At 32.5% G+C, this 72,089-nt stretch overlaps 5 protein-coding genes and 1 pseudogene across 5 annotated transcripts; 4 read left to right on the top strand and 2 right to left on the bottom strand.

The window, feature by feature from the left end:
- Window positions 1-466: 466 nt before the first annotated feature.
- LOC114079495 (olfactory receptor 5T3-like) lies at window positions 467-1,453 on the bottom strand. The gene has a single exon (XM_027920721.2). The coding sequence runs from the start codon at window positions 1,433-1,435 to the stop codon at window positions 467-469; it is 969 nt and encodes a 322-aa protein (XP_027776522.2). The 5' UTR covers window positions 1,436-1,453.
- A 9,678-nt stretch (window positions 1,454-11,131) lies between these two features.
- Window positions 11,132-18,296, bottom strand: LOC114079496 (olfactory receptor 5T1-like). Its single transcript, XM_027920722.2, has 2 exons — window positions 18,256-18,296; window positions 11,132-12,113 (listed from the first exon to the last, which is right to left on the bottom strand). Exons 1-2 carry the CDS (start codon window positions 18,294-18,296, stop codon window positions 11,132-11,134), a joined length of 1,023 nt encoding a protein of 340 aa, XP_027776523.2.
- Window positions 18,297-27,587: 9,291 nt separating this feature from the next.
- LOC114079501 (olfactory receptor 8K3-like) lies at window positions 27,588-28,518 on the top strand (annotated as a pseudogene).
- Window positions 28,519-34,018: 5,500 nt separating this feature from the next.
- Window positions 34,019-34,960, top strand: LOC114079500 (olfactory receptor 8K3-like). The gene has a single exon (XM_027920725.1). It carries the CDS (start codon window positions 34,019-34,021, stop codon window positions 34,958-34,960), a length of 942 nt encoding a protein of 313 aa, XP_027776526.1.
- Window positions 34,961-42,131: 7,171 nt separating this feature from the next.
- Window positions 42,132-51,002, top strand: LOC139706960 (olfactory receptor 8K3-like). Its single transcript, XM_071616941.1, has 6 exons — window positions 42,132-43,104; window positions 45,217-45,359; window positions 46,500-46,648; window positions 47,756-47,878; window positions 48,884-48,962; window positions 50,784-51,002. The coding sequence occupies exons 1-6, from the start codon at window positions 42,132-42,134 to the stop codon at window positions 51,000-51,002; spliced, it is 1,686 nt and encodes a 561-aa protein (XP_071473042.1).
- A 9,077-nt stretch (window positions 51,003-60,079) lies between these two features.
- On the top strand, window positions 60,080-61,015 carry LOC114082447 (olfactory receptor 8K3-like). The gene has a single exon (XM_071617062.1). It carries the CDS (start codon window positions 60,080-60,082, stop codon window positions 61,013-61,015), a length of 936 nt encoding a protein of 311 aa, XP_071473163.1.
- Window positions 61,016-72,089: the final 11,074 nt, after the last annotated feature.

Genomic DNA, 72,089 nt, shown 5'->3' with positions numbered 1-72,089 from the left:
TTAGTTTTCGACAGACACAACATCTTTGTTTGTATGTGGTGCTGAGGATCGAACCCAGGCCGAACGCATGCCAGGCGAGTGCGCTACCGCTTGAGCCACATCCTCAGCCCTGGAGTTGTCTTTTTTTTTTTTTAATTTATAGAATTCTGAGGATATAGCTTCTAGTTAGAGCAAACAAAACTCAGTTCTATAACCAAAAATATCAATAGCCTTACATCCCAGAATGTATAATATAAATGTATTTGATAAAATAATAGGCATATACATATAGCTGACACAATTTATCTCAATTTGAGAAATTCTGCACTGGAGAGCTGATGATTATTTTACTTATAGGGAGTCTAGCATATATAGCACTATTAACTAAACAAGGACATTTTGTCACCAATTTCTGCCATACAGATATGAACAGATATCCACTTTTATTTATTTTTAAAATTTTACTCAAATCAAAAATTTAGATGAGTTAGAAAGAAACTTCTCTCAACAATTTTTTCATTGCCTCTTTTACATCTTTGTTTCTCAAACTGTAGATGATGGGATTCAGCATGGGAATCACAATGGTGTAAAATATCGACACTATCATGTCATGGTTTGAATTATAGTTGGAATTTGGTCTCATATAACTGAAGAGGATGGTCCCATGATAAATGGACACTCCAGTCAAGTGGGAGCCACATGTAGAGAACACTTTCCTCCTCCCTTCGGCAGAATGCATCTTCAGAATGGCCAGCAGAATGAAGCCATAGGAGACCAGGACAATCAGGATGGTGACTATCTCAATAGAGCCCACAAAGTAGAAGAGGAGAAGCTGGTTGGTTTGAGTATCAGAACAAGAAATAGCAAGGAGAGGAGGGATATCACAGAAAACATGTCTGATTTCATTGGACCCACAGAAGGACAAGTGGAAAGTGGCCACCGTGTGTATAGTAGCATGTGAAATGCCACCAACATAGGAAGCCACGATGAGTGGCATATAGACCCTGGGTGACATGTTCACTGAATACAGAAGTGGGTTGTAGATGGCCACATAGCGATCATAAGCCATGGCAGCCAAGAGAAAGCATTCCGTAGTCCCTAAAGTAACAAAGAGAAGCATCTGTGTGGCACACCCCAGAAAGGAAATGGATTTATTTTCTGCCAGAAAATTGACCAACATTTTTGGAGTGACAACTGTAGAATAGCAGGCATCCAAGAATGATAAGACACTCAGAAAGTAGTACATGGGGTTGTGGAGTCGGGAATCCTCAATGACCAATACAACCAGTCCCAAATTTCCTATCAAAGTAAAAAGATAGATGCCAAGAAATAGTAAAAATAGGAAGACTTGCAGGTTAAAATCATCTGTGAAGCCCATCAATACAAACATGGTGACTTCTGTGACGTTCTTCCACTGAATCCTGTAAACATCCATATCTGATGACAACTTTTCCATTTTAGTTTTTACAAAAAGATTGAAAAATATCCTTTATTAATAGAATTTGTGTAATTATATTCCAATTTGGTTCTTAGGGCATAATGATTTCTTTGGTAGTAATGACATAGCCAGTGACATAGAACTGCAGCAGCACATGAATTTTTACTATATAAGGCAAAAAAAAAAAAAAAAAAAAGAAAGAAAAGGAAAGAAATAATTTAACTCATTGTTGGCTAAATGCATTGTTAGAAATTCCTGCAATTAAAGTGATTTTTATTTTCCAATTAATTTTTGAATGAATTTTCTGCCATTTGTATATTATTGCATCCTCTTAAAATTAAAAAAAAAAAAAAAAAACAGATTAGTATAGATCAGCTTAAATCCAAAAATGTTTCATTGGAAAACACATAGTTGAGTTGAAGTCTTAGATTTACTACAAAGTACATGAAACCACTTTCCTTAATGTTTCATACTTTGTAATATAGAAGACACTAAGCTAAACTTATAGGTAAATTTAGATGACACACACAATGTCAAAGTTGTTTACTCTAAAATGTTTTCAGATAACTTCTTATAAAATAGTTACACTGACTTTCCAACTTGCTTTATGGGCATTGTTTTCAAACCAAACCATGTCATGTCCTCTTTTCTGAAATTGCCTTGTTCCATTAAATACTACAGGAATCTTTATTCCGGGATAGTTGCACTTTCTTTGCAAACCAAGACAATACCAAGTGCTTTGTTTTAGGATTTTTCCTCTGTAAATATACAGTATCTAGTTTTCAATTTGGGTATTTCAAATTTTAACAATAGTAATGAGAGGATTTTTGATTTATGTATTCCTACAAATTCCTTGGAGACAATTCTTTTAATATACATTCTTTTCCTTTTTCCTTCTTTATTTTGGTACTCAGGTACTCTATCACTGTGCCATATCCCCAGCGTTTTTGTATTTTATTTAAATACAGGTCTAACTGAGTTGTTTAGCGCCTTGCTAAATTGTTGAGTCTGGCTTTGGATTTGTGATTCTCCTGCCTCGGCCTCCTGAGTTGCTGGGATTACAGGTGTGCACCACCTCTCCGGGCTATACATACCTTTAATATATTATTAAAAGTGAATGAACTTGCCCTCCCCATGCCAATATAGAGGAGCTTTCTCTGCTGAGAGTGAAGGACTGCTGCCTCTCTTCTCCATGGCATCTGAGGGATTCCAAGAAGCTGAGAGCACTGATTGCCCTGGCCTGGGCTGGTTTAGAACAGGCTAAATTAATCTAAATATGTATATTTTCTGCATTTTTTTTGGTCCCACTTTGCCCCTGTTCAGGCCAGATTTATCTTCATACATGTAGCACATATTGTTTTTAATGAATTGTAACTGCTTCTGGGGTAGGCAATATAGCTTCTTCTCTCCAGTTTGATCAAACTTCAAAACTGTGTGTAGTTCCTTTTTCCATCTTTTGTCTGTTTTGGGTTGGGGGCAGAATCCAGCAATCTGGAAATCAGGTTAGGCTTTCCGTAACAGGACTAATTACTTATGGTATTTCTGAAATAACTATGAAATAAAGGTCCCCTGTATGGGTTAATGAAATTCTTGGTACAAACTATTGCCAAAAAAATAAAGTCAGTGTATTTGCCACAAAGCAGAATTTGTTTTCTGAACTCCCTCCCCCCTTAAATTGTCATTCCTATTCAGTTATTACAAAAAAAAAAAAAAAGAAAAGAAAAGAAAAGAAAGGAAGTGCATGACCAAGAAAAAAAGTAAACAGATAAATTTAAAGAGCTACCTGTATCTAGGCTAAAAGTCTCAGTTGTTGACACAGATTTAAATATTGGAGCCATTGAAAGTTATGGGAGTGATTTCTATACAGTGACTTTTTGAACTTTAGCATGACATAGACCCAAAGTCACCCTACTATAGGGATACATGCACACCCATATTTATAGCAGCACAATTCACAATAGCCAAACTATGGAAACAGCAGATTGATTCATCAACAGAAGAATGGTTAAAGAAAATGCAGTATATATACACAATGGAGTTTTATTCAACCATAAAGAAAAAATGAAATTATGGCATTTGTAGGAGAAGAGATGGAACTAAAGACTATCATGTTAAATGAAAAAATTCAAACTCAGAAAGTTAAAGGTACTATGTTTTCTGTCATTTGTAGAAAGGGAAAATAAAAGTGGGGATGGATCTCCTAGAAATCAGAGGGAGATCAGTAAAAGAAAGGGACTAAAGAATGGGAGGTACATAAGGAGGGGGGAAATGGTGGGTAGTGATATTGGCCAAATTATATTATTATATTATGTGCATGTACAAATATGTTACAACAAATCCCATCATTATGTGCAAATATAATGCACCAACAATATAACATGGAAAATTTTTTTAAAGTTCTATAAACTCTCCCATAAATAAGTACAGGTGAATTCAAAACTTATAATTCATAATTTATGTAATTCATAATTCATATAATTCATACTGTAGAACTTGTTGAATTTTTGACATATTAAGATGACCCACATAAAAAATAAACAGTAAGATTAAATTTTAGAAAGAGAAGGAAGTCATATTTCTCTATTATATCAGAAATGTTCTTAAAAATCTCTGTGGAAGGTTTTGTTTTTCTAATAATAGAATAAGTAACTTCCTAAATTTGGGATTACAAAACAAAACAATTTTTTTTCTTAGAAAATGATATACTAAAATGCCTCATGAAATTAAAGTACAACTGGTATATAAATTCAGATAATTTGCATATTAGACATAAGAACATGCATAAATATATTAATATATAATTTTGTTTGAAGTCTTACGTTCATAAAATAGCTTGCAAAGTCATCAAGAAATTGTGTAAATACTTGCTAATGTTACTTTTGTGGGCTCAGAAAGACACATTTCTGTTTAAAATGTTTCCATTCTGATTCTATTCTCCCCTACTTTCTTCTTTTTCTGCAACAGAATTAGTAAAATATATGCAGGAATGTTTAGTGCAGAGAATCAGGGACAAAGTAAAATTTTTGAAATAGATTGACAGTATAAGGAAATAAGCATTCAACTAAATGTTGAAACATATTACTAAGAGTCTGCTAAAATAATTCATTACAAAATATCTGTTGACTGTCATATACAAGAGAAATGTCAATTACATTACAATTCTAGTATGTTGGAGTATACACATTCTGAATTTGACTTTCCATAAGATTAAATACAAAAACCCTAAGTTATATAAGAAATTTAGCAATGTACCTGTCACTCCCTCTGCCTGTGGACATGTTAATAAAATAATAATATGTTCACTTAAGTTCTTCTAATACTTTGTCAATAACTTCCTAACAAATCTTAATGTGTTTATTCTGAATGTACAACAAGAAGGTGGTTTATGAAGTGAGTATGACTTATTCCAAATCATGTCTTCTTGTAACATTTATCTACTTCTCTGTGGAAACTATAGAAATAATAGAGGAAAACATGACATCTGACTATTTTTTTTCCAAGATGCACTTTGAACAGCTATTTTTTATTAACTTATATATAAGGATATTAGAATTGGTTGTTCTCATGATGAGTGTATGTCATTTAAGATATACACTAAATTTCAAAAAGTATACACACTGAATTGCTAACTACAATGTGCTCAATCAAAAAAAAAACTAAAACATATAAAAATAACTTCTCAACTCTCACAGATTCCTGACAACAATACTATAAACACGTAGATAAGATACATGGGGAGTTAAAATAGAAGCCCCTCAGAGTTCTGAAGCTACTACAAGGGGGTGGGAATTGTGTGTGTATTATCTTATTCAATCTGAATAAAAACTTGAAAAATAAATTAGGCAGCCTCATTTTATGCATGAAAAAACTGAGGTCCAGCTAGATACAATTTTACCATTCTCAGACTGTTTGTTAATAGAAATAAACAGAATGTCAGATTTCTCTGACAATTTCTACTCGACCATTTTATAACCCCTTTTGACATGTCAATTCTGGAGTATCAACTAGAACTGATACTAAATAGCATTGCTTTGTAGTTGAATTTTTTAAAGATGTTAAATTTAGACTCTGCAATTAGAAAAAAAAAAACTAGAATTGCTTCTAAATCAATTACTAACTTAGCAAAATAAATTAAAAATTTGAATTCCCACATTAAAAGACATAAGAAAACTTGAACCCAAAGTGAAACATTTACATTGACTGGATTAAATTTAATTTTCTTTTCATCTAATAATTAACAATAAAGGTAGTTCTTAGGGCTGGGGATTAGTGGTAGGGCACTTGCCAATATGTGCAAAACCCTTAGTTAAGTAGTCCTCAGTACTGTAAGTGTAGTAAAAACAATAGTAATAATAATTTATACTACTGCAACTATTCTGTTATCTTTCATCAAGCAAATTAAAGCACATTTCTATTACAGCTCTATTGATAAAACAGTATGCACAATAAATTGCTAACTACAATGTAATCTATTTTCCTTCTCCCTGCATTACCTGAAAAGTGTGTGATTCAACTGGCAGCATACCTTAGAGTCTGAAATATTCTCTCTTACATTTAAGTATTAAGGCATATACTTTGGTGTTCACTATAACATAAAATATTTCCTAAGAAAAATCCCTTCTCTTACCTATGTACATGGATGGACTGATTTTTCATTAAGAAATACCATGAAGGCTATGCATCTGGACTCTTATTCCAGCTCCTCAACATTTCGTGTCCACAGGGAGTTCCCAGTGAGGGACACACTAGTTCTTTAATGGGACAGAATGGATCCCAGTGACTTTTTTTATTAGTAAACAAATGAATGTTTCTAGAATAAGAATTATAAGGTTAAAAATGATAACATAATTGAATTTTGGTCTTTGCTTAAAAAAATCCCCCAGGTAAAAATAAATCTAACCATATAAGATACAGTCTAAATCTGGTACTTATTATCTAAGTGCCTTTGAATTGATTAATTAAATACTGTGAAAATCAGTTTCCTTTTACTAGGAATATAATCTACAAAATTTCTGAAAATTTTATCACCATGCACATAATGAAAATAATGCAGAAGTATCCCCTCTGAGAGAATGTACACTCTAAAGTAACATTTGCCTATTTAACTATACTTCTAAGTGGCAGGTGAAATAGATTTATGTTTATTGAGACTTTAATAGAGGAGATTAACAATGAATACAGAAATAGGATATAGTGATATGAAAGTGTGGGCAGTTTACAGACAATAACATTCTGTGCAATGAACGTTTAGAATATTGGAGGTCTGACAGAGATAAAAGTCAAATTTTTGAATTCTACAGCATCTTTTCTTCTTTTGGGGATCAAATATACTAATGCACAGACTAGCTTATTATTGTATATATAAGAAGTTCTTCAAAAAAAATTTGCAAAACATATGTATGTTATTTTAAGGTTTAAGATTTGTTTGAGACACATTTTATATACAGTGTAAACAATGAGTCAGTTTCTCTTTTGGTGGCATTAGGATGGTCAAATTTTTTTGATATCTTAAAAAAATCCTTTGTTTATGCGTTTTCCTTAGAACTTTGTCAAAATCAATTGACTGTTAATCATTTTTTTTTTTTTGGACTGAGGATTGAACTCAGGGACACTTAACTACTGAGCCACATTCCCAGCCCTCTTTTGTATTTTATTTAGAGAGAGGGTCTCACTGAGTTTCTTAGGACCTTCCTAAATTGCTGAGGCTGGCTGCATTGAGTCTGGGAGCAAGTGGGCGTGGTCATTCACCTGTAAATTGCCACCTGTGCTGGTTCTTCTCTCTTTTCAACATGATTTTGTTGAGATTCTCAGTTGGTAAATTGTCTTTTCTTTTTAGCTATGGGTTTTGAAAGTTCATGCTTCCATGTCTTACAGGTCCTGTTATTAACTTGTTTTCCTTGCTAATTCTGTGTCTGAAACAAAATTGCTGACCCCAACAATATTCTGCTGCCATTGGATGCTTTCAGTTTTAAAATTTCAAGTTATATTTTCTTTTCCAAGTTTTAATGAACATTTTTAAATATAATTTGTCAAACAAACCGTCTGTTTGTATTTTGTTTCACATACCTATGTAAGCTAAGAATCATTTTGGTTACTTTAGATTTGTTTTCCTATTTTTATTGGCTTAAATATCATCCAAATATGTTATGAAATATTTTGTTTAAGTTTACAGGAGGCATGTGTAGAATGAATTGATGGTATAATAGGAAAACAATGAAAAGGGTGTTTACTATGATGAGGGAGACCTGGAATTGAATCTTGCCTCTGACCCTTATTATTTCTGAGAGAAGATATAAAGATGCAATGAATGAATAGCCACAGAATTTCAGTTCTGCAATAAGTATTTATTAGGCATAGGGTATAAATTTTCTTCTTCTTTGCAAATTTGTTTCATCATTAAGCCCACAATATTTCAATTCTTTGCTTTCTCTTCCAGTTTCATTCATAGAAGTGGCTTTACATTTGATCTTACATAAGCAAATCTTCAAGAATCAGTCATTTTCTCTTTTTAATTTTTATTCTTTCAATATGTGTGCATGTTCACTTAGCCATATCCAAACTAATTTTCTCTTTAGCATATGAAGAAGCAATGCTTTTGAAACATATTTTTTTTGGAAAATGCTTAGCATTGCATTTTTTTTCACTACCTTATTTACCCACAACAAAACAAAACCACTGTAATAAAGTAAATGGGACTGTGGTGATCTGGTGTGTTCATGGGGGTGTGTATCAACATAGTTCACAATTCATAAAGCTTCTTTATTCACCAATTGAAACAAATAAAGAGTTAGCAAAGTAAAAACTGTAATAATACTCATTAGATTTAGTGTGATGAAATAATGTTCAAACATAAATTAATAATCACAAAGTAAATATATTAAATATTGCCAATGAATAAAATGTTAGGCTCACAGCTGTGGACACATGCATTTTTCAATGACTTAATTCTAGTACAAGATTGTGAAACAATAAATTTTGGAAAAAACACAACTGATGAAAGAAATTCACTTATATAGGTATCTCAGACTTATAACCAAAAATAAAAAGAGGCATATTAATTCACATGTTTAATTAATTTGTTATCTGTACTCTACTATGTCTACTTGGAAATTTTTAATTATTGATATTTTAAAGAGAGGTACAATTTGGAAAGAAAGTCTAATGCCATACATGGCTCTTAATTATCAAGGCTAGTGATAACACCTTTTCAGACCTCAAATCTTTGGACCAAGTATGTTGTTGAACTGATAGAAAGAATTGTATTGGTGTTGACATTCAAATTACTTCTAATTACACTTAAAATAGATTGATCTCATCACAATCATAAAAGTTCTTTTAATTATTTCTTTCCAATCTGTTTTTATATCATCTGCATAAAATATTTTTTCTACCTCTCTTTGGATAAAGTTTGTATCACTTTTCCCATAGCACTTTGAAAGAAATAAAACAAGTGCACTTGGAGGGGGTTTCTATCTATACACTGAATATTTTTTTTAACTAAATACATTTTGTTATTTAAAATTCATTAAAGGACTTAGTTATTTAATGCATTTTAAAGTATTAAAGATATTAAAAAGTATTTAAGTAAAGAATACTGTGTATATTCTATTTTTTTTTATTTAAAATACATATATATGGCTTCCCAAAATTTTTCCTTGACACTTCATTTGAGTATTCATTATGTAATTTCCCTTTATTTTTTCCAAATTTCTATGGAAATATATTCTTCTGATACTTATTCCTTCTAGATAATCCTGACTTTACCTTTCCCAGAAAATTGTGATTTTCTTCTCTTTTCACCACCATTTCTAACCCAAATGGCCATCTCTCCTATTGATAGAATTTGTCTACATATCAAAACTGCTGCTTGAGATACATTATGAGTTGATCAATTTATATAGCATATTATTTGCAGTGGATAATGTGTACTCAAAACTGACACGTTTCCTATAGGTCAATATGAAAAAAAATAAATAAAAGTAGTTTAATAAACAATCAATAAAATCTGTCTACTAACTAGTGCTATATTGTGAGCAAATAATTAAAAATGTAAATTTATATACTGACAATTCATTGACTACTAACTTACTTAAACATAGGACTCTACAGGGATTTGTTTTCTATTACCTTTAACTTTAAATTCTTTCTAATTATTTTTCTTTCATATTATTAGTACTTACACCTAACTGCGAATAGAGCTTATTTTTATTAATACTTTAAATTACTGATCTTCATGAAATACTTATTTGTTTTAGATACTAGTCACCTAGTGGTACTTTCAATAAGTACAATAATCAATAAGTACATAATTAACAACATAAAAAACAAGCATAATACCTTGAAAGGAAAATTATTTTATTATTATTTTTTTTTTCTTCAGAACAATTATTTGCATTTTTAATACAGACTTTTGAGACAGAATAAAACACATACATGCATGCATTTATAGTCTATATAAATAAATACATACATACAATAATTTGAATTTCCAAAACAATTTAAAGTACTAAATATGTAAATATGTAAAAAGGACAATATAATGCTAATATTTGAGATAAAATTAAATAAAACATAAATTGTTATATGATTTTATATAATGATAAATCTTCACCCTAAAACCTTGATTCATTCTATTTGGAAACATCTAATGGAATTGGAAACTTTTCAGTGAGTAACTTGCAAAACTGTACAATCTAGGAATCTACTACTGTGAGTTTATGCTTTTCCGTGCCTCACTGATTTCATTAAGTGTAATGTCCTCTAAATTAATCTAACTTGTCCTAAATGACAGAATTTTGTTTTCTTAAAGATTAAATATTGTTCTCTGGCGTGTTTTTGTCACATATCCTTCATCTGCTCATCCCCTAATGGACACTTAGTTTCCATACTTAATTACTATAAATAATGCTACAATGAACATGGGAGCAATGACATGTCTTCAGCATGCTGACTCAAACTCCTTCAGATGTTTTTACAACAATAGGATTGTTGGATCATATGGTAGTTCTGTTTTTAGTTTTTTTGAGGAATGTCCATACTGCTTTCCATAATATCTCTACCAATATAGTGGGAGATTATTTTCTAAGTCATACCTTTCTTTTTTTTTCCACATTCATAAGTACACACTAAATAAATATTAAAATCTATTTTCATTATATTAAAAGTAGTTGCAAAATAGTTGTATTCAATGTCTGTGATGGAGCAATATCTGTGATGGAGAAAAATTTTAATAAAGGAATAACAATAATTGATGTAAGCCAAATAAGGCAGAATGCATGTCAAAAAGCTTGGATGTATCTTAGCATACCAAGGTACAAGAAAGAAAAAATAAATAACATTTGGGATGACCTTCACAGGGATTGCAGAATTGGAAGTATTATCACAATTAATGCTAATGATTTAGTATAAAAAAGTGAGGATATATCAAATTCTGAGGAAAAAAAATAAGGTTGTAGTAAGTGAAAATCAAACACACAATGATTACAAAAATATATTTATGGAAAAATATTTAATTTGGATTCCCTTAAATATAAATAAATAAACTGTAAAATGAATTTACAGTTGACAAATGCTGCATTGGAGAGCAGATAAACTTTTTTTTTAATTAGAAATATTCTAGGATCTATTGCATTATTAACTAAAATAGGACATTTGTGTTACTAGTTTCTGACCATAGAAAAATGATCCCAGCATTAATTTTAGGTTTACTGAGTATTACATACATAGGTTTTTTACAACACAATATTTCCCAAATAGTCTTTTCACTGCCTCTTTTACATCTTTGTTTCTCAAGCTGTATATAATGGGATTCAGCATGGGAATCACAATGGTGTAAAATACTGACACTATCATGTCATGATCCAAGGCATAGCTGGAACTTGGTCTCACATACATGAAGAGGATGGTCCCATGATAAATGGACACTCCAGTCAGGTGGGAGCCACAGGTAGAGAACACTTTCCTCCTCCCTTCGGCAGAATGCATCTTCAGAATGGCCAGCAGAATGAAGCCATAGGAGACCAGGACAATCAGGATAGTGACCATCTCAATAGAACCCACAAAGTAGAAGAGGAGAAGCTGGTTGGTATGAGTATCAGAACAAGAAATAGCAAGGAGAGGAGAGATATCACAGAAAACATGTCTGATTTCATTGGATCCACAGAAGGACAAGCGGAAAGTGGCCACCGTGTGTATAGTAGCATGTGAAATGCCACCAACATAGGAAGCAATGATGAGTGGTACATAGACCCTGAGTGACATGTTCACTGAATACAGAAGTGGGTTATAGATGGCCACATAGCGATCATAAGCCATGGCAGCCAAGAGAAAGGATTCTGTGCTTCCAAATGTAACAAAGAGAAGCATCTGTGTGGCACACCCCAGAAAGGAAATGGATTTATTTTCTGCGAGAAAATTGACCAACATATTTGGGGTGACAACTGTAGAATAGCAGGCATCCAAGAATGATAAGACACTCAGAAAGTAGTACATGGGGTTGTGGAGTCGGGAATCCTCAATGACCAACACAACCAATCCCAAATTTCCAACCAAAGTAAAAAGGTAGATGCCAAGAAATAATAAAAATAGGAAGACTTTCAAGTTAAAATCATCTATAAAGCCCATCAATACAAACATGGTGACTTCTGTTATATTCTTCAACTGAATTTTGTGTATATCCATGTCTGATGACAGCCTTCTGAATTATGATTATTTACTTGTTCTATATGCAATTTATTGCATTGATAGAGTCCATCCAATTATATACTCATGTTTGTTTCTTAGACTGGTTTCATGATTTCCTCAGTGCAATGTGATAAACAGTTTTAGGAAAGTTTGACCCAAATGGACACATTTTGCTGTATAAAGAAAAGGACAAATGTTTTAAGCCATGTGTTGGCTGAATTTACCATGTTAAAATTTTATTATGCCAAAATTCCTTGCTTTTGCTTCCATTCATTTTGTGTTAATTTTTTTCCATTCATTCTGATATTATGTCATTTTAAATTTCATAAAGACAAATTAATATAAACATTTTTTAAAATCCAAACTGTTGTTGTGGTAAACACACAATTGCATATAGGTCCTTGCTATACTACAAAGTACATGAGAATTTCTTTCTTAATTTTTATAGTTGTTATAGGGCAGCAATGAAGCACACAACAGAAGACTGAGTCAAATAGAATTGAGAAAAAAAAAGATGTCTACATTATTTTATTTTTGAAAGTTTGCAGATGACTAGTAAATGGGATGCACTTGTATTTGAAGTTGTCATGCTGGATTTTTACCAAAATCATGCTATTTACTCTTCCTGATAATTTCCTTATTTCAATAAATGGAACAGTCAATAAAATTCCGGAGATACATGCCCCTGATTTTTAAAATAAAAACAGTGATAAGTTATTTTGTTTTCTGTCACCCCAAAATATGGTTCACTAATTTGTTCATGTTTTACCTTGATAGTTAATTTTAACATTACTGTTTTTTTAAAAATTTATTTAATGACATTGTAAGATGTTTCCTAATTTGTCTCTCCTTTTACTTGCAATGTCCCTGAATTTAGCTCTAGATATATTTGTGTCAAAAATAAATCATGCCCATTCATAATATATTATAGTTTTTAATGGAGTTTAAAAAATAACTCTGAAATAAATGTCACTTGAAAATAGCCAATAAAAATATTTATCAGCTAGAATAGAAGCAATTCCTGAAATAATAAAATCACTATATTTGCTAGTGTTTAATTTCTCAGCATTTTCCCCAATTACTAAGTCTTTCTCATTCAGTGAATGATAAATCAGAAAATACATGAGCAACTCCAACATCAACAGCAAAAATAGTCAAAGATGAATCTGTTACTATACTGACAGCCTCAGTTCAGTTACTGAAAAACATGTTATATGTTACATACTGGACCTACAGAAGTTGGAAGGAAGGTTCTATCATGAGAAATCTGTTTTTTTTTTTCTTTAGCATATATAGATGAAAAGATTTTACAAAGATGAGAGACCACAATGCACTTAGGTCCAAGTTAAATTCAAATGATGAGCAAATAATTTATGAGTTGACAAGTGCTATAGTTTGATTATATTGAGACATTCACATGATAAATAAATAAATAAATAAAACTACTGTTTAGAAAGAGAAGCCCCATGTTTATATTATCCTACAAGTAACATCACTGTTCTAATGGTAAGATTTTGCTAATATATACAACAAATACTTTTGTAAATGTGGGGATAGAGAAGAACAGGAAAACATATGCTCTTCACATTCTTTAAAAATTTGATAGTGAAATAAGGCTATGTTAGATTCTGTTTCTTTCTAAATACAGACAGCTTTCCTATTATTCAGAAGAACACATAAATGTCTTGATGCATAGTTTTTCTTAAATGTCATAATGATAATATAGTTTTTTAAAAGTCAATAAATAGTACAAATATGAATTAATGTGTGATTTAGATATCACAAAATTTTTCCTGTTTAAAATTTCATATTATTTTTTCTCCTGTAAACTTCTCTCTCTATCACCCTCTGTCTTTCACAAGCATGCATAAAAATCAATAGATCATACAAAATTATTTACAATAGAGATGAGGGTTAAAACGGTGTTAGATAGGGAAGAAGCACAAATAAAGTATGGGAGCAAATTGGGAAGAATATACTAATCGTATTCTAAAAGAATCCATAAACTATATTTGAACTTATATACATTACAGAAATTTCAGACAAATTATAATTTTACATTTTGCTTTCTGATGGAAATTGTATTTGGACTGTAAAGACCTATAATTAAAGATTTAGAGCCTAGTGACTTTCTAGTGTAACTAAGTTTGGACAAAATTCTCATACATAGCTCGTTTGAATACCTGAAGTTTTAATTATGTGTGAAGAAAGCACAGATGTGAGATATGAATTCCAAATTTTATTTAGATGACAAAATAAATTGAGAGATATATAATCAAATTTTTTAATGAAGCTTTGAAAACCAGAAGCAAGGTTTGTCTTCTAAATTATACACACATTGGTGATTTGACACTGTCACTCTTCTACTTATAGCCATGTCAATAAAACAATAGTATGTCTACTTAATTTACCTTATACTCTTGTCTGTATAATGTTCTGGGATCATCTGATAGGTTTGATCTTATCTGTGGAATAAGAGAGTAGTTTGTGGATTATTTATTTTATTTCAAACCATGTCCCATTAGAGGATTCATATACTTCACAGTTTAAATGGAGGAATGGCAGAGAAATAACATGAGGTTTAGTTGCTTTATCCAAGCTACTCTTCAAACAGCATTCTTCTTAATAAAGATTTTAGAAAATTAAAAATGGTGGCATTTATGACTAGTTTTTTTTAATAGAGAGAGGCTAGAAAGACCCAAGTATAGATCTTTCATTTTCACATAGTATGTCCTAACTGAAAAATGAAAATAAAATCAGTTCAAGTTTTATTGTCAAAAATCATAAATCAGAACCCCACAAGAACAACATCACTAACAATGTCAAGTTACAATATGAAATGAAAAGTTACGATAGCAACAGCCACATATTTGGATTTCATGTTTACATGGGGTTACACATTTAGTGTACATTATCTTATTCCATCCACCCAGCAACTTAAAATCTAAACAACCCAGTGTCCTTATGTGGACAAGAAAACTAAGGCCCACCTAATCTGGAAGAGTTGTTAGTCACACAGTTTTTAGTAGAGCCAGGACTCCAGGTCACATCCCTCTGACTCCACATTCTGAACTATTTCTATATAACCCTGTTATAGTCAATGTGACATGTCCTAACTCCGCAGATATCATCCACTAGAAATAATAAAAGGTAGGGCCTTTGCTTATTTAAATTTTTCTTTTAAAGGAATTAAGTTTAAATAAACCACAATTCTTTTTAAAACACTCAATGGCTTCTAAATCAATTGGCTAACTCCTAAAATAAGTTTAAATTGGTTTCTCTCCATTTGGAGAAAACAACAATTCCAAAATGAAATGTCCTCAATGGCTGGTTGAGAGTTTTTTATCCATCTAATTATTTTTCCTATATTTTAAATATGGTCTATTATTCTACTGCATGTCTTCTGTTATCTTTAATCATGAAAGTAAAAGTAAATTTCTAATTTACAGTCCTATTGATTGAAATATGGAGAGAGTCCTTCCTATTTTTCTCTGTTAAATTCACTGGAAGGCTTACTCTTCAATTTCTAATACAACTTTGAATTAACTAGAATCCCCCTTCTCTCGGATTTAACTCTTCAAGTTTATACATTAGTTTCAGATTCAAGATGATAGCTTCTAAAATATTTTCTAAGGATGAAATGTCTTTTAGCTTACCAGTGAAATGAACCCCTCTCTCAGGTATAGATTAGTATGAACACTGTACATTTGGACTCTAGTACTAACTGCTTGAGCCTTTTAATGTCCACAGGTATGCCCCAAGGAGAAAAACACTGATTCTTTTCTGGGATAGAAAAGCAACAAGCTAATTTTTTTCTTCCAAAATAAGCAGGCGAATAGAACTATAACAATGAATAACATAATGGAAATGATGACATGAAGTAACTTGGGCCCTTGTTTAAACAAATGATCCCTCAGTGGAAAAGCCAACTGATGATAGGACCTACGGCCAGCTCTGATTCTAATTATCTATGTGCTATTGAGTTGATGCAGATATTCCCTGAAATCCAGTTTCCTCTTCCTGAGAATTTAACATATGAACTTTATCAAAATCCTATAAGTATGCATATAACAAAATGATATAAAAATAACTTATGACAGAATGCAGAATTATTTAATAAATATCAACACTATCAACTGAATGTTGAACTATGTATAAAATTCAATCTTAAATTTATTGATAGATTTAATGTTTCCTTATTCAAAAGTATTTTTGTGAAAATTAACAAGTGTTTTCTACTGTTTATTTGAAAAAGCACCAAATCCATGAGAGTCAAAGCAACAGAATAGAAAATTTTCAAATAAATTTTTAATAGAAAATTAAAGTTACAATATTTACATAGTCTGCTTGCAAGATGTAAATATAGAACAACCAAGTTTGGGGATTTAGTAAGCTCTTTCTCTTCTAGGGCCTTAAGGTATATACCACTGACATATTTATTTGTGATTTTTATGTTTTCTTTTTTAAATTACTAGGCACTCAATGTTATAAACATTCCTCTTTGAGCTGTGTTCATACCATTCCAGAGATTTTGATATGCTGTATATCTACCTTCATCTGTTACTTATGAATTATTTTGACTTCTTCCCTAATTTCTTATACTAATCATTCATCATTCAAAAGAGTATCATTTAATTTCTAGATATTAAAATGGTTTCTATTTTTCATCTAGCTATTGATTTCTAATTTTATTTCATTACAATCTGATAGGATGCAAGGATTATCTATCCTTTTTTGTATTTGCTAAGATAGATTGTGTTCTAATACAGGGTCTATATTAGAGAAGTTTTCGTATGCAACTAAGAAGAACATAAATTCAATTGTTTATGAATGGAATATTCTACAGATGTCTGTTAAGTGTATGTGATTGATAATATTTTTTAGTTGTGAAGAATATTTAGTTGATGTCCAGATGACCTACCTAGTAGTGAGAAATATGTGTTGAAATCACCAGTTTTATCATATTGGGATTGATTTGATTCTTTATATTGACAAAGGTTTGTTTAATGTATATAGGTGTGTTGATATTTGGGGCATAAATATTTATAATCATTAAATCTTGTTATTGGATAGTTCCCTTAACCAGTATGATGTGATTTCTGTCTCCTCTGATTAATTTTGTCTTTAAAACTCTATTTACATAGGATATCTTTTTCCTTTCACCTTTACCATGTGGATATCTTTCCCAGTAATTTAAATCTCTTATTAACAGAACATAGTTCTTTTTAAATAAATTCTGTCAATCTTTGTCTTTTTACTGGAGAGTTTACACCATTAAATTCAGTGTTTCAATAGATGATTTCTCTTTCCTGTCATTTTTATTTTTTTTCTAATGCTTAATTTGGATTTAATTTTCCCTTAATTGAGTATATTTCTAATGATATTTAACTTATGCTGACTCTGATATTTTGTTTTCATTTCTTCTGTGTAAAATAATTCATTATTTCTTTTTAAAAATTGTTTTGGTTTCTGCTTATCCTGGAAAGTTTTTGTTTCATCTTCAGTTCTGAAGAATGGTTTTGCTTGATATAAAAATCTTGGTTAGCACTCATTATATTTCAGGGCTTAGTATCTATTATTCTGAGCTGTCATGGCTTTTAGGGTTCAGAATAACAAATTATTAGAAAATCTAATTGCCTAATCTCTAAATGTGACCTACTAATTTTCTCTTATAGCCTTATAAATTGTATGTTTGAGAACAAATATACATTCTGTTTATTAGGCATTTTGATTATAATGTGACTTTGAAAGGATCTTTTTTGTTCTTGCATATTTGGGGTTCTAAACAACTATTGTACTTGAATTTCCAAGGTTTGGAAATTTTTCTGATATCTTTTCATTGAAAAGTTTGTGCATTTTTTATTCCTATTTTGGTGCCTTCTTCTATGCCAAAGATTCTTATATTTGTCCTCTTAATATTATCCTAGATTTCTTGAATATTCTGGTAATGGTCTCTTAACACCTTTCCCTTATTTTAGACCTTATTTCTGAGATTGTATACTTTGTTTTCCAGGCCTGAGAATCTGTCTTCTTTGTGATCTAATCTATTGATGATCCTTTCAACTAAAATTTTTAATTTGATTTATTGATGCTTTCATTTCCAAGATTTGATCCTTTTTCAGAATCTGTCTTTAGTGAAGTGGTCTTTCACTTACTGTAGCTCATTCATTATATCTTCTTTTAGTTCAATGAACATTTGTTCTTGAATAGGTTAAGTAATTGGTTATTAAACTTGGTAGTATAATACATAAGGGTTGAAAAAGGGAGAAGAGGAAAAAATGGGCAAATAAAAATGATTGCAATCTAAAATAAAAAGAAGAAAACATGGAGAATGTTGAGGCCGAAGGAGGTTAATCAAAAGGAAAATGACTAAGAAGAATAAGTATAAATCTGAGCTAGGAAAGCAAAGATAGAAAGAATCCAGTTAATGCTCCACCTGGCTGCCATGATTACATTCCATTGTGATTTAGACTTGTATTTTAAAGTCTCCATAGAAACCCAAGTGATCTTCAGACTCAATGCAATTATTTTAAAATTCCACTGGCTTTATTTAAAGAAATTTTAAAAAAAATCAACCCTGAAAATCACTAGCAATAATGAAAGAATCATATCATCAAAGGCAATTTTCAAAACAAACAAAGCTTTTTGCCTTTTCATTTTCATAATACCCGTCCCACTTTCCTACCAACCCCTGTTTTTCTCTCTAGCTTCCACAAATGCGTTTCTGAGTCAGGCTTATTTCATTTAGTATGACGATCTGTAGTTCCATCCATTTACCAGCAAATGGCATAATTTTACTATTTGTTATGGCTGAAACAAACTCCTTGTGTATATATACCACATCATTGAGGGATACCAAACAGGTTCCCTAACTTGGCTGTTGTGAAATGTGCTGATGTAAAATTGGTAGGGAAGAGGGATAGATAAGGAGAAAAAGGGCAGAATGAAATTGACCAACTTATGCTATATGCTTTTGTGAATATATCATAATGCATTCCATTTTTAGTTATAACTATAATGAACCAAATAAAAGAACAATAAACTTCGGGGTATGGGTAGTGTCTAGTTGTGTAATAAAGCCAAGGTGTAATAGGAGGCAGTAAAGCATGCACTCTGAAATGTGAGATTGAATTGTGACAAGCAATTATTAGTTATTTAAGTTGTTATATATATGAAATAACATAATGCTCCTAACTGTCCATTTTTACAGCAAGTGCTGAATAAGTGGATATTATTTTCTCTCTCTCTCTCTCTGCAAATGTATGGTTTTCTTGCAAAGTCCAAGACATTTGGATATTTCTATCTTCTATTCATATAGATTTTTATTAATTTTATGCATTGATCCCACATCATGCAGTTTTTAAAAATCTTATTTCCTTTTGATAACTCTGAATCCCTTGAATGTGCATTCATATTCTTACTCATATCCATTAAACTTTTCTATCAGCATTTAATATTAATTCCTGCTCAAGAGATATTTTGCTGAAACATCTCATTTGCAGAAAGCAAAAGTAAACTCATTGCAATGTAGAAAATGGAATTCTGGTAATTTGCATATATTCACACATATATATTTTCAAACAATCACACAATTCATAGAGTTTTTAGTCTCCAAAAAACAATTTGGCTATACATAGCATTGGCAAAGAAAGGAATCAAAACCCAAAAAGACATTTCACTGAGTTTATTCCTTATAGTCTACTGTATAGAACCAAGCAAGTTCAGCATATTCTAAATTAAAATTATTTAAAAGATTCAATTTTTAGCATAATTTGTTCTTCAATATTTACTTCAATAATGTAAAATAAATACTAAAATTCTCATTATACAGGTGAGTGGATTACAGCAAATAATTCTATTGATGACAGATCCAGAATTCTGATTCTGTTCTACTGTTGTGTCCCCTGATAAAATGTCTCCTGTGTTTGAATGTCAGAAGGATTTGTTCTTAGTCACCCACTTTAGATTATACTGTGATTTGGTATGAAATGAAACAATAGAACTCATTGCATATAAAGTAGTTTGATCCCATAGTTTCTTGGCAGGAGTTCAAGCACTGTGTAAACACCCCTCACATATACTTGCTTCTAGAGTGGCACTAACACTGGAAACCCTGTCACGTTAATGTCTTCTGATCCACTGCATTGAAATTGCACATTGGAATAAATACAAACACTCACAGACACCCACATTTGCAAATATATGCATATTTGTAGATGTATGTGTACTTCATGTTCTTTAGAGTCATAGTATTATTCAAACTTTCATAGTTGTAGGAATTCTAATTTATGGTTATCTTTACTTTTCTTCCACAAAATTTCATCATGGAGAATGTCAATGAAGTTACTGTATTATTATTGAATAGATTCACAAATAATTAAACTATATATCATCTTTTGCTTTCTGTTTCTAGAAATTTATCTTTGAACTATACTCATAAATAGAGGACTTATTTTATCCATCACTGTTGATTCCTGCCACCACAATCCAATGTAATGTATTCTGAGTCTGTAGTCTTGAGTAGATGGCTGCTGTTCCTCAGTTATCATTTCAGTATGTTAGTAGACTGTGTATCACAAGGAAAAGTACTTTCATTCTGTGGATGTGCAACTCAGTAATTTCTTCCTGTCAGTTTGGAACCACCAAATGATTTCTGTTGACATCATGGACTTCTGATTGCTCTGTACCCATCTACAGTTGACTTCTTCATTTAATGAGAATGTCACCCAGAGTCTATGAGCCAACTCATCTTAATATCCTATGTTGGTGGAACTCTGCATTCTACTATATACACAGTGGGCAATTTTAGAATATTCTTTTGCCCATCTAATGAAATTAGATATTTTTCTGATAACTCTCTTCTTCTCCAAAATTCTTATTTTGCTACTCAAACAAACCAGCTTCAACATGGTACTTTGCTGGGTCCATTGAGATGGCTACTATAATAATCATCCTGATATCCTATGATTTAATTCTGTCTGATATTCTGAGGATACACTGTTATATGGGAAAGCAAAAGTCTTTCTACATATGGCTCTTAACTAACTAGAATGTTTGCTTTATGTAATACCCTTTTCTTCATTTGAGATCATGTTCCAGTTATGCTTTGGAGCTTGACAAGATAGTGTTCAGATTTTAAATGTTTGTGATTCCCATGTTGAAATTAATCATCTACAGTTTAAGGGGCTAAGATACAAAGGAAAAAAAATACAAAGTACTTGCAAAATATCAGTGTATAAGTAAAGTATATTATTCACACTAAAGATAACATTAAAAAATGAAAGTGGTGTTGCATATGTCAATGTCATATGTTTAAATGTTGGTTTTGTTTACTATAATTATTCTCTTGGAGACTTTTAATTACAGCCAAAGTCATAACCATCACTTTCCTTTGCTCGTTTTTACCCCTTTTGGTATAAGGGATTGAACCCGGGGGTACTTAACCTTTGAATCACATACCCACCTCTTTGTATTTTGAGACAATTTCTCCTTAAATAGCTGAGGCTGGCTTTGGACTTGCAATCCTCCTGACTCAGCCATCAAAGTCACTGAGATTACAATTATGCACCAGTGCACGTGGCTCATTTTTTCTTTTTCTGTATGTTTTTAAATTTATTTTTTAGTTGTTGATGGACAGAATGTCTTTAATTTTATTTATTTATTTTTATTTGGTACTGAGAATCATACCCAGGGCCTCATGCATGCAAGCTGCACTGAACTGCAACCCTACATATAAAATATTTGCATTTTAAAAATGTATTCTACTAATGCATGTATATACACTACATTTAAATAGATGCTGATATTGCAAAATATATAAAGAAATGCACACAAAAAGTATATAATTATATAATCTTTATTTCAAAAAGCTATATTTGATTTTCTTTGACTTTCATCCACATCGAATTGAGAAGCTCCCATAATTGCAATTATAAGGAAGTACATATTTATTTCCGAATTTCTTGATAAAATACTATCAAGTTCTAATAAAAGTTAGCACTGTGGGCCTAGACTATTCTTCACAGAGACATAAAGACCTGATTCCTGTTCCCAGTAATCTATCTCATCCTTAGATCTATGCAGCAGTCTAACCATAGCTTGTGTTTCAGTCACATAGGCACAAAATCCTGGGTGTCATCTAAGAACTGACTGATGAAGGTTAATTTCTTCCTCTTTTATTACACTACCTGGCACGGGCATACACTCATTCCTGCTCAGTTTCTGGATGTTTTCTTTTGACTTATACAATTCCTGTGAGGCTCTTGCACATGCCACCCTTACTGAGGGCTCAAGTATAAAAATGAAAGTTAAGATAATCAGAAAAGGATATCTACTCTGCTCATGTTTATTCCTGCTCCCCATGGACACCATTTTTAGTGCAGAAATGTCTCCTTCAGTGTTCAGTTTCAGTGGTAATGTTTTCCCCTCTTCCTTCATCTTCATTTATTAAATTTAAATTATATACTGTGATTTCATTATCTCCCTGGGTGTTTCCCTTTAGCCATTAATTATAGCACAGCAATATCTCTAGTACATAGAGTGTATAAGTTTTTCCCCCCAGTGGTGTTAATAAAACTAAAGAAAACTACATACAAAAAGCATCTCATTCCATAAGATATTCCTGAAGGGAAACATTACATTGGTTTTCTGTCCTTAGGTATCATGTGATCCCTTCCTTCAAATGTCACAACCAAGTCATGGACAGTGATATCCATTATCTGTGCAGATCCAAACAAAAATTGACTTGAGGTCCCTCAAATTAATTATGTATTTAAATGGTAAGTATGTGAATTTATAGTTGATCAATGACAAATGGTAGATATTGCTTATATTTGGTATAGGAGAGAACTGGATAGGAAAAGGATCAGAATTCACAAAAAGAGTAAGGAGCGTAAAAATATTTCCAATATTAGAAAATATGATTTTTATGGGCAAAATAAAGACTGACTAATAAAAAATTGTAGTGAATGGGGTTGTTACTCAGTGGTAGAGTGCTTGCATAGCATGTTTGAGGCATCCAGTTCAATTCTCAGCATTGGATATAAGTAAAATAAAATAAAGGTCCATTAAAAACTGAAAATATTTTAGAAAAAAATATAAAATTGCAGGTTCAATCTTATTAATATATAAGAATTATGAAAACAATGATTAGTTTAGCAAAATACATAGTTTTATTTTTATTATATACAGAACCCTTAAGATTAGTAGAACCCCCTTTGCTTATTATAATATTTCAAAAATTGGGTAAATTCATGATAGAACCTTCTGTGAGCACACCAAAAGTAAAATCTCCATACACCAAAACTATAATAAACAAATGAAATAGACAATTTTTATTTCATGTAATAGAAACTATTTTCAAGAATGCATACAATATATAGGCAAAATATAAAATTAGGCATTTCTACAAAAAGTACACACATAAAACAACTGAATATATTATACCTAAGTTTATGTAAAATAATTATAAAGGTAAGATTCATATGCTGTAAATTAAAGTATTTAAATTGCAAGGGTATGGTTTAGTGGTAATTACTATGTTCACAATGTAGTGCAATATAGTTCTAAAACATTTTCATTGATACAAAGCAGTTGTAAAGAAATTTCTTCCCATGTCTCCTCTTCCTTTAGCCCCTTGTAATTTGTTTTCCATTTTTATTTATTTTTCTATTTTGCATGTTTCAAAAAAATCATAGTAAATGTAATCCTTGTTATCTATCTGCTTTGAATTTATTTTCAATATTTATACTTAAAATAGCATGTACAGGAAGTTTGTTCCTTTAAAAAACATTTATTTCATTATGTCTAACATGAAATCTACATTCTTAAAATTTTCAGATGTACAATACATTGCTTTTTACTATAAGCTCAATGTTTCAGAGCAGATATCTATAACTTGTTTTGTGTGCTTAATTGAAACTGCCTGTCTACTGAAAATCCTCATTCTCTACAATCTCCACCCCTTTGCAATGACCATTCAACTTTTAGATTATAAAAGTTTGAGTATTTTCACTAGTATATGCATGTGGGGTTATATAATATTTGTCCTTTTGCAATTGTTTAATTTCATTTAGCATCATGTTTTTTAGGTTTATCTATAAGTTCACATCTTGAGGTGTATTATCTTTCAAATATAATTAATATTCCATCATGTCTATTTGTCACACTTTATATATTCACTCATTCCTAAGTGGATGTTTACATTTTTTCTACAACTTGGCTATTTCAAATTTCCTTGTAATACACATGAGAGTACTAACATTTCCTCGAAACACTAGCACCATTTTTGGGAGGGAAAGAAAAAAAATGGAATTTGGATTGTTGGCTCATATTACCAATTGCAATAAATATGTAAGTCATTGTTGAACACAAATTGTCCCTGACAATTAGTGGATAACTTCTAGGCCTTTCATTAAGTTCTTAAATGCTCTAGGGTTAAACTAGTTGCTTGTCATCTCCTTTGGGAGAATCCCAAAGGTGATAAAAATGCATAAATTGTCCTCACAAATGCCATGTTAAAAAGCAAATAGGAGAAGTAAGAGAGACTATCATAAACCTAATAAAGACAGAAGGTGTTATGTCATACTGTATGGTACAATACTTACAGAAATGTTCACATTTTGCCCTGATTTTGCCATTTAATGTAAGTGACCATTTCCAAAATCAGTTTCTGTGCTTTCTACTATTCCATAAGGCCTTAGCAAAAATGGGAATCACTTTTTTTTTTCCTTCATGCTAATTTTTGTGTATATTCAAATAGGTTGAGAGAAACCATCTTGGAAACATGCAATTTCTGTGTGCTTATAAAATATTTGATTCAGTATACATATATGATTTTATGTCTAATGGAAGCCAATAGTGGAAACAAAGTAAAAAATGATGCAGATTTTTTTTAATTATAGAATTTGCAGTGATCCAGTCTTTCACTTTGATGTACTTCCAAATACTTATTTAGTGACATTAGATTTTATTTGTAAACCTTTCAAAATAGTTTGATGAAGAAAGGGGGTTTTCTGCTTCATATTGAGACATTGAGAAATGAAATGCATTATATGCAAATCCAGAGTCTTTTGAGTTCCCATTTTACAGTGATGAGAAATGTTCTTCATTTTTGCAGTGGAATCTGAGTAAATTTTTCTCAGAGAAGTGTTAAATAACGAAATATCAGTATTAAGAGAAGTCAGATAATGGTGAAAAGTTGCTTGATTATCTCCATTCAAATTCAAAGGTGGTAAGAAGAAACTATTTTTTAAAAAATCTTAACCTTGTGGGAAATTTGATACTTACCACTTTATTTTTTAAATTTATCTTAATTACAAACTGAGCCAAAGCATTTTTTTAAAAAAAAGCCTTATATTGTTTATTTTTGGATTTATTAAAGGTATTTCTCTAGTGTTGTGGTCTAATATATTTCAAGATTCATCTAATGTAAGAAGGTGTATCTGTGAAGCAGGGTGGAATTAAGTTAACCACTGCAGATTCAGCAATATTTTATATTTCTTATATGTAAATTATATGTGATCAGCTTTATATTTAATGTTATGAAATTATAGAATATTATTTCCTCATAATTCATTTACAGTATCTTTTCAATACAACTTAAACTGTAAAGTATGTCATTTTCATTTATTGTTCTTTTTATTTAGAAATCTTTGCTGCCCACAAATTTTATACCCATAAATATTATCTAACCTTCCACGCTCTATACCTGTTTTTATGCTACACCATTCAATCTCTTGGTTATTAAAGGTGTTTGGATATGTTTCTTGGCTCTTTACACATACTTTTCTGCATGATGGGCTAATTAACTTTAGGAGGAATTTCTTGTGAACATGATGCACAAGAGAATTTCAAATCAAATCCAGAAATATGTCATCATTGTGGAATTTTATTTTTCTCTATGGTATTGTCTACCACCCTAAAAGTTTTATACACTGCGGAAATTTATAATATTTATTATAAAAGTATTTCAACCTCTTATTCCTCCTTATAATATAGGGATTTTATGAGTCTTTGTTGTATAAAACCAGTGTCATTGAACTCTCTTTTTGCTGATTTACTCTGATTTCTTCATATTTATCTAGGCTATTACACATAACATAATTCATATTTGTTACATATAAGTAAAGATATTTCAATTATAATGACAATTCCCCCAGGGAAAGGCTAAGATTTTAAATGAATTTAAATCCAAACAACTCACACTAAAACATTGCTGAAATATTTGTGACACTTAAAAGATGAGTAATCCATTACTGCATTGCTCCATTTGTCCAATTTTAGACAGGTGTGTCTGTTGGGGTAGGATGCGACAGAGACTAGAATAGCTTGCATGTATTCATCTTTCTCCACCTGTTATTCACCCGTCCATCATGTTAGCCCTGATAAAGTGAGGTTCATGGGCTGAAGAATATTCATATACTCATGTAAAAATTCTTCTTTCAGGTACTTGTCACCACTTAAACAAATAAGAGTAAAATCATAAATACATATATACACGATCTTTGAGAGCTATGTACAGATAGCATAGGCAAATTGAATCAGTAAGTCATCCTTCATTCTTCTCAATGCACCTCAAAGACATTTTTAGCTTTATATATGAGTGTAAAGAGCTGTTGTTAAATTATTTGCACAAAGTAAACTATATACACTAAGTTAATGTATAACATAGACCATATCTGTATATGTACATATTTTTTTCTGTTTTTTTATACAGATACAATTTCCAATGTAATCTGTAGCAGCTTTCTACTCATACATCTACCAAGTTTTATAGTTTTATCACTAACACCTGTACAAACAAAGAATTTGTAGGACTGTGTACTAAAGTAGGATAATATATGCATTTTTGAAATGTATTATTAGAAATATTTAGTATATGATTGGAATATAAATGATTTTATTAAATTAATAAATACAGATCTACATGTCATCATATAAATAACAGATGCAAAAATTTAGGAACAATGTAAAAGTAGGATAACCATTCATCTATCATCCAAAGTTCTAGAAATGTTTATACTTTCATCATTTATGCTTTCTATATCCATATAAGTGTACCTGTATCATTGTCTGCCTATTTTTTCATTGAATTCTCAACCGTGGAACAATGTTATGATATGATTATTGAAATGGACTAGAGGTAATATATAATAGATTGTTTAGCAGCTTAGCTGACATCTACAAATTAGATAAAAATAGCCATCCAACTCTCAATTGTGAAAATGAAAATATCTTTAAGCTAGTAAAATGTTCTTTAGCAATAAAATCATCTAAGAGCAGCTGTTTTACATTTATCTCTGATTTTTCATATTTTATTTGTGAAAATAAAATATGAAATGTTTACTTGTAAGCATTCTAAATTTTAAAGTTTAAATATATCTCATGTATATTAGCTTTGCATAATGTATATTCCCCTTGCAATAATAATTGAAATCTATTCATTTTGCTACTATGTCTTTCCAGAAGAGACTTTCTAATCAACTGAATGGAAAAACACAACCTCACAGTGGTACATTAATTCATTCTGAAGGGTATCTCCTCACGTGCTGAGCTGCAAAATATACTCTTTGGGCTGTTCCTCATCATCTACATGAGCACACTGGTGGACAACTTGGGCATGATCATCCTCACCAAGGTGGACCACAGGCTCCAAACACCCATGTACTTTTTTCTCAGACACCTGGCTATTACAGATCTTGGTTATTCTACAGCTGTGGTCCCAAAATTTTGTGGTGGATCAAAATACGATCAACTATTATTTTTGTGCTACACAACTAGCTTTCTTTCTTTTTTTCATTTCTTGTGAACTTTTTATTCTGTCAGCAATGGCCTATTACCGCTACATGGCCATCTGTAATCCTCTCCTCTACACGGTCATCATGTCACAAAGGGTATGTCTCTTGTTGGTGGCAATCCCCTATCTCTACAGTACTTTTTTATCTCTTCTAATCACCATAAAGATTTTTACTTTACCCTTCTGTGGCTACAATGTCATCAGTCATTTTTACTGTGATAGTCTCCCCTTGCTATCTTTGCTTTGTTCAAACACACATGAAATTGAAGTGATAATTCTGGTCTTTGCAGCTTTTGATTTGATTTCCTCTCTTCTGATCATTCTTGTGTCCTACCTGCTCATCCTCATAACCATTCTCAGGATGAAGTCTGCTGAGGGCAGGCGCAAGTCTTTCTCCACCTGTGGATCCCACCTGACAGTGGTCATAGTGTTCTATGGGACTTTGATATTCATTTATTTGCAGCCGAATTCAGGTCACTACTTTGACACTGATAAACTGGCTTCCGTATTTTACACCCTGATCATCCCCATGTTGAATCCCTTCATCTATAGCTTGAGAAACAAAGATGTAAAATATGCCGTACAGAGGACATGGAAAAAGATGTGGAATATTTTTTCTTAAAAGTAGCATAGAATTTAAGTCAGACAAGTCATACAAATACCTGCATTATGGGGCTGGGGCTGTAGCTCAGTGGTAGAGCACTTGCCTCGCTCACATGAGGCACTGGGTTAGATCCTCAGCACCACATAGAAATAAAATAAATAAATAAATAAATAAAAATATATATATATATAAACAAATACCTGCATTTGATTCTTTTGGAATGTATAGAAAGCAAAAGTACACTCATTATATATTTAAAAATTGGTCTTTTGTTATTAGTCAGATTTCTAAATATTATAAATATGTAAGTGAACAAAATGATAAAAATTGTTGCTTTACTTGATGGGAAGAAATGAATTATAAACATAATAAATCAGTAAATGTTATAGTAAAGTAATGTGTGTTTAAAGTCCTCAGATCCAAAGTTCAGGTAGAATAGTATGCTGTATGGGAATGAAAAAAAAAAAATCTACCTATTTATCTATCTATACACATACAAACACACACACACACATTTTTTTTGAAAAAGGAATTGAGATTTTTTTTGTTGTGGTTTTTATAGTTTCATGTATGACAATAAACTTTTCAGTATCCACATGTGTGTATGTTTGTTATGTTTGCTTCCTTTATTGGATAAGAAAAAACATTTTGTTTTAAGCTTTAAACACTTCAATGATGGTATCAAAATCAACTTTTATTGTAACTTATTGCAAAGTGTTCAGCAGAAGATCTATCTTCTTGAAATATTTCCACTGCATAATACAGTACTTTTGTATTTAAATGTATAATACAATACTTTTAAATACATGTGCAATGTTTACAAGAGATCTCTAGAGCGTATTTAGTTTCAGTAATTCAGATTTTGTATTGACTGAAAATTTTTCATTTACCCCAGTTTCTATTACATGTAACTATTATTCTACTTTCTGATTCAATTTGAGAATTTTGGATACCTCATTAAGCAACTTAATGCGGTATTTGTCTTTTTGTACCTGGTTTATTTGATTTAGCATCATGTACTTCCAGTCTATCCATGTTATCTCATTTTAAAGTAGATTGTCTTTAAAATCTAATTCATATTCTACCACATCTAGGTGTCTCATTTTACATATCCATTATCGTTGGATGGATATTTAGGTTGATTCCACATCTTTGCTAGTTTTAATTACACTGTAATGAAAATGATAGTACTAGCATATCTCTGAGATGTTTATACAAGGGCTTTTTGACAAGTCCTTGAAGCTGGATTACTTGCTCTTACACTCTATTAATAAATAAATAAAGCCACAGTTGAACATAAATTGTCCCTGACAGTTAGCAGATAAATTGTCCAAATTTCATTCAGCTTTCAAATACTTTGGGGATAATCCACTAATTGTTTAGCACCTCCTCAGGGAGAGTCTCAAATATGAAGAAAAAAAAAACTTCCATAAATTTTCCTCATAAATGTAATGTTAAGAATCACCTGGAAGAATCAAGAGAGAAGGTTCATTATAGGTAACAAACACAGAAAGTGTCATATGGTGCTGTATGCTGCCTGTACCTACAGAAATGGTCAGTGTGCTCTGGCTTTGCCATCTGATGTAAGAGACCAAACCTTATTCAATTCTGTGCTTTGTACAGCTCTGTTGAAGTCTGAGCAGTAAGAAGTCCTCCATTCTGTTCTCTGAATGCTAATTTTTAAATATTTTCAAATGAGTTGAGAGGGTAAGAATATTTGAAACTCATTCTTTGTGTGTGTGTTTTAGAAAATATTGAATTTCACACACACATAAAATTTTATTTCTGAGATCACCCAAAAATGGGAGGAAGAGAAACCTTCAAGGATGATGATTTTTTTTTTAATGATAGAATGTGAAACTTCAGTGACTCAGTGTTTTTATTTATTTATTTATTTATTTATATTTTTTAGTTTTCGGCAGACACAAAATCTTTGTTTGTATGTGGTGCTGAGGATCCAACCCGGGCCGCATGCATGCCAGGCAAGCGCGCTACCGCTTGAGCCACATCCCCAGCCCTGACTCAGTGTTTTGTTCTGATATTCTTCCAAACATTTGGTTATTTAGTGACCCTAGGCCCTTCCAGTGATCCTTTTAAAAATCAATTTAAATTTTAATAATTATGAAAATATGTATCTCATCTCATCTGTTACTCACCTGTTGATGAAGAAGAGCTGGTTACAATTCACAATTATATGTGAAAGGTATTCTATGAAAAATAGAAGACCTTTATGTTTCCAGTTTTATGGTGGTGGTAAATGTTCATTTTGCAGTGGAATCTGAAAAAAAACTTTTCTCAGACAACAGCACTAAAAATTAAAATGCCAGTATTCAGTAGATGGTCAACTATGAAAGAGCAATTTTTTTTAATCTCCATTGAAGTCCCAATCCAGTAAACAGAAAAGAAATTTATTTCCTTACCTTTTTGACACTGATCGTGTACACTTCTTTATTTGTAGTTTTTCATTATTAGAAATTATATCAAACAGTAACAACAAAAGACAGGCTTTACATTGTTTCTTATTGTACTTAGGTATTTCTTGAATGTTGTACTCTGATATTCTTTAACATACTTATGATTAAAGAAAGGTGTGTGCTTGGGACAAGGTTGATTATCAGTTAGCCACAGCCATGCAAGCAAAATTGTCCATTAGTTAAATGTCAATTACATGTAATCAGCTTTATGTATAATGTGATAAAATTTCATGATTCTCTTTCCTCATAGCTGATTTACACACTGTACTCAATAAATTTTTCACTATAAAATGTGTCATTTCTAATTTTTAATGTATAAGCTATTTATGATCATTTTGCACCAGTGATAATTACCTTAAATGCCATGCACCTACTTCTATGCTATATTTTTCAAACCTCAGGCTATTAGAAATATTCTGAGACATTTTGTTTACTTAAGCACAAATTTTATGCATTAATGGTTATATCATATTTGGAAGGCGTACTTATGCCCTCAGCACCAAAAAGATTTCAAATCACAATTAGGAATCTGTATGTATGTGTGTATATATATATATATGTATATATATATACATATATATATATATATATATATATATATATATATATATATACATATATATATATATGTATATATATATATATATATATATACATATATATATATCTCAACTTCACTGTATTTTGTCTTGTGTCTGTGATATTATGTCAGGTAAAAGTTTTATAAAACAGAAATTTATAAAATTTATTTTTAAAATGTTTCATCCACTTAGCCTCCCAAATTTGATGAATCTTCATTCTATATTCAATGTCACTGACCTTATATCTCCTAATTTTCTCATATTTCCTTATGCTCCCGTAGGTCTTGCATGTAACTTACATCAGCTTTGTTACACAGAAATAAGAATATCTCAATTCTAATGACAATGCCTCATGAGGAAATTTAATATTTTAAGTATATTAATATCAAGGTAACTTATACTAAAATATTGTTGAAGTACTTATGAAAGATAAAAGGCAGGAAATATAAACCACAGCAAGTAGTGTGTCCAGTTTTACTCCTTAAGTATATTTGAGGAGGAGGCATGAACGGGAATTGGTGTAAATTGCATGAATCCATCACACTTGACCTGTTCCTCACCTAGTCATCATTTGAGACCTTACAAAGAGATGAAGTCCATGAAAGTGCTCATCTGAATGTGTAAAAGAAACTTCTTTCAGGTAGGTTTCTATCTCTCTCTCTCTCTCTCTCTCTCTCTCTCTCTCTCTCTCTCTCTATATATATATATATATATATATATATATATATATATATATGGAGTGTGTGTGTGTGTGTATATATACACACACACACTAAGAAGTAAAAATGAAACTACATATATACGTGATCTTTTCTATTTTCTATTTTATGTTTCTATTAGTGCATTATATTTACACATAATAGTGGAGTTCATTTTGATATAACCATACTTCAAGGAATATAATATACTTCCTTTCAATCCCCAGTATTTTCTCTTTACCTTCCCTTTTCCTTCCCCCTTTCTCCTCTTCTACTCTATTGGTCTTCATTATATTTTTTTCTAAGTTTTTGCTTTAGATATGCATAAAGGTAAAATTCACTGTTGTGTTTTCATATATGTGCATAGAATAATTTGGTCGATTTCATTCCATAATTCCTCTCTAGTCCCATCCCTTCTGCCTCCCCCTCCTCTACTGCACTGATCTCCCTTCTATTTTCATGGAATCCCCCCACCCAACCTTTTTCATTTCCTTATTTTTATCTAGATTCTGTAGATGAAAAAAAGAATTTTGATCTTTGATGTTCTGAGTCTGGCTTATTTTGTGTAACATGGTATTTTCCAGTTCTCCTCATTTATCAGCAAGTGACATAATTTCATTATTTTTGAAACTAAACAGAACTTCATTGTGCACATATACCACATTTCTGTATGCATTCATCTGTTGATTGACACCCGGGATGGTTCCATAATATGGTGACTGTAAATTGCACTGATATAAACATTGTTGAGCCTGTATCACTATAGCACGCTTATGTCAGTTTGTTTGTTTCTGTTTATGAGAATAGTTTTCAAAATTATTTGCCTAACGTAATCTCTATAACCACTAAATAAACACATAACATAGACTATATGGAAATGGATACACATTTATTCTGATTATACAAAGACAATTTCTAAAGTGGTCTGTTGTAGTTTTCCATCCATACACTTACCTAGAGTGCTCAGAATTTCAGCTCTATCACTTGAAAGTATATAGATTTTATAGGATTATGGATTGATGTATTGAGTTTTATTCATTTTTTGAATTAATAATTACAAATATTTATTATGTCATTGACATACCACATTATCATTTATTAAATGTAATTAATAAATATCAAAATGACATTGTAATTATATAAGTGACAAATAAAATTAATAGTACAATAATTACTTACCAAACACCCAAAGTTTAAGGAATGTTTAACTCTTTTTAGTGTTTATTTATGTGTCTATATCTTTATCAATATCCTTATATCTTCTTATTACTTTTCTCTGAGTTTATTAGCCTTGGAATAATTTTATTGTTATGGTTATTACATCTGAATGGATATTAGATGTAGTAGGATGGTTAGCAGCTAAACAGCCCTGGAACCATTAGATGCTAGTAGTGTACACTTCCCAACTGTGGCACTTAAAGTACCTACAGATGTTGAAAAATGTATTTGGTAATAAGTGAAATTACCCTGGTTGATAAATACTGTCCTGTAACTCTCTCTATTTCTATATATTTTCATCGTAATGACATATATAGAGTTTAGTTTTGAATGTTATACATTTGAAAGTATGTGTGTGTGTGTGTATATATATATATATATATATATATATATACATACACACACACATATATATATATGTATATTATTTACAACAGCTTTGAAAAACAAATGTTCCCATAATGACAGCATTGAAAAATCTATTGATTCAGCTACTATGTCTCTCCAGAATAGACTTTCCAAAAAAGAAAAAGAAAAAAAAAACTGGATGGGAAAACCCAGCCTCACAGCTATGCATGAGTTCATTCTGAAGGGCATCACTTCATGCCCTGAGCTGCAGGCTCCACTGTTTGGGCTGTTCCTCATCATCTACATGAGCACACTGGTGGGCAACTTGGGCATGATCATCCTCACCAAGGTGGACCAGAGGCTACAAACACCCATGTACTTTTTCCTGAGACACCTGGCTCTCAGTGACCTTGGTTATTCTACAGCTGTGGGCCCCAAAATGTTGGTGAATTTTGTGGTGGATCAAAATACAATTTCTTATTATTTATGTGCTACCCAGCTAGCTTTCTTTTGTGTGTTCATTACTTCTGAACTTTATATTTTGTCTGTGATGGCCTATGACTGCTATGTGGCCATCTGTAACCCTCTCCTCTACATGGTCATCATGTCACAGAGCATATGTCAGTTCTTGGTGGCAGTCCCCTATTTGTATGGGATCTTTTTGTCTCTTCTAGTCACCACAAAGATTTTTACTTTACCCTTCTGTGACTACAATGTCATCAGTCATTTCTACTGTGATAGTCTCCCCTTGATCTCTTTGCTTTGTTCAAACACACATGAAATTGAAGTGATAATTCTAATCTTAGCAGCTTTTAATTTGCTTTCCTCTCTTCTAATTGTCCTCGTGTCCTACCTGCTCATCCTCATAACCATTCTCAGAATGAAGTCTGCTGAGGGCAGGCGCAAGGCTTTCTCCACCTGTGGATCCCACCTGATGGCACTCATAGTATTCTATGGGACTTTGTTATATATGTATGTACAGCCAAAGTCCAGTCACTCTTTTGACACTGATAAAATGGCTTCCATATTTTACTCCCTTGTCATCCCCATGTTGAATCCCTTGATCTACAGCTTGAGAAACAAAGATGTAAAGTATGCCCTACTGAGCACATGGAAAAAAATATGCAATATCTTTTCATAAAGGTATATAAAAAAGCCATTTAAATCAGATTTTACAACAACCCAGTATGTTTCATTCCAAGTTGTATTAGAAGCAAAAAATTGACTCAATATATATATAATCAGTAATCTGCCTTCTTTGTACTAGCCAAATTTTTAAATGGTATGAATGCACATATAAACAAAATGAATGGCAAAAGAATTTCCATTCTTAAGCATGACATATGAATTGTGAACATAATGAATGATTACATTTTATAATAAATTATAATGGATTTGGGGTTGTGCTTAGACTATTAGTGTATGTATCAGAGTCCCATGTTCTATTGGAGAATGAGTACTGTGTATGGAAGACAATTTACAATATTTTTGTTATATTCTCAAGCATTGCAATCAACTTTCCACTGCCCATGTTTGTGTATGTGTTTCTCTTCTTATATGAACACACTCATTCGATTTTGGTATTTTTATTCTTGTGGCTTATGTTAAACTCAATCTTGATTATGGTAACAGATGGCTTAGTGTAATCTGATGATTTAAAAAAAAAGAGTCATATGAATGTGCTAACCTGCCACTTTTCCTTGTGGGGATCTTAGGCACCTTCTTTTTTCTCATGGGAACCCTGACCTTCCTATAAGAGCTCAAGGGAGTCTATTATCTCAGCATAGTCAGCTCTGTAGCCGCTTGTAGCTTCAGTGAAGTTTCTCATTTTGTCTCTTTCAGTACATGTGTATATACAAGTGAATGCACCAGTTGAGACTAATGTCTCAAATTCAATCAAAGACTCCCATGGTTTATTCATTATTTATTATCCTTACTGTTCAATCTGAATTCCTTTCTTCCTGTTTTGGTTCCATGGATAGTCACTCTTCCTTACCTCATTAAATGCAAGGAATAATTCTTCTTTAAAAAAGTCTTAGTCTGTTAGTTAATATTATTTTGGCAGAATATGCTTATTCTATGATAAACTATGTTTGTAGTTCCTGTATTTCCAGTGTTTTGAGTTGGTGTAACCAGAAATGAGCCCATGATCCATGCTCTGCTATGTCTATTTGGAGTGTAATATGCCATGGTTTTGCACATCATCCACAAACTTCTCTAAAATTCTCCGTGTTTCCTTCATTGTTTTATGATTTAGAACTTACTGCATTTTGTTTACATTACGAAGTCACAGTTACTAGAATAATAAAAGCATATGCATATTGTCATGTAAAGAAAAAAAAATGCTAAACATACTTCCAAAAGCACTATACAGATTTAATGCAGTTCCGATCAAAATCCCAATGGCATTCCTCATACAAACAGAAAAGGAAATCATGAAATTCATCTGAAAAAATAAGAGACCCAGAGTAGCTAAAGCAATCCTTAGCAGGAAGAGTAAAGCAGGTGGTATCACTATACCAGATCTTAAACTATACTTCAGAGCAATAGTAGCAAAAACAGCATGCATGGTATTGGCACCAAAACAGACTGGTAGACCAATGGTACAGAACAGAGGACACAGAGACTAACCCACAAAATTACAATTATCTTATATTAGACAAAGATGCCAAAAACATGCATTGGAGAAAAGACAGCCTCTTTAACAAATGGTGCTGGGGAAACTGAAAATCCATATACAACAAAATGAGATTAAACTCCTATCTCTCACCATGCACAAAACACAACTCAAAGTGGATCAAGGACCTAGGAATTAAACCACAGACTCTCTGTCTAATAGAAGAAAAAGTAGGCCCTAATCTCCATCATGTGGGATTGTCACCAACTTCCTTAATAAGACTCCTTAATTCTTATTAACTTCCTTAATAAGAATTAAAACCAAGAATCAATCAATGGCATCGATTCAAACTAAAAAGTTTCTTCTCAGCAAAAGAAACAATCTGTGAGGTGACTAGAAAGCCTGCATCTTGGGAGCAAATTTTTACCCTTCACACATCAGATACAGCATTAATCTCTAGGATATATATTTAAAAAAACCCCAAAAGCTACTACTATTTGCAAAGCATTTTTTAAAATGTCAAAAGTTAAAACTGGTCACTGATAATGATTATCTGAGTACATTTTGTTCATACAAATGGACTGTTTATTTGTGTGAGTATATGTGTGTATAATTGTGTATGATTCAGCACAGAAAATATCCTTAAACAAAAACAAAATTCTAAAAGATTGACTCATTTATTCATTAAAGCTTCTAATATTTACACAATGGAAATACATATTAAAAAGTAAACATGCCACAGATTGGAGAAAACAGATACAATTATGCAAAAGAGAAATAATAATTAAAGGTCAAAAAGCCATAGAAAAATGAACAAAAGATATATATAGAAAAACCAAAAAGAAATATGATGATATATGCTTCAATAATAATGTGAAAAAGTAATATATAAAACATAATCTCATAAAATGGAAAAAGTGTTAAAATATAAGGCTATCAGATAATGGTGGAGAAGTGGAGTAAAAGAAACATCCCCACTGTTCTAGTGGGAGTACAAAATTTATAGGAATTTGGGGAAAATAAAATGTAACTAATAAGATTGAACAGGATTATGAGGGACATAATAGAATGTGCAAAGCTTCAATTTTATAAAGTATAAATTTTATTATAAAAATAAATCAAGTTAGGTGCAGTGGCATATACCTATAATCCCATTAGCTGAGGCTGCAGGATTATGAATACAAAGATAGTCTTTGAGACTTGGTGAGTCCCTGTCTCTAATTTAAAAAATAAAGATGTGCTGGGGATGTGGCTCAGTGGTTTATTGCCCTTGGCAAGCCCTGGCACCAATAAATGAATAAATGAACACATAAATACATTAAAATAAAAGAAAGACTAATGTGAATAGGTGAAGTTGATTTTTAACAATTTAATTTTGAAAATCCAATATGATTTAAGAGTGGAATCATGTGGTTATATTTATCCAACTCTTTGAGATAAAGCTTGGAGAGAGATGTTTACCCTGTGAAAGGGGAAAAGAGAATTGAGTCAGGCCTTAGACTTGAAACCAAGTTTGGAACATACCAAGATAAATGCAAGTGACAGGAAGAGTCCTTTGGTCCATGCCCAAAGGTGTACATCTGAGACTTAGCGACTAGAACTCATAATCCAGGCCACAATGAAACTGCTTCCATGATGTTTCTGCTAGCCCTGGGTAGCAGCACAGGCAGCAAGACTATCAGCTTGGTAGCATGGTATAAAACTGAGCATGTGCCTTTGTCTTGGGGTTCATGGCCAGGTCCACTGCAGTGAGAACCAGCAGGAGCAGAAAACAAGGGGCCTTACACCCAGGGCAGAGTTCACTGATGATGCCACCTATTTGGGGAAACATTTCAAATATATAATAAATTTATGTATTTGGCAAAATAAGGGAAAAACCTCTAGCTAATTATCATGGAGGAGTCCAAGACAAATAATGAAGTGAAGAAAGAAACCTTCGGAAGAAGACAGTCACTGGTATATTACAAAATTTACTTAAAATCTCTGCAAACTTACAGTGTTTGTAGATATAGACACTCATAAATAACCAAGAAAAATGATAACTAGTACTACAGAGTGTTTTCAATACCTTATATAAGATGTTTAGTTTTATTTTTTTTTCTCACATTTTGGGTATTCAAATAATGCTGCAATGAGCATGAGAGTGCTAGAATATTTTTGAGATTCTAATACAAGATACTTCTGGATGAAACCCTGAATTTGGATTACTGGCTCATATGATCAATTAATAAGAAAAGTCACAATTGAAAACAAATTGTCCCTGACAATTATTGGGTAACTTCCAGGTCGTTTATTAATCTCCAAATGCTTTAGGGATACTCTAATAGTTGTTTGGCTTCTCCTCAGGGAGAGCCTCCAAAGGCGAAAGAATCCATAAATTGTCCTTGCAAATGCCATGCTAACAAAACAGGGCAATCCAAACAAGAGGTTTCACTGCAGGTAACAAAGACAGAAGGTTTCCTGTGGGGTGTATGCTACCAGTATCTATAGAAATGATCTTATTTTGCTATGGTCCTGCCATTTAATATTAGTGATCATTTCTTATTTGAGTTCTGTGCTTTCAACTCCATGATACAGAAAAAAATAGGACCATATGTCTAATTGAAGCCAATAGTTACTGGAGGTAAATGATCAAGGAATTGGAATTGTGTAGTTCTGGGGATGCAAGCCAAGATCTTGTGGATGCTGGACAAGCTCTCTGCCACTGAGCAACTATTTCCATATGAAATGGCAACATTTAAATTGCAGTCATTCTGTCTTTCATCTTGACATACTTCCAAACACTTAGTTACCTAGTGATTTGAGGCTGATTTTTTTAAATTTAGTTTTTATTTTTTTTATTTTTATTGGTTGTTCAAAGCATTACATAAGGCTGATTTTTTAAAAGATTTTTTATTGATTTATTTTAGTTATAAATAACATTAGGACTTATTTTGACATAATTATCTAACTAGTGTATCCAGACTGTTTTTGTGACAATTTAAAAATAGTTTGAAATTTAATGATTAGGTAAATACATATATAAATACAATTCATTCCTGATCTCTTCATAAGCAAAAGGGAGTTTCTACTTCACAATAAGATATGAAAAGCATTTTGTGAAGAGTCAGAGACTTTTAAGTCCTCAGTTCTATTGTGATGGTAAAGTGTTCCTTTTACAGCAGGATCTGAGTCTAAAAAAAATAGATTATAGGGTTAAAAAATGAAATTCCAGTCTTCAGTGAAGATTTGAACATAAAAACCAGATTTTTTTTTCAATTGAATTCCAACACTGATGAATGCAAACATTTTCATTTTTGCTTACTTAGAGAAGTTCATACTTACCAGGTCACTTTTTAAACTTTTCATGATTACAATTGAAACCAAACCTTAACAACAGAAAACAAGAATTACTCTATTTCTTATTGAATTTATTGAAAATAGCCCTTTAATCTTTAGTCTAAAATATTTCATAAGTTTAATTTAGTAATATTGTGTATTTGTAGCAGGGTAAGATGTCAGGTAGTCACGTGAATCTAAGCAATTTTTTATGTAAGTTAATTGTCCATGGCATGAAATCTGTTTATAATTAATGTTGTCAAATTATATGATTCCATGTCCTTGAACCTCACTTGTAGATTGATGTCATGACAATTTTCACTATTTAAGGTGTCATTTCTATCTTTTTTTATTTAGAAAACATTGGTACTCACAGTATTTTATTCCAGTAGTAATTTTTTTCTTTGAATGTCATGCATCTGCTCCTATGCTATACCTGTCCATCTCCAGTCTTTTAGAGATGCTCAGATAGCTTTCATTTGCTTATATGCACATTTGTATGCATTACCATATTTGAAAGAGGTTTGAAAAAATTTTGATCAGATTTGAAAAAATTTCTATGAATTTAATGGACAGTAATATTTCAAATGACATCCATCAATTCATCCATGTCATTTTTTATTGTTTTGATAGTATTATATATCATATTAAATGTTTACACATTGTAGAGCTTTATAAAATTTATTACAAAATGATTTCAACCTTTTTTTTCATTAAAATATAGTATTTCTTTCTCAAAAGGAAATTTTATGAGTCTTCCTTGTATAAAACCAGTGCCAATGACTTTCTACTAATTTGTTTAGATTACCTCATTTTCACCCAGATTTTTGCATATAAAATACTAAGAATCTGTTACAAAGAAGTAAGGGTATCTTAATTATAAGGACAGTGCTGCAGGAGAATATTAACATTTTAAGTCAATTTACATCAAGGTGACTTACACTAAAATATTTCTAAAATTGTTATGAAAAATAGAAGATAGATAATCCAAACCAACAGCACACTGTCCAGTTTTAGTAAGTATGGGGTCATGGAATAGAGTTTGGATGTTTTGTATATTCATCCTATGTCACTTGTTCCTCATCTATTCATTATTTTAGTCCTGGAGAAGAAGTGAAGTTCCTGTGAACAAGAATGTTAATTTACGTATATAATAAAAACCTCTTTCAGGTAGGTAACAATTTTAAATATATATGTGTGTGTATATATATATATATGTGTGTGTATGTATGCATATATATGACAGTATATAAACAGTATATTATATTTATAATGTAAATGTACAGTTATATTGTATTTATTGTATAAATATAATGTACTGTTTATAACAGTAGTACCTATAAACAGTATATATCGTATATATAAACCACAATATAACAGAGACATTAGGTCTATCTTTGAGAAATATTTCAAGGTAGCATAGACACATGGAATCACTTAATCACCCTTCATTCTCAACAACCCTGCTTTTTAAAGGCTGTTGGTTTTGTACAAGAGAATAATAGTTAAAATATTTTTTTTCAAAATAATCTTTGTAATCAATATGCTCACATATAACTTGGACAGTATGTATACACACATATATTTCTTTATACATATATAAAGATAACTTCTAGTAATATTTTTTATAGTTTTTATATTTGTATACATTGACTAGTCTAAGGGTTTCAGTTTTAACTAGCAGTTTGTAGATTTTATAAGATTATGTAAGTAGAAAGTTGTATTCATTTATGAAATTTGTTAGAAATTTTTATATGTAATCCTCATAGTGAGCATGTCATTTAATTAAATATAATTGTAATTATGTGATTGTAATTATAGAATTGCAAATAAAAATAAGGAACAATACAATTATTATTCATAATTATATGCCCAAAGTTTTAAAATGTTTAAGCTGTTATCATTTTTGCTTTATGTATCCACATAACTGTATGTGTATTTCAAGCTCTATATATCTATCCATTTTCTACAGAAAGTCTATCTATTTATGTATCTACCTACTACCTCTATCTATCAAGGTTTTTGAACCTCAGAATGAAATTGTTGATCTGGACACTGATTTAGGCAGAATGCTCAGTAGTTTACCTGATCTCTAACCTAGCAGTTTCCTTCACAATTGTGACAAAATATCTCTAGATATCACAAAATTATCATTAGTAAGAAAATTACCCTAGATGAGAATGAGTAGTTGATCTGATTCCTTTCTTTATATTTTTTATTTATAAAGACACATTTTTTTGAATATTTTAAATATGAAAGTTTGGACATAGCTTATTTACCCTAGGTTTGCATAATAAATGTTAATCTCTTGCAAATATTTGTAATCAATTGACCTTGATACTGCATTTATCCAGAATAGGCTTTCTAACAAAAACAGATGGAAAAATACAATCTGACAATGGTGCAGGAGTTCATTCTGAAAGGCATCACATCACGCCCTGAGCTGCAGGCTCCATTATTTGGGCTGTTCCTCATCATCTACGTGATCTCAGTGCTGGGCAACTTGGGCATGATCATCCTCACCAAGGTGGACCAGAGCCTGCAAACACCCATGTACTTTTTTCTCAGACACCTGGCTACTACAGATCTTGGTTATTCTACAGTTGTGGGCCCCAAAATGTTGGTATGTTTTGTTGTGGATCAGAATACAATCTCCTATTATTTGTGTGCTACACAGCTGGCTTTCTTTCTTGTGTTCATTGCTTCTGAACTTTTTATTCTATCCGCAATGGCTTATGACCGCTATGTGGCCATCTGTAACCCTCTCCTCTACAAGGTCATCATGTCACAGAAGGTATGTCATATACTAGTAGCAGTTCCCTATCTCTACAGTACATTTGTGTCCCTTCTGGTCACCATAAAGATTTTTACCTTACCCTTCTGTGACTACAATGTCATCAGTCATTTCTACTGTGACAGCCTCCCTTTGTTACCATTGGTTTGCTCAAGTACTCATGAAATTGAAGTGATAATTCTAATCTTAGCCGCTTTTAATTTGCTTTCTTCTCTTCTGATTGTCCTTGTGTCCTACCTGCTCATTCTCATAACCATTCTCAGGATGAACTCTGCTGAGGGCAGGCGTAAGGCTTTTTCTACCTGTGGATCCCACCTGACAGTAGTCATAGTGTTCTACGGCACTTTGCTCTTTATGTATGTGCAACCTAAGTCTAGTCACTCATTTGACACTGATAAAGTTGCTTCCATATTTTACACCATAATTATCCCCATGTTAAATCCATTGATCTATAGCTTGAGGAACCAAGATGTAAAATATGCCCTACAGAGGACCTGGAAAAAGTTATGCAATGTTTTTCCTAAAAACTACATACAATATGAGTCATACACATCAGGTTTGTATGGAAACTTGTGCTGTGTTTCTCCAAAATAGCATAGCAAGCAAAAATATGCCCTAAGAGATTGACCTTCTTAGTCCTTCTCAAATTTCTAAATGCTATGAACTCATAAGAAACAAAATGATGAAAAACACTGCCTTCTTTAAGGGGGAGATTAATTTGTAGTATGATAATTGAAGCAATTCATCAGTATAATATAATTGGTTTATCATCTCTATACTATAGAGTGTATGCTGTGTGAGAATAAAAAAAAGAATAACATGTACAGTTAGGAGTTGAGCTAGCCATATTTATAGCCTTAACTATTATAGTGTTTAGTACCCATGTTTGTGTTTGTGAACCTGTTGTCCCTTGGGGTAAGCACAATTGTTCTGTTAGGCTTTATACACATCTATAGACATGTTCAACTTAATTGTAGTATAGAGAGGCTCATGTAACACAAGGATTCACATGTCCTAAGAATATGCACAAATGCCACTCCTCCACTTAGAGTCTTAGAGTCATTCCCTTTTCTCATCTGTACCCTTACTTTCATATATGAGCCTGAGAGGACCTATTAAACCAATTTATTTGACCATTTAGTAACCCATAGATTCAGCAGTGCACCTAGTTTTGTCTAATCCAGCCCTTAAATATATATGAGTAGATGCACCATTTAAGATGAATTTATAAAATTCTTCCATAGAAGCTGCCAAGATCATTCTGTCTTTCTTTTTTTCTTTGTTCATTTATTCACTCATTCCTTACTGGGTTAATCTTAATTCCTAACTACCTATTTTTTTTTTCTAAGGGATGGTAACTCTCCCTACCTCTCTAAATGAAAAGGAAAATTCTTCTTTAAAAGTCATAGCCTGTCCGTATTTTATTCTTACTCAAGGTACCTACTCTATGATAAATTAAGGTTAATGTTCTTTGTTGTGGCTGATTTGCCTTATATTTGCTCCATGTGACAGTGTACTATTTTTGGGATATGAATATTCTTTTCTTTGACTATATTGATGGTAATCAAATTTGAAGGAGACAAACAGACAATCCTATAATTTGAACTACGCTGTATTTATTTTTACTTTTTTCTTTTTGGTGGTGCTGGGGATTGGACCCAGGTCCTCATGTATGTTAGGAAAACCTGTTTCCCCAGCTCTGAACTATGCTGCATCATCCTCTAAAAAAATGATCTTTATGTTTTCATTTTATTTATTAACATTCATATTATTTTACTTACATAATATAGAGACTGATCTGTTTTCTTAGTATACCATCATATAATAAAATTATCTTCGCCAATTAAATATGAATGAAAACTTTATTGAAATGATAACAGCATACATACACACACATATAATCATTTAAGGATGAATATTACTGAAGAGTTTATACAATTCTATTTATTATGATAAAATTATATAACAAACCTAGAGAAATTGGTTTAAAATATTTTAATTTCCTAGAAAATATGCTAGACAGAAAATCAAATGTTAATTCACTACAAGTTTTACACGTCTAATTAAAATATTTTATGTTTCCACAAATTAACTTTAATAAATAATTATACCCTTTTATAGAGAGAAAGATAAAAGTTTCAATATCTAATTTTGAAAAGCAAATACTTCTTTCCACGGTTTCAATTTCAGAATTCCCCCTGCTGTGAGGATGCTTTTGGAACACAATTTGGAATACAGTATTGTTTGTTAGCTCTCAGCTCGGAGCCAAACCAAGAAAACACGTTAGGGAAGATGTCATGCAGAGTTCTGCTTCATCCTTGCATGCCAGCACATTTTGAGGGATCCTGTCTATTTCAGACCAGAATGTGCCCTCCTTAAGGCTGCATTTTTATATTTGGAGGTGGAGGTTAATCTCAGGCGGGAGCTGTTGGTCAGGCCTCTAATCCTCACCAGTTAAGGTCGTACTACTCCCTTATTCCAAGGAACTTGGTGTGTAGATTTGCTGGGGGGAGGTAGGTGGGAGTGTTCAGGTCCCATCAGGAGATACTCCAGACACTCTGGGTATGGGCCTGAGCCTTTGCCAGCAGTAGGATGCTGTGGTAGCAGCTTCCGCCCATCACTGACCTGACCCTGTTCTGCTCAATGTTGGCCTTATTCCTTATCTTAGAGTGGGACCACGAATTTCAAAAGGAAACAACATTGAGTGTTCTGTGCTCTACAGACATGCAGGCCAGCAGCTGTGGCTCCCATCATCAACCAAAGTTGCCCCTAAATCCATGCCAGTCTCACTCCTGTACCCCGATTGACTCAGTTTGGGCCCCCACTTTTCACTGGAAAAAGAAAGCATAAGTGGCCATTGGGTTTTGAGGACACAAAAAGAAAGCAAACCAAGAAAAAGACAATCAAAACTACAAAATCAGGGCTGGGAATGTACTAAGTGTTAGAACACTTGACTGGCACATGAGAGGCCCTGGGTTCAGTCCCCAGTGTGGCAAACATTTCATACATACATTCATTAATACACAGATACATAAATAGAGAAAAAAGAAAAAGAAAGGAAAATGCAGGGATTTTTAATCTCCTGTTCAGAAAATCCAGTCTCTTTATGCTGCTGGTACAGCATCCCCATTTTTATTAAATATGCTGGGAAGTGCCAAGTCTCTCTCCTGCACCAGCACACTTCACAGTATCTAAGCATTTTTTTCTGCGTCAAACTGAATTTCCTGCACAGCAGAGTCTCCTTACAAAGTTCCTGCAGGTCAATAAGGGGACATTCCCTCCCCCACTGAAGGATCCCACAGACCTGGTGCTTCTGCAGTTTATTCTTATTGTTAGTTCCCTTTCTGTTCCCAAACCCAATATCTGTTGCTTTCACCTGGTTGCTAGCTCTCTGAGTTGCCTTCTGGTAATTTCCTACACCTTTCCCACTCCATTGTCCCATGCAGAACTGTTATTTTGTCTGATTCCTTCACAGAAAGCATTTACTGTATTTACTTGTTAACCATTTTCAGAATCCCCATTAGTGTACTTTAATAGCCATTGAATATCAAATGAATGGATCATTACCCCATCATAAAAAAAAAAAAAGATAGAGAAAAAGAAAGAAAGAAAGAAGACAAACATGAGGCTAGTAATTTGCTCATATTTGCAAAACTAGCGACAAAAACAGATCCTTGGTAGTCACCTCAATACCAGTGACCAAAGGCAGAAGGATTAGAAACCAGTCAGGGACCACTAACAGGGAGGACGTTCTGAGGTCTCCTTCCCTCTGAGGTACCCCTTTGCCATAGATCCATTGGCTCTGATGGCTGAAGATACCCTAGGTTTTATCCGAATCATCTCTGCCTGTCACCTAAATACCTCCTGTAGTGAAGAGCTCTCTCACCTGAGCCAGGTGTTCTGACACCCAACCCTAGTCTTTTTGCTTTTCCACACTCTGGACTTGCTCAGCGCAACGGTACAAGACATCATGAGTCTGGCCAAGATGAAGGACACAGGAGAATGAAAATGGCAACAGCCTACTGTAAATTTCTTTTCATCTTGGCGGATGCACAGGAGGATGTGGCAGTTGTTTCAGAAAAGGACAGCAAAGTGCATCTGTGCGTAGACACTCAAACAGCTAATCTCTGCTGAGCTTGTATTGGGAGGAGGGTAAATAAATGGGTGGTGATTCAATTAATTTTTTCCTGTAAAAGAAGGATTTAATATTTTGGGTGTGTTTTTTTTTTTTTTCTTTTTGGTCTGTTAAAGCAGATCTTCCTTTACAATTTTTTAAAATTATTTGTTTGTTTATTCTTGATGCTGGATTTCCCCACAGTATCATTTATCAGCCATAAGAAAACCTCTGAGCCATCAGAAGATGACAAGTCCCTATCCTTTTAATCCGCCTTTGCTGCTCAGATTTAAAAATTCAAAAATTGCTTTAAGGGGCATATGACACTTGAGAAAAAGATTTGTGTTGATGTTTGTCTATCTGAGACTAGATAGAGTTCAATGGCACATCAAAAGAAATGTTATTTTCCTTGAAGTTTCTTTCTTACAGACCAGGATTTGTTCTCTGCAGAATCAGCATCTATTTTTGTTGCTAGCTTGGTGATAATGAGAAAATTATGAGTGTGGTTTTATTTTGCCTTTCACAATGTTCCTGTAAATATATGTGTGTATTCGTACATAGTTTTACATGAATTCTGATATTTACAGATACACACAAAACACTGGCACAGGCATATATTTATGTAATCTTTATTTAAATTGCTATATCCCATTTTCCTTAATCTCCAGCTAATTCAAATTATTAGGCCACATCATCACATTTATTAAAAAATGTTTTATTTAGTCACGTGTGGTAGTGAGCACCTGTAATCTGAGTGGCTTAGGAGGCTGAGGCAGGAGTATTAAGAGTTCAAAGTCAGTCTCAGCAACTTAGTGAGGCACTTAGCAACTCAGTGAGACCCTGTCTCTAAATAAAATACCAAAAGGATTAGGAATGTGGCTAAGTGGTTAAGTAACCCTGGGTTCAATCCCCAGTACCAAAAAAAAAAAAAGTTTTTTTTTTTTTTTTTTAATTTATATCTAACTAGTTTAATCAAACATGACCTAGTAGAAAGAGTAACAACTTTTCTAATAAGCTCACATTATATTCCATGGAGTTGTTAGTATCGAGTTGCGGGTTTGAAGTAATCTGCTCCATTCTTCGGTGTACACAGGAATCTACTTATACAGCCTGAGGCTCAGACAGACAGGGAACAGGCTCAAATTATGGGAGTCATCCTTGGGCCGATTCGTGAGAGTGAATTTCTTCCTATTTTATCATATAATCCACAGCACAGGTATAAAATCCATTTTTAATTCCTCACAGAATACAAAGACTAGAAATTAATATTTTTCAAGATTATACTAACATTTTTAAAAAGTTAAGATTTTTTAAAAATAAATAAAATTCGCAACTCATAGAATAAATAACAGGATGGAAAATTTGTCTCTACCCAGAACTGTATCTCCATCCATCATTATGGGATTCTCTCCAAACTTGGTCCATATTCAGCTTTTGTTGTTTCCTTATGACCCTATTACTCTGTGAGGCTGTTACAGATGACAAGTTTGCTGGACAAAGTATGCATACAAAAATTTTCAAAGAAAAAAAATTTTCATGCATAAAGTATGTACTTCAATTTATTTTGTGTATTTTATTCAATTTACATTTTTATGAAAATTACAAATGTAAAATCATATGAAACACTCTTTCCCATAAAATTGACACAAAATTAAGAGTTTGTGATTTTAAAGTAATGGTGAGAAGATGAAGTATTTGAACTATTTCTATTCCTCTAGTGGAAGGATAATGGAGACTTTGAATTTAATGTGTAAGTTACAAATGACCTCAAATATTCACAAAAATCAGAATAATGAACACTAAATTAATTAACATGGATATACCAAAACTGATCCAAAGAAAAAAGAAATTTGCAAATTAAGATGTTAGGTAGTATGTCACATTATCTTTTTTTCCAATTTTCATTGTTAAGATTTATTAAGACTTTATGAGGCATATCATTATCTTTATGAATTTTAAAAGAATTGCTTTATAGACTTTTACATATTTTTATGCATATTGATTAGGTTGAAGTTGCATGAACTCTCTCTTGTCCAGCAAGGAGGTCCACAGAACAAGGTAGAGGAGAGTGTGGCTGTGGAGTTGCTAATCAAGTCCTCCTGAGATCAAGCGGGAAGCAGGTCTGATTTTATTGCGCCATTACCATGTATATATACTCAGGCAGTAGCTAAGCAGATTATAGGCAGCCACCAATGCAATTTCTGGCCAACTTTCCCTGCAGCGACCAATCTTGGAATGGACCATGGAGCAAGGGCAGGGACTGCAACATGCAGCCTCATGCCCAGGCCTGTGCCAACAAGGTAAGTGGTTTGCCACTCAGATGCCCTTAACCTATGCCATGTATGCAATACTTCATGCACTTACCAAATGAAGTGGCAACAATGTTCCAATTTTCTTTAATATCCTCACTGACTAGTTATTTAGTTTTTCTATCAATTAATGTTTAATCAATTACTGTTCTACCAGTTCCTTAGAGAAAGATATTAAAATTTACAAGTATGATTAAGATTTGTTCATTTTTCTTTAAAAATTAAGAAAAATAAAACCTAAGGTTTACTTAAATTTTAAAATTCCTATTCACTCTGCTTACCATTCAAATAGCAAACATCTTTAAGCATATTTTGTATAAGAACATAATTTTATTGATAACCAATGGTGCTTGTGAATGAAATGTGTAGATAATGATAGCTTCTGGTAAAGAAGTAAATTAACTTGGATTATAACCAAGAATCATAGGAAGAAGTTTTAAGAAAGAGTATCAATTCAATAAAATATGATTTTTTTGTAGTAAAAGTGAATAAAAATGGACTAATGTGAATATACAAAGACAGTTTAACTCTTATGTAATTTTTACTATGAAAAACAAGTATGTTTTACTTTACAAAACACAGATTAATAGTGTTAATATTTATCAGAACTTTAGTTATTATAATACCATCAGGTTAATTATATATATATATATATATATATATATATATATATATATATATATATATAAATATTATATATTTAACATACATAATGCATATAGCATAGATTCTATATGCATTATGTATGTTAAATACAAAATATATAATATTATCATATATAGTTTAAATATATATCTTTAATATATATAAATCGAGTAATTTGTGGATATAATCTATTTTGAATATGTCAGAATTGAAGTTTTAATAAACCCCAAATTACCTTCAACTAATTAAAAAACAATTATTGCATGGGATTAGATACATATCATTATCAGGAATACATGTGTATGATAAAATATATAAACAAGCTATTCACTAAAAAAACAGATAACAAACATGAGAAAATATTAGAGTTCATTTGAAAATTCTTAAGGTAAAATTTATGTGTCATAAATCAACTGTTTTAAAGGGAATGACTCAAGAGCAATCATTACATTTGCAAAATTATGCAACCCTCATCTCTGTCTAGTCTAGCCATTGACTGAACCAGAAACGTCTAGGATTCAGCCTGTCATATTGATATAATTTCAATACTCAGTTTTTCTATGGCTCTAGGCTTTTTTGTGAAACTCCCCCAAATAATCCAATACTTAAGCTTATATAAATACATGTTATTATTTTTTTAATGTCCTTCACCTCCTGGCAACAAGTTTTCCATCTTTAAGAATTTTTATATTCTGAATATTTTATATAAAGCATTCAGAGGACAGGGGCAAGATGGCGGTATTAGTGTGAGGCAGAATTTCTCCAACTTGGCTACCCAGAACTCAAGCAGTGGGAATACTGCTTCTCCCCCAAGGTTTAAAGGGAAAAATATGGCGGTGAGTGGGACAGATTTCCCTAGTCAATTAGAGACTGTTCAACTCATTAAACAGATCTACAAATACATATTGCATGAGTATATCAATCCTCTGCAGAGAGCAGATACAGGAGCAATATTGAGACTAAAGTGCAGCAGCATCAACAGGAACTGGAAACCCAGATCCATGAGTTTGCAGCCAGGTCTTCAAAAATCTATCTGAGCCTAGCAAAGATTTTCTAGGCCTAACAAATTCATGGAAAATCAGAAACTGAGAGCATTTCACCCAGCAAGAATACAAGTTAGAGAGACTAGAGAGAATTTGGCTCTTCTCAACCTTGTAAGTCCTGCAGGTTGCAGTGGATAACAAGGTCAGCTACAGAAGGTTAAGAAGTTGCAAGGATGGGTTTGAGGGCCTTGGGCTCTCAACATGCCCAGCTGATGGGTCTCAGAGAAACACTCCCAGTGGGTTATTGGAGCCCAACCTAGCCAGCACCCATGGGGTCCCTGCTACTAGCCCAGTCCCTGATGCCCTCCCCAATACACCACCTACTGGGTCTCCCAGTCCTTGATGCCTGCCGGATCTGGAAGTTTGGCACCCACCCAGACCCCCTACCCCCCAGGCTCAAGTCCACCAACCCTCTGGCACCCTATTCAGTCCATCACGAAGCTGCAGGCTCATAGCTCAACCGCCAGGCTGCCACTTCACCAGCAAGCTTGCCCAGTCCAGGCCACAGTTTCACTGCCAGCCCACAAGGCTCAACACCTGCCTCTGATGCTCCTGGCCCAGGATGACTAGGTCCATTGGACATACCAGCTACACTGTCAGCCAACCACCGCCCCATCTACCTGGCCCGCCACTTTGAAGCCAGGCCCACCTGAACCAGCCAATTACTTTGCCTTAACATTCACCCAGCTCAAGATTTCACTTCTGGGCCCACTTGGACTAGGCTGGCTAGACCCTCCCAACAAGTGGCTGTACTGGCTGTAGCTCAGTCTGCTCAACAGCCCCTTCACTGCCAGGCTCACCAGCCCCAGCCAGGGGCTATGCTAACCAACTTGCAGCATGGGCTGCCTACAGCAGTCTCCCAGGAAGGGAAGTTGGGAAACCTTAATCACCAAATATTAACTGGGTTACATAAGAAAAAAGAAAGAATCATCAGCTTGTGTCCCATATTTCCACACTTACTTCACACCTCAAGAAGAAATGAAAAAAAGTCAGTTGGGCACTGACAATGAACATTTATGCTCACTGAGTATTTCGGTTTTGGTTTTCTTTTGTTTTTCTACTTATAATATGTATTAATTTAAACAATTCTATAAAAATTTATTCTAATTTGTTATATATGACACCAAAATGCATTTCAATTCATAAAATATATATAGCACAATTTTTCATATCTGTGGTTGTACATTACATAGTCTATATTTGTTTTTTGTTTTATTTGAATGTGTGCTGATTGATTCAAAGGACATCTATGTGTGTATATGTATATGTATATATATATATTTGTTATTGTTGTTTTTTTTAAATTTCTAGCCTTTGTTTGTTTGTTTGTTTTGGTTTGGTTTATTTTTTTTTTTGGGGGGGGAGGAAGGTGTTATTTTTCTCAAGTCCTATATTTTGAGAGTTAGGGTTTTAATTAGCATATTTTTATTTTGTTTATGTAGTATTGGTCACTACTCTATCTTCCATGTCTCTCTCTCTCTCTCTCTTCTATTTCTGACAGCCAAATTATATTCTCTCTCTCCTCCTCCTTTATATTCTTGTTTCTCATTAACACCATAGCCTTATTCACCTTATGAATGTGCCTTATTCACCTTCTTTTTTAAATTACAGATATTTTTATACTGTCCTATTTCTTCTTATCCCTCATAATCAAGTCTATCCTTAACACCTCCTAATACTAATTAATATCTATTACATTTACCCATACCACCAATGCCACAACAACAATATAGTAGAAGTCGTAGACAACACTTACTGTTTGATTTTATGTCAGACATAATTCAATAATATTTACAGTTTTTACTGATTCCTAATCCTAATTCCTAATTCCTAATCCTACAATTTCTACATATTGTATCAATTAACACTGTCAATATAAAAATAGGAACTAAGTACTAAAGCGACTGCTGCATATTATTTACATAAGTTTTTGCTATTATTGAGCTCCCCTCTCAATCTGTGAGGTACCAATAACATAGAGGGACACTATAAAATCATAAAGTAGAAATGCTACAGCTTCAGACCCATCCAGATAGATGGATAGACCCATGAACAATATGAAAAAATAAGGAAACAAACCACCCAAAACAACACAGAACACTTAAGCAACACACTCCACTGACACTACAGTACTGGGAATGTCAGAAATGGAATTCAGAAAGTTCATTTAAATTAATCTATGATGAAAAAGATGATATAATAATTGAAATCAGAGAGAAAATATAAAAAATTGAAAGATCACTTCTTTAAGGTGATAGAGATCCTGAAGAAAAATAAGTCAAAAATCCTCTAAATGAAGGAATCAATGAACCAAAGTAAAATTTCACTGGAAAGCATCACCAGCATACTAGACCATTTGGAAGACAAAATATATAATTTTGAAAATAATGTTTGTTGACCATAGGGGAAAAATGTTAAGAAACCATAAACAGAAATTCTAAGACATATGGGATAACATGAAAAGACAAAACTTAAGATGTATCAGGATAGATGAATGTTCCGATATATAAACCAAAGGGATGCACAAACTTTTCAATAAAATGATATCTGAAAATTTTCCAAACCTAAAGTCTGAAATGTAAGTTCAAATATAGGAGACATACAAGACCCCAAATATACAAAATTACAACAAACCCACACCAAGGCACATTATTATGAAAATGCTTAACATACAGAAAAAGGATAAGATTTTAAAGACTGCCAGAAAAAAGTGACATTTCACCGTTAGAATCAATCTATGTCTCAGCTGATTTCTGAACTCAGACTCTCAAAGCTAGGAGGTCTTGAAGTAATATATAACAAGCTCTGGATGAAAATAATGCTACACCTGGAAAAATTAAGCTTCATATTTAATGAAGAAATAAAAACTTCCAATGATTTAAAAAAGGTAAAAGAATCCACAAATAGAAATTTCACCCTATAAAACATACTCAATAAGATATTTCATGAATAGGAAATGAAAAACAAAGTTGACAACCACCAAAGGGAGGAAATACACTAAAAGAATAGGCAAACATAGGAGAAATTAATTCAAACTAAAAACCAGAAATAAATAAAATTCAGGGAGTAAAAATTATTTCTCAGTAATAACTCTAAGAGTGAATGGCCTAAGCCCATCAATCACAGTACATACACTTGCAGATTGGATTAAGAAAAACAAGACCCAACAATATTCTGTCTCCAAGAGACTCACATCATAGGCAAAGTTATCCACAAACTGAAGGTAAAAAAAATATCATTTAGATGGATTTCATAAATAAACAGGGGTTTCTAACCTCATATCAGATAAAGTGAACATCAAGTAAAAGATAATCTAAAGGGACAAATCAGGATATTTCATACAGTTTAAGGGAATTATATATATATATGAAAAAGACATAACAATCATAACTATATATCAAACAAACCCTACTCAATTTCAAGATCAAATAGAACATAAAAAAATAATACTGAATAACTTTAACATAATTCTTTCATCACTAGATAGATTCTACAAACAAAAGCTAAATAAAAGAGCTATAAAAATTAAAGTACAATTATTTAGAATATATATATATATATATATATATATATATATATATATATAATATTTCATCCATCAATGACCAAATACACTTTCTTCTCAACAGAACATGGATCCTTCTCTAAAATAAAACATATCTTAGGCCACAAAGCAACCCTTAGTAAGTACAAAAATTCATGATAATTCCTTGTATTCTAACAGGTTATAATGGAATGAAATTAGAAATCAATGATAAAATAAGAAAAATAAAAACTAATGTAATGCCTGGAGACTAAATTATACACTTTTGAATGACCAATGGATAGCAGAAGAAATCAGGGATGAAATAAAAAAATACTTAGTGCTAAATGAGAATAGCGACAAAACATATCAAAAATTCTGGGACACTATGAAGGTGATTCTAAGAAGAAAGTTCAATGCATTGAGCTGATTTATTAAAAAAAAAAAAAGTCACCAAATATGTAACCTAGAGTTACATCTCAAAGCCAAAAAGAACAGTTAGTCAACACCCAAAGCAGTAGAAAACAGTAAACAAATAAAATCGGAACCAAAATCAATGAAATTATATTTTAAAAAATCAATGAGAAAAATGCTGATATTTTGAAAAATAAATCAAATTGATAAACACTTAACCAAGCGCTCGCTCTCTCTCTCTCTCTCTCTCTCTCTCTCTCTCTCTCTCTGTGTGTGTGTGTGAGAGAGAGAGAGAGAGAGAGAGAGAGGTAGAGAGAGAGCTCAAAATACTAAAATTCATGATGAAAAAGAAAAAGTCACCATGGACACTATGGAAATACAAATTATAACCAGAAACTATTTAGAAAATACATACTGAAATAAAATTTAAAAAATCATGAAGACATTGGCAAATTTATATACACATATATCCTACCCAAATTGAATCAGGAGGAGATAGAAAGTTTAAATAGATCAATTTCCAGCAAAGAAACGAAAAATGGCATCAAAAGCCTAGCAGTGAAAAGAGCCCAGGATCAGATGGATTCTCAGCTGAGTTCTACAAGATTTTCGAAGAAGAATTAAAACCAATACTTCTCAAATTATTCCATGAAATAGAAAAGAAACCAACTCCATTTATTGATTTGGTTATTTGTTTTTGTTTTTGTTTCTTTTCTTTTGTTTTTGTTTTTATTTTTTTGTTTTTTTGGTGTTAAGGTTTTTGAGTGTTTTATATATCTTAGAGATTAGTGCTCTATCTGATATGCCTATGGTAAAGATTTGATCCCATTCTCTAGGCTCTCTACTCACCTCACTGATTATTTCTTTTGCTGAGAAGAAGCTCTCTAGTTTGATTCAATCCCATTTATTAATTTTTGGTTTAATTCTTGCACTATAGGAGTCTAACTAAGGAAGTTCTTATCCAACAGGATGGAGATTTGTGCCTACTTTTTCCTACACTAGGCACAAGGCCTCTGGTTTAATTTCTAAGTCTTCGATTCACTTTGAGTTGAGTTTTGTGATGGTGATAGAGATATAATTTCATTTTGTTACTTGTGTATTTCCAGTTTTCCCAGCACCATTTGTTGAAGAAGCTATATTTTTTTCAAATGTACGTTTTTGGCAACTTTGTTTAATATAAGACAACTGTAGTTATGTGGGTTAGTCTCTGTGTCCTTTCTTCTGTACTATTGGTCTACCAGTCTATTTTGGTGCCAATACCATGCTGTTTTTGTTACTATTGCTCTGTAGAATAGCGTAAGATCTGGAATAATAATGCCACCAGCTTCACACTTTTTGCTAAGAATTGCTTTGGGTATTCTGGGTCTTTTATTTTTCCAGATGAATTTCATGATTTTTTTAAACAATTGTATAAGGAATGTCAGTGGGATTTTGATTGAGATTGCATTGAATCTGTATAGTGCTTTTGGTAGTATGGTCATTTTGACAATATTAATTCTGTCTATCTAAGAATAAGGTAGATCTTTCCATCTTCTAAGGTTTTATTTAATTTCTTTCTTTTGCATGTTGTAGTTTTCATGGTAGAGGTCTTTCACCTCTTTCATTAAGTTTATTCCTAGGTATTTTAGTTTTGGGGCCAAGGAACTGAACAGACACTTCTCAGAAGAGGATTTATAATCAATCAACAAATATATGGAAAAATGTTCAACATCTCTAGCAATTAGAGAAGTGAAAATCAAAACTACTTTAAAATCTCATCTCACTCCAGTCAGATTGGAAGCTATCAATAATACAAACAACAATAAGTGTTGACAAAGATGTGGGGGGAACAAGGCACACTTACACATTGATCGTGGGACTGCAAATTGGTGCAGCCAATCTGGAAAGCAGTTTGGAGAATCCTTGGAAAACTTGGAAGGAAACTCCATTTGGCAAAGCTATCCCACTTCTTGGTTTATATCCAAAAGACTTAAAAAAGCATACTACAGGGACACATCCATATCAATGTTTATAGCAGCACAATTCATAATAGCTAAATTGTTGAACCAATCCAGATGCCCTTCAGTTTATGAATGAATAGGGAAGCTTTTGTATAAATACACAATGTATCATTAAAATAGAATAAAATCATTTATAGGTAAAAGAATGGAGTTAAATTATATAATACTACAAAAAGTAATCCAATATCAAAGAACCAAAGGCCGAATGTTTTTGTTGACATAAGGATGCTGATTCATTATGGAGATGGGGAGGAGCATGAGGTATGGAGGAACTTTAGATAGGGCAAAGGGTTTTTTTCTTTTGTGACTGGTTTGTTTTATTTAATGTTCTCTTGGTTTATCCTTTTATCACACTATGAACTATATAATTTTTTAAGTCTGAATGTTGCATAGACAACATTTGACTTATGTGTTTGTCCTTCAGTATATATTGACACATTTGACTCTTTCAAATTATACTGCAATGAACATAAGAGTGCTCATATCTCTTTGTGATCCTAATATGCAAACAATGTTTGTAGGATCCTACAATAAATGCAAAAACAAGTGAAGTCAAATTTGTATAAATTTATCCCTGATAATTATCCAACAACCTGCAGGCATTTCATTAGCATTTCAAGTTCTTTAGGGATAATCACAAATTGCTTGGTATCTCCTAAGGGAGAATCTCTACACGAAAAAGAAATTAAAAAAATTTTCTACAAAAATGCCATGTTAAGGAATACACAGGAGAATCTAGAGAGGGGTTTCATTATAGGTATCAATGGTAGTTTAATGAAGTGCTTATTTCACCTGTCTCCACAGAGATGAGCACATTTTTACGATAGCTGCTGCCTCTAATATAAGTGAACGTTTTTGATTTGACTTCTGCACTTTCTTCTACTCCATAATGTCTTAATAGCCATGGGATCTATCTCCCTTATTTTTCACACTAATTATGGAATATTTTCACCCAACTTGAATGGGTAAATGCTTATAAGCATTTTTGAAACATGCACATTGTGTGTGCTTAGATAGCATTGAATTTTGTGGGCATAGATTCTCATGTTTAACAGATGAAAAAGTGAGAGCAGAATAAGCATATAAAAGGAGACCCATTTTAAAAACAAAACTGGAAATAGCAAGGATTCACTCTTTCATCCTAATGTCCTTCTGAAGATGTAGGTATTTAGTGCCTCTCCTCATTTGGGATCCTCTTTACATAATTAGCATTTAAAGTTATGTGCACAATTGTATGAATGTTCAATCTTTTGATAAGGAAGAGTTTCCCTTCATATAGAGATATAAAAATACTTTTTTTGTTATCAGGAGACTTTTATGTATCCAATTTGATAGTCATGTAAAATGATTTTTCTTTTCTATGGGAATTTAACTAAAGGTTTTTTTCAGAGTATAACTTTAAGTACACTTGAGTATGAACATAGATTAGTAAACTATGAGGAAACAATTCAGTTATTTCTGTTGAACTCCAAAACAAAGGGGAGGAAACATCTCTGTATTTTTTTTTTTACATTGCAGCATTATGGATAGTTACTTATCATCTGCACAAATCTTTGTAGTACTTCATGATTTCACACCAAATCACAGCAAAACAATAAAAATGAGATTGAAATATTATTATTGCATTTATCGAATGGACTTCTTTAGTGTGATAATCTGATGTGTATTTTGTTATATTTAATATGAGAAAGGGTTCTAGAAGGAGTGTGGTAGGATAACAGGAAGCCACAATCATATAAATAATAATTTATATAATTTAAGACCAAATTGTATGTAAATATAAGGTGGCTTTATATATAATTTTGCAAATTGTATGATTTTTTTTGTTTGCTTGTAGCTTGCACACAGACAGCTTACACTACTATTTTTACTCTAGAATGTAATTCATTTTATTTTTTCTTATTTAGAGAATATTAGTTATCAATTTTTAAAGATATATTAATTATTTTGCCTTAAATATGCTATTCATATGTCACTATGCTGGGTTTTTAAATCTCTGGACTATCATAGGTATTCAGATACATTTTGTTTGGTTATATAGATGTTATTTGGATAATGTGCTGTCATATTCACAAAAAGTTCTCATGAAGATATTGCAAATAAGATTCTAAAACATAAGAGGAATCCATGTATATCTCATCTTCAGTTTATTTAAATATGTTTCTGTGATATTATACACAACAATAAATGTTTTATATTATATATAACTTTTAAAAATATATTTTAAAATTTTTGAAATATTTTTTTTCTCTGAGATAGTTTCCTGTATTAGAAGAGAATTTTCTGACTTTCCATTGTAGAGAATGGAAAAATTCACATATATTGTATTCTACTTGACTTATTCTTACCTATTCTTCATTCTAGCTTTTGAAAAGAAGTGGAACTCCTGTAGAGAAGACTGTACACAAAAATGTGTAAAGAAAACTTATCACAGGTAGGTTACTGATACCACTTAAAAATAAAAGCAAAATGATATTTGAGAAGCATTTTGAAATAGCATGGACATATTAAATCACTTAATCATAGTTCATCCTTTGAAATACACTGCAAGATCATGTTTGTTATATATGTGATAATAAGAATTTTAGACATATTATTGCCCAAAATTAAACTCTGTATACACTGAGTTAATATAGTATATGAACTGTATCTACATACATAGAACTCCTGTTTTGTTTATTCATGTCAAAATATTTGCAGTGTAATCTATTATAGACTTTTTATTCATGCATCTGGCCAATATCTATCAAGGAAGTTAGCAGTTCCACCTCTACCTACTTGAAATATTAGGATGTATGGGACTACGTTTTGTGTTAGGAAATCATTTGAAATTTTGAAATTTGTCATTAAAAAGCACATTATTAGACTATGTATTAAGTAATATTTTTGAACGTACTTATTAAATGTCACCATACAAATATAATGATAGAAATGAAAATCAGAATACTTAATAGTGTAATAATCATCAATTTATCTAACACCAAATATCATAATAATGTTTAAACTTAATTCATTTTTACTTTGTAAACTCTACCTATTTATGTGAATCTGTATCCCTATCTTTTTATTCCCTGGGTATCCATTTGTTAATTTTTCTGAATTTGCAATAAAGTTATTGACATAGATATTTCTTTGGCTGGATATTGGATATAGCATATTGAGCAGCTTAAACAACCACTAACCATTAGAGGTCAGTAGCAGTTCATCTCCCAGTTGGGACAATCAAAATATGCAGCAATTAAAAATGCTCTTTTATGAGTAAATTCATCCTACATGAGAACCACTGTTCCACCTCTGTGTTTATCTCTATCTATGCGTATTTATATGTGTAAGTATTGATTCATTTTCAACAATTCTAAATTAGAAAATTTGGATATATCTTATTTACACTAGATTTGCATAATTAGTCTTCATAGGATGATTGTTAAAACATGGTGACTTTCCTACTGTGTCTATCAAATCTAGGCTTTCTAACACACCTGGATGGAGAAACACAATCTCACAGTGGTTCAGGAGTTCATTCTGAAGGGCATCACAGATCGCCCTGAGCTGCAGGCTCCACTGTTTGGGCTGTTCCTCGTCATCTATGTAATCTCAGTGCTGGGAAACTTGGGCATGATCATCCTCACCAAGGTGGACCACAGCCTACAAACACCCATGTATTTTTTTCTGAGACACCTGAGTATTACAGATCTTGGTTATTCTACAGTTGTAGGCCCCAAAATGATGGTAAGTTTTGTGGTGAATCAAAATGTAATCTCATATTATTTATGTGCTACACAACTAGCATTCTTCATTTTGTTCATTGGTAGTGAGCTTTTTATTCTGTCTGCAATGGCCTATGACCGCTATGTGGCCATCTACAACCCTCTCCTCTACACGGTCATTATGTCCCAGAGGGTATGTTATATACTGGTAGCATTCCCCTATCTCTACAGCACATTTGTGTCTCTTCTGGTCACCATAAAGATATTTACGTTATCATTCTGTGGATACAATGTCATCAGTCATTTCTACTGTGATGGTCTTCCTTTATTATCTTTGCTCTGCTCAAACACACATGAAATTGAAGTGATATTTATGATTTTAACATATAGTAATTCAATTTCCTCTCTTCTGGTCATTGTTGTGTCTTACGTGCTCATCCTCCTAGCCATTCTCAGGATGAAGTCTGCTGAGGGCAGGCGCAAGGCTTTCTCCACCTGTGGATCCCACCTGACAGTGGTCATGGTATTTTATGGGACTTTGATATTTATGTATGTCCAGCCCAATTCCAGGCACTCGTTCATCTCTGTTAAAATGGCTTCCATATTTTACACTCTAGTTATCCCCATGTTAAATCCCTTGATCTATAGCTTGAGGAATAAAGATGTGAAATGTGCTCTGCAACGAATACTGAAAAAGATATGTCACATTTAACATTTTTTACATAAAATGTAAATCCTAAGAATGGGTTTGGGATGTGAACGTGCCTTGTGTTCCTCCAGAATATATTATAAGTACAAAAGGGCCCAACATATATTTAAGAATTGGCCTTCTCAATTTCCATCAAATTCCTAAAAGCTAAAACATACTAGTGAAAAAAAACAGTGAAATCTTTGCTTTCCTTGAAGAGGAAAGATACATTGTAGACACAATAATTGAGTAATTATATAGTAAAGTATAATCAGGTTTAGCATCTGTAGACCATAAAATCAGGTAGCAGATTCGCATCCTGCATGACCCTGAGGAAGAAGAGTGTTTGTGCAATAAAAGTGTGTATTGAAAAGGACTTGAAATGTTTTTTATTGAAATCTCAAGTATTATAGTAAACTTTCCCATGTCCATGTGTATGCTTGTATATTGTGTGTGTGTGTGTGTGTGTGTGTGTTTAAGCATAATCTTTCAATTTTAAACTTCATCCACTTCTGAGTGTTTTGTTGGGCTTCATTGTGATATTAGGAGGCTCACTGTAGTGTGAGCTTTGAAGGAACAGTGAGCCAAATGTGTCCAGAGGCCCTTATTCCATGTGGGAATTTTAGACTCCTTATTTTTTTTTCCCCTCATCCAGGCCCTCACTTTCATGTATGAGCTCCAAAGAGTTTATTAAAAATTTTGGTCATTTAGTAACCCTTAGCTTCAATGCTACATAGAATTTTGTCTAACTCAGTACAGGTGTATGTATGAGTGAATATACCAATTAAAATGAATTTCCTATGTTCTTTCAAAGAAGTCTCTAGGTTTTTTTTTCCTCTTCCTTACTGGAATGATCTTTATTCTTTACCATCTGTTTTTATTTAATGGATAACTATCTTATTCTTTCTTACCTCTCCAAACAAAAGTAATAGTAAGTTTTAAAAAGTGAAAGTCTATTTATGATTCTATTCTTTCTTCTCTATATGAAGTGGGCTATGATCCTCTTTATTGGGGCCAACATTCTTCACAGTAGGCAAGTGAGCATGCTGTCTTTTGGTTGGATGTGTTCTTTGACTTCATTGATTGTTTAACCCATCATGGAGGAAGCAAATAGACATAACCCCACAGGGTGGGCTTTCCTATATCTCTGGTCTGAAGCAGAATATGGGTACTGAGTCCCACACTTTTCATGTCTTCTGCACATATTCATCCACGCCACCTCTACAGTCCTCCATGATTTCATAATTTTTATTGTTTAGCATTCATGACATTATTTACATAATGAAAGGGTTAGTTTTTATTATAAGCTCATGGAATAACATTATGTGTTTATATTTGATCATATATGAATAAAAATAATTCATTGAATGATAAAAGCATGTATTAATTGTCTGTGTATGGAAAATATTACTGTTTATTAATTGTGACTAAATTATATATATATATATATATATATTTAATTGGTAGATGTTTACTTATGAATTTAAGTAAATTTATACTCACAAAGAGAGTATAATTTTCTAGAAAGGATTGTTGAGCAGAAGTAAAATGAAATGTTCATATTGGTCTTTGTTGGCAGAGGACAATAGAAACTTGTATATTAATCTATTTGTAAATTATTTCATATGGTTCACCAAACTAACATTGGAGAAACAGTACCACTTTTATAATAGAGAAAGATATATATTTTTAAGTTCTAATTTTAAAATTATATGAATAGAGTAACTCAATATACCATTTCCAATATAAATTTTAGTGGGATATTTATACTCCTTCAAGTGATAAACAAAACCCCCCAAATCAATATGCTAATACTTAATATTTGTTAATGTATTTCATTCTTTTAAAAGTTCTTCCTTTTTTACTACATTTTTTAAACCATGGAATACAAAAAGAAAAACTTTTAAACATGTATCTGGAATATGATTTTATTATTTGCTAAAATATAGTCAATAACTTCTATATTTTATATAATGGTCAGAAAGGTCAGCAAAATTTAGAATAAGAAAAACACAAGCATATTTAGGGACACTGAGAATATCTATAAAAATATCAACCTGTGTTTTAGTTGAATATCATAAAGAGTGATGTATTGTAATTTTTCCTTACAAAGACACTAAGAGACACTAGAAAAAAAATTATGATTAAATGAGTCTCAAATTCAAATTTGTAATAAAATTACCAGCTTACTCTTCCGTTAAAATCTAGTCCTTGTGGCTTGATAGCCAAGTGTTCAGGGAAATCCAAGTAACAAATCTCTGGAAATATGAAGAGAAGGTAAGTTTAACAACCTTTTGTGGATCACTCCTCAGATATCAAAGGCAGTCAAAAACATCACATATATAAAAATTCTAAACAGAATATTCGCTGGTGACTCCAGCACTATGTTCAAACAGCAATACACCCAGTTAGATTTAAGCAAGAAGTTTAATCTTTGTTTTATCATTCATAATTTTACTTTCCTGTGCCATATGAAGAAATTGAAAACGAAAACGTTTTTAAAATGTTTAAGTTCCCATATGTATTGATAGGAATAATTATGACCACGCTAACATTAAAATAAAAATTTCTTAGATTGGATGTGTCCTTTTCTTTATTTTCTCTATCATTCCTATTTATAATTTTTATTGTATTACAGTAGTAATTTTATTCTTCCAGAGGAGAAATCATTCTTTAATTCCAAAAGAAAATTTCCCTGAGAACTCTGAATTCAATTGAAGGATGCATTTGTAAATTAGGGTTATTAAGTGTAAATAAGACCTCAAAATTATTCATGTAGAGCAATTCTTCCCATTATGTATTCCTATGAGAATGTCTTGCTTTGTTTGTGTTTGTTTTTGAAGGCGCCCTTCACTACTATTCACAGTTTCTTCTTAAGTCATGGTCACATACACATTATCTATGCATTTACTAGACTCACAGATTAAAATTTCCCTTGTATGTGTGTGTGTTTTGTATTTTTGTGTCTATAGATGTATATGATTCTGCATGGAAGATATCATTAAACACTACTGAAAAATCACAAAGATTGATATGTGAAATTTTAAAGTTTGCACAAAGAAAATAATAGCAAGTATGATAACAGAAACAAGCAACCAATTAGGGAAACAAGATACATGGGTGAAATTAATATGAACTAAGCCAAAATCCATAGAAAATTAACTTAATGTATAATTAGAGAATATAAATTTTAATTTATTTAATATCTTATGTATTAATAATGTGAAAATATAAATAAAATCTGTATACAAACAACTTAGAAATTCATGAATTTGATAAAACTGCTGTGCTAAGTATTGGTGAGGGGGTAAAGGAAACATTCTCATTCTACTATGGTAAGTATAAAATTTATAACACATTTGGGAAACAATTTTCAAATTTCTTATATACCCTGCCAAATCAGGAAACATATTTCCTATAAATTAATTAGCATGAATAGGTCAAAAACCATATCAGAATAAAAAAGTATATTTTCAGGATAAAACATACAACAACTTCAATATTAATTCAAATGCTTTCACACAATATTAGAGATTGTGATGAGTGCATGAAGATATGTCACCAATGGCCACATCCATATGAATAACAATTGTAAGTAGGGTTTACCTCTAGTAAAATAGATAACTTGTTAGGATCAATGACAGGATTAAACAGAAGACAAAAGAGTACACAAAGTTTTTTAATTTATGAAATATACATTTAATGATTGAAACAAGCCAGACACTTCCTGGTGTGAATATATAAAGTCAATGTTATCCCTGTGTCTTACAGAGAAGATCTATTTGTAGAACCTCAGTGAGACAGCTTCAGAGTTCCCTGAAAAGGATTCTTATGTTCTTCCTTGAGAAAATTCTGGGTAAAGACATGAGACTTAGTGAAAGGATAACAAAGTTTATTAGAAGGGATAGGAAAAGGGGACACTCTTAGGGAGACAGTGGGTCCCTTTGAGAAGAAAAGGAGCATGTCTCCTCCCCTCCAGTTTTGTTGAAGGCCCCAGGGATGGTTCCCAAGAGTCCCACCCAGGTCTATCTCTTGATGTTTGTCTTGATGATTTTCAAGTCCCCACTGTGCATGATAAATATTCAAGGCAACTAAGTCACTTTGGCCCATGCTGACCATGGTTAGTTGAAACTTGCTCTTAAAAATTTTGTGGTTAGGAAAAATAATCCTTATCTCCCTGAGTTCTGGAACTTGGTCTCTATGAGGGTCAGAGAAGTCCCTCTTCATGATACCTTGTATTCTTCTTAGCATCATTTTAGACCTGCATTTCTCCTTCAGATAAGTTTGTTTGCTGAGAAATGTAGCATGATCTATTGACTTAAACTAGGCAGGGTTGCAGTTAAATTGCTTTTTAGATGAAAACTTGTGGAGATCAGCACACCAGAAGAGTTTACTGATTAATTCCATTAACCTCATGTTCCCACTATTAACATGCCTGTTACCTGCCATTATATAATATTCATGAAATATTGGTAGAATTTGACATATATTGTTAATAATTTCCAGAGCATTTAAGATTAGTAGAATCCCCTTAGTTAATAATAATACATTGTAAGAGTTCAGGATGTAGACAAAGATGACAGACGAAGAAGATCTTCCTCTGATTGTTCTCCCACAGTCAAACCATTGTGGCATCTACTGAAGCATCGAATTATTTCACAATAACTAAGATGTCAAGGGAGAGACCATAGAACCTGGCTTTATTTAGTATAGTAAAAACAACGTTGAAGAAAGCAAGAAGGAAAAAGCAGCCTGCATCAGCCTTCCCAAATATAATCAGTACAATGTAGATATTCATCCTTCTGGGGAGAGAAAGAGAGAATTGACCCAAGGGTATAGACTTGAAAACCAGCATCAAGTCAACCATGGTAAATCTGAGTGCTCACTAGAACCCAACAACTATGGACCTGAAGCCCATATCTGAGACTGAGACATTAGAATTGTACAATGCAGGCTGCCAAGAAACTGCTTCTACCACCCCCCTCCCCCACACCAGCAGAGCAGGAAGCAGGTCTCTACACCCTGGGAAACAGGCTGTGAAAGACAGCACAGGAGTTGGTCATAGAGCTCAGTGCTAGGAACACTGCAAAAATGAGAACCAATGTAAGGCTAAAACAAAAGGCCCAGAACCAGGATAGAGCCCACCAATGAGTTCTCTAGGTCAGCCCCAAGATTAGGTGGATATCTACCTCCTCAAGTCTGGTCAGTCTCTAAAAGCCTTAGAGTGGTTATGAAGAACATCCCCTTCCATGCAAGACTACCTTTGCTGGGAGAATCAGATGTGATTAAGCTTAGCATCAGACATGGTAGGCAAGAAACCATCTCTAACCTTGGGCACCACTGCTAGACTAGTGTTCCATTCATAGATGGAGGTTTCAGACCTGCTCCAACACCCAGCAGAGATATGTTTCTCAGTTTTTCAGTGATTTAGCCTCCATCACTGACACCTGGGACATGAGCCTTTTTGCACTCCAGAGACTGTGCAGGTCCTTGTGGCTGTGGGATTCAGGCAGGGACCTTCTTGACATCAGCATCAGTGGAGATGTTAAGTCTTTACAAATAATTTACTAATCTGTGTGGTCTTCACAAATACTATACCAACGTTGGATAGTGTGTCATGGTGCAAGATTGGATTTGCTGTGGGTAGGATGGGGTGGTCTATGGTGGGCTTTCCCTTGGAACGCAGAACTGGGCTCATGAAACCAAACACTGGACTGATATTAACAGCCCACCTCACTCTTACAGGAGATTTTTATGACTTGAGCTCTGTGCTCTTGCATGAGAAAATTTCAGGCAAGACAGAAGACATAGTAAAAGTATAGCAAACATTAGTAGAAGGGAAAAGAGAAGGAAAATAAAAGACTCTTGAGGTCTCGAGAAAGTAAATTCTTTCTGTGAGCAGAGTGACAATGTGCCTCCTTTTTGCACAATTTAATTGAAGGGTCATAGGGAAGGTTTTAAAGAGGTCTTTCCAGATGCCATCTCTTAATTTCTGTTTGACAATAGGATTGCTTTAGATTTTTTTTTTCTTTTTTGTGTGGTGCTGGGGATTGAACCCAGGGCCTTACTTATTAAGGCAAGCACTCTATCAACTGAGCTTTATCTGTAGCCCACTTTAGATTTTTAAGTCTTTATTTTAATTTTTTTGGTGATCTTTGTTTATAATTAGCCCATTTTTTCTGAGTCTTATTAATCTTTGATCTATATAAAGGTCATAAAAGTCTCCCCTTCAGAGTAACTTTTTTTTTCTTTTTATCAGCAGTGAGGCCCTGAAAATACCTCTACAGATAACAGATTTTTGGATGAGTAATGTAGCATATCCCAGTGAGTTAAGCCAGAGGAAGGGCAGTGTAGTCTGAGGTAAACTGCTTTCTTTGTGGGGAGACATCACAATAAGGGGCCACTTATCATCACAGTATCCACTTGCAGGTTCCTACCACTTATGCCTATTTGCTACTTTTCTCTCCCTGGCCATGTCTATCTGTCAATCCTCTGAAACATTCCTTCCAAGACACAGAGCACCAGATTATTGGACTCCTACTGGTATGGTTTAGGTATTAGGTATCCCCTGAAAGCTCATGTGTGAGACAATGTAAGAAGGTTTAGAGGTGGGATGATTGGGTTATGAGTCTTAACTGAAGCAGTGTGTTAATCTCCGTGATAGAGTTAGCTGAGTTGTGACTATAGGGCAATAGAGGCTGGAAGATGTGGGTCATTGGAGCTGGATCACTGGAGGTGTGCCTTTGGGGTATATATATTTGGGAACTTAGTTTAGATTCTCTGTTTGCTAGTGTTATGTTCTCAGCTGCCACACCCTCTGCCATGATGTTCTGCCTCACCTCTACCTCCAAGGAATGAAGTTGGCTATCTGTGTACTGAGACCTCTGAAACCATAGCCCCCAAGTACACTTTTCCTCCTAAAATGTATCTTGTCAGGTTTTTTGGTCATGGCAGCAAAAAAAAAAAAAAAAACAACAACAACAAAACTAACTAAAACATCTACTCAGGCCGATATCACCTATTACTAGTTCAGTTGATCTTAGGAAAGATAAACACCTTTAGCAACAAATACCCCACAGCAGTGTAGGATTGGATCCTCCCAAAATGTTGCTGGTGGTCTTTGGGTTAAGCATGTCTCAAAGCTTCGTTTTATAGGTGGGCACAGGCATAGCAGAAGAGCCTTCTGCCTGTCCTTCAGTGGAGATTTGACCCACACCAGGGAAGAACCTTGCAATTCCTGACAACAGGGTACTGACTCTGCATATATGGTTTGGGCCTATCTCAACTATAGGGAGAAGTTTTTCTGTTTGTACTACCTTTTATAGGTATACCCCATGTTTATGTTGAAAAACAACCTAAATGTAGAATTAGAAAAAAAAAAAAAAAAAAAAAAAAAAAAAAAAAAAAAAAACTAGGCTTGAGCCACCTTCTAGTGCTGAAACAATGACAAGATTCCAAAAGCTGACTTTAGGAAATTGACTGAGATTTCCATCTACTGTTAGGGTTTTAGAAGAAACAATGAACTCTGAAAATGAGCATACTGTTTGGAATTTCTGGAAAGACAAGCACAAATGAATCTAAATTGCAAAGACTGGAATAAGTACTTAGTATTTGTAAAAATAACAAGACATGCCAACACACATCAGGACATTTCAGGAAATGATGAACTCACTAAATGGTCAAAATAATTTGTAAGAACTTGACATGATGGTTATCAGTAAAAGAGAATTTTCATGTGGAGACTTTAAAACAGCTTTTCAAGTTATCTTAATGAGAAAAAAAAGAAAGAATTAAATATTCTAACAAGGAACTTACAGCAGAATGAAAGTAGTTTTAAAAACTCTAGCAGAAATTCTTAATCTGAGAAATACTAAGCAAAACTTAAAATGTGCTTGAAGATATAAAAGATAGGATACATCATATGGAACCCCAAACTTAGGAGCTTCAATAAAAATACTTGAGAATACACAGTTGAATGAATAATAGGAATGAAGAGGTGTAAAAAGACTTGCAGAAAATTTGGGATACCATTAAAATGAGTGAAAATAGGCTATCAGTATTTATATTGAACTTGAGAAGGGTTAAAGTACATATTCAAAGTTATCATTCAACAAAATCCCCCAAATCTAGAGAAAGAAAGAAATATCGATGTAAGCAATAAATTGAAGATGATCAACGTTTACAAGTCAGTGTAAATAGGTAAAAGTCAATGAAGTCGGAATTAAAAATATAATCTAGCTCTCCAAGTTGAAAGATAATGAAATGATTCTCAATACAGTATGAAAAAAAGAAAGAAAGAAAAACTAAGTAACACATACAGATGCCTCACTTTACCTAACAGATGGCATTAGCTGAAAACTTTACAATCCATGAGTGTGTTATGAGAGATTCACAGTAAAGAAAGAAAACAAACATATATATATATATATATATATATATATATATATATATATATATATTTTCACAGTAAAGAAAGAAAACATATATATATTTGAGATCTATTACCAAATCGCATGTACACATTGATTCATTAAATGATTCTTCATCCTTCTCAACAAAACCCAGTTATTTTGTTTTTTTGTAAATGATAATGACGAGTTTTCATCAAATTGTTTTCCCAAAGTACCCTATGTTTACACCATAAGTTATCACATAGTCTATATTTACATGTATGCATATTAATATCCTTTTATTTTTTAATATGAATACAATATTCAATATGATTTATTATAGTTTCTATTCATGTCTCTATAGGTCTGTTAACAGATTTGGCAGTAGCATTTGTAAGTATAAGAATTTTAAGGAATATATGTTGAGATTTGGAATTGTATGCTTGTTTGGAGTTTCTTTGGAAAATTTTATTATGTAAGTGGCATATGAACTGTGTTATTTTCTGGAACAGTAAATATTATTAGGTCATCATAAATATTTATATGATAAATAAAGATACAATAATTATTCATTTATATAACACCCAACATTCTTATAATTTTAAAACTTTTATCATTTTTGCTATATGTAACATCATATTTACATCTGTAAAATTATATGCATATTTAATAGGTTATTATTATCAGGGTTTGTTTACCAAATATAAAACAGTTATTTATATGCTTATTATTTGGCACTAAGTATTAGGTATAGGAGTATGTTTGCTATTTAATTGACCTCTAACCCTCAGATGCCCATGGCAGTCCACCTCCCAATATTTACATGACAATGTCTATATATTTTCAAAAATATACTCTGCATTCATATATATGTATATATATGAATATGTACATGCATACACACACACACACACACACACACATATATATATATATATATATATATATATATATATATATATATATTTGTAAAAGTTTATTTTTAAATTTTTTTTAAGTTTGAAAATATCTTCTTTACACTGGGTTGACATAATTAACCTCCATGTGGCATTTTTTGAAATATACTAATTTTACTATGATGTCTATCATGTAGAGGTTTTCCAATCAAATTGATAAAGAGCAGACCATAAATATATGAAACTGAGAACAACACAAATGCAAATGATCAATAAAATGAAGATCTGTTTCTTCAAAGAGATCAGAAAAAATGACCCATATATAGTATAAAACAAGGGAGAACAGACTAGATTAGATTAATAAAATTGATGAACATGGAGTGGGGATATATCTCAGTGATTAAACATTATCCTAACATGCACAAAGCCCTAGGTTCAGACGGTAGCACTGAAGAATAAATTTTCTTAAAATGCCCAAGTTCTCCCAAATGTTCCACACATTTAAGAACATCCCTATGAAAATACCAAAAAGCTTATACACAGAACTAGAGAAAAATTCTATAAAATCTATATGGAAACACAGACACACACACACACACACACACACACACACACACACATACACCAAGTGGCAAAGGCATCTTGACCAATAAGAACACAGTGGGAGTCAGTACACTGCCATATTGCAAAATATCCTACAAAGCTACAGTAATCAGATGGACTGTATTTGGCCTAAAAACAGGCCCTTAGATCATTGAAACAGGATAGAGAGACTAGAAATGCACCTAAAGCCAGCTCAGGTTCAAAACAATTGCTAAGAACACACATTAGGGAAAAGACAGTCTTTTAAAAAATAGTGCTTGGAGAAGTGGATATCTGTGTTCAGAAGAGCAACACTGGACCCCTATCTCTGACTAGTTACTAAAATCAACTCAAAATGGATTAAAGACATAAATGAAAGATCTGAAAACTGGAAACTACCTGAAGGTTACATCAAATTATAAAACTTTTAAGCAGTAAAAGAAACACTCACCAGAGTGAAGAGGCAAGCTACAGAATGGCAGAATATATGTGAGATCTTTGTATCCAACAAAGGGCCAATGTTCAGACTATCTAAACTATGTAAAAACTCATTAGTTAATTAATCAAATGACCCAAATTAGAAATGCACAAAGATCTAAATAGATATTTGTGGAAAGATGACATATAAATATAGAACAGAATGACAACAAGAACAAAAAAGTTCAGCATCACCAATCACCTGGGAGATTCGAATCAAAAACATAATGAAATGTCATCTCAAAAGAGTAAAAGTGACTATTACTCAAAACAACACAACAATTAAAATAAAAAAAAAACAGAATTTTAACAAATTTGGGTAAAGACATAAGTGAAAGATATGAATAAAAGGGAAGACTTTTACACTGTTGGTGGGAATATAAGTCAGAATATGCAGAATGCTAACTATCTGGAGGATAGCAGAAAATGAAAAATATTCTTGCAATGTTATTTAGTCATCCCCTGCTGAACACATATGCAAAGGAATGGAATCAGCATGTTGAAGAGATGTCCACACTCCAGTGTTCTTTGCACCACTCTTCACAATTGCCACAGCTAGAAGCACCCGAAGTGCTCACCAACTGATACAGGTGTAGAGAAACCTCAAGCACATAGACAATGGAATATTGTCTTACCCCAGAAAGGAAGGGAATCCTGTTATTTGGAACTACATGGATGGAACAGGAGATCATTGTATTATTGAATAAACAAATAAAAAATGTCAAGTACCTCATTTTCTTACTTAAATGTGGC

This window comes from Marmota flaviventris, chromosome 9, assembly GCF_047511675.1.
Source record: "Marmota flaviventris isolate mMarFla1 chromosome 9, mMarFla1.hap1, whole genome shotgun sequence".
Taxonomy (NCBI): Eukaryota; Metazoa; Chordata; class Mammalia; order Rodentia; family Sciuridae; genus Marmota; species Marmota flaviventris.
Note: the sequence above shows the minus strand (reverse complement) of the source record. Positions and strands in the feature narration are given on the sequence as shown.

Bases quoted from the DNA above. Each gene is read 5' to 3' on its own strand.
- LOC114082447 (XM_071617062.1), top strand. From the start codon at position 60,080: ATGGAGAAACACAATCTCACAGTGGTTCAGGAGTTCATTCTGAAGGGC.
- LOC114079496 (XM_027920722.2), bottom strand. From the start codon at position 18,296: ATGTTCATTGAACTAAAAGAAGATATAATGAATGAGCTACA. The intron at 12,114-18,255 runs GTAAGTGAAAGA...ATCATAATTCAG, and splicing joins GATATAATGAATGAGCTACA to AAGGCTGTCATCAGACATGG.
- LOC114079500 (XM_027920725.1), top strand. From the start codon at position 34,019: ATGGGAAAACCCAGCCTCACAGCTATGCATGAGTTCATTCTGAAGGGC.
- LOC139706960 (XM_071616941.1), top strand. From the start codon at position 42,132: ATGGAAAAATACAATCTGACAATGGTGCAGGAGTTCATTCTGAAAGGC. The intron at 43,105-45,216 runs GTTTGTATGGAA...TCCTTATCTTAG, and splicing joins ATATGAGTCATACACATCAG to AGTGGGACCACGAATTTCAA. The intron at 47,879-48,883 runs GTATAAAATCCA...CTTTCCCTGCAG, and splicing joins TCATATAATCCACAGCACAG to CGACCAATCTTGGAATGGAC.
- LOC114079495 (XM_027920721.2), bottom strand. From the start codon at position 1,435: ATGGAAAAGTTGTCATCAGATATGGATGTTTACAGGATTCAGTGGAAG.